The sequence below is a fragment of the Diceros bicornis genome, chromosome 8 (assembly GCF_020826845.1).
Source record: "Diceros bicornis minor isolate mBicDic1 chromosome 8, mDicBic1.mat.cur, whole genome shotgun sequence".
Taxonomy (NCBI): Eukaryota; Metazoa; Chordata; class Mammalia; order Perissodactyla; family Rhinocerotidae; genus Diceros; species Diceros bicornis.
Window position 1 is genome coordinate 54,758,216 of NC_080747.1, and position 55,661 is coordinate 54,813,876.

Below are 55,661 nucleotides of genomic sequence, written 5' to 3' on the forward strand. Positions count from 1 at the left end.
TGGTTTCTTAACATTAGTTAAAAAACAGTCACTCTTAAAGTGCTATGTGCAGACTCACTTGACCTGGAATCCAACACAAAAACACAAGATTGAAAAGAATATAGACCATGTGTGAGGGAGACCCAGTTGCTCATCTTGGAGCATCAGCTAGAGAGGCAGGAGGTAACTGAGAGTCTCCCCAGGGATAGAGACACTGGCAACAACCATTTTTTAGATCTTATTCTGCCTTGCTGATATAGATGGCACTGCAGGTTCCTCCTTCTAGGCTGCTAGCACTGAGAGCCCCAACCACCCTAGTACTATGGCTGGATTTCACAGCTGGTTGGATAATAGCCCTTTCCACTAGCATGCCCACAGCAGTAGTGGCCAAGAGTCTCTACCAGCCTTCCTGAGGTGTCAGCCCCACATGCCAGCATATCAACAGCAATTACAGCTGGGCCACACAGCCAGCTGGGGAAAGTGCCAGCCCCAACTGCCAGTGTGCCTGAGCAGTCACAACTGGGCCTCACAGTGAATCATTCTGGGGGCAAGCCTCACTGGCAGAGTGCCTGCAGCAGTTGTGAGTGGGCATCACAGCCAGATGAGCCAAGGGCCAGCCTTTCTTGCCAGTGCACCTGCAGTCATCATAGCCCTACTACAACAGGAGGGCTTACACAGCCCACATGGGAGACACTGCCCTGGGGCACCTGGCCCTGGTGGTCAGCAGAGATTGCACTGCTGGGCCCAAAAGGAGATTTCCTACGGAAGGCCACTCCTTAAAGCCTGAGAGATGTAGCTAACTTACCTAATACAGTGAAACAAATGTGGAGAATTAGGCAAAATGGGTGTAAAGAGGGGCTGGCCACATGTCATAGTGGTTAAGATCAGTCCACTCCACTCTGGCAGCCCAGGTTCATGGGTTTGATGATCCTGGTTGTGGACCTACGTGTCTCATCAGCCATGCTGTGGCAGCAGCCCACATATAAAGTGGAGGAACATTGGCACAGATGTTAACTCAGGGCTAATTTTCCTCAAATAAAAAAAGAGGAAGATTGGCAATAGAAGTTAGCCCATGGCTAATCTTCCTCATGAAAAAAAAAAAAGAGCGAGAGACAGAAATATCTCCCAAATGAAAAATCAAGAAACAACCTCTGCAGCTATGAGAAAATGTGGCAGAAAAATAACTAAATGAAATGTATGTAAGCAATCTATCTAATAAAGAGTTCAAAGTAATGGTCATAAAGATGCTCACTGACTTTGGATGAAGAATTGAAGAGCACAGTGAGAACTTCAAAAAGGAGGTAGAAAATATAAGAAAGAACCAATCAGAGCTGAAAAATACAATAATTGAAATGAAAAATACATTAGAGGGAATCAATAGCAGATTAAGTGATACAGAAGAAGGGATCAGTGATGTAGAAAGCAGTGTGGTGGAAATCACCCAAGCTGAACAGCAAAAAGAAAAAAAGAATTGAAAAATGAAGATAGTCTAAGGGACTTCTGGAACATCGAGCATAGTAATATTTGCACTATAGGGGTCTCAGAAGGAGAAGAAAGAGAGAAAGATGCAGAAAACTTTCTTGAGGAAATAATAGCTGAAAACTTTGCTAGCCAGAAGATGGAAAAAAACATCCAAGTTCAGGAAGCACAGAGAGTCTCAAACAAGACAAACTCAAAGAGTTCCATGTGAAGACACATTATAAGTAACCTGTCAAAAGTTAAAGATAAAGTGAGAATCATAAAAGCAGGAAGAAAAAATCGACTAGTTACATACCAGGAAATCCCCAGTAGACCATCAGCTGATTTTTCTGTGGAAACTTTGAAGCCTAATTAGGAGTGTCATGTACAAAGTGCTGAAAAGAAAAAAAATACCTAGAGTCGTGAATACCCTGCTCAGCAGGGTTATCACTCAGAACTGAAGGAGCTATTAAAGAGATTCCCCAGCAAGCAAAATCTAAAGGAGATCATTGCCACTAAGTTAAGGGATGTGGTAAAGGTACATCTTTAAGTGGAAAAGAAAAGGCTATAACTAGAATTAAGAAAATTATGAAAGAAAAACATCTCTCTGGTACAGGCAAACATACAGTAAAGGTAGTGGATCAACAACTTATAAAGCTGCTATAAAGGTTAGAAACAAAAGTAATAAAATAAAGTATATCTATAATAATTAATTAAGGGATACACACAATTAAAATATGTAAAATATGACATGAAAAACATAAAATATGTGGGGGGGTTTAAAATATACTGCTTCTAGAATGCATTTGAACTTAGGCAACAACCAACTTAAAATTGACAACTATATACATATGTAGATCTATATAAACCTCATAAGCACAACACAAAAAGCCATAATAAATACAAAACAAAATCAAGAGAAAGGAATCCAAATATAATTCTAAAGAAAGTCATCAAATCACAAAGGAAAAGAGCAACAGAAGAAAGGAAAAGAGAACAAATACAAAAACAATCAGAAAACGATTAATAAAATTTCAGTAAATACGTGCTTATCATTAATTACTTTAAATGTAAATATATTAAATGCTCCAATCAAAAGGTGTAGGGTGGATGAATGGATAAAAAGACAAGACCCATCTATATCTGCCTACAAAGTACTCATTTTAGATCTAAAGACACACACAGACTGAAAGTTAAGGAATGGAAGAAGATATTCCATCCAAATGGAAACAAAAAGAAAACTGGGGTAGCAATACTTATATCAGAAAAAATAGACTTTGAAACAATGAATGTAACAAGAAACAAAGAAGAGCATTACATAATGATAAAGGGAATGATCCAACAAGAGGCTATAACACTTGTAAATATCCTATGTGCCCAACATAGGAGCACCTAGATACATAAAGCAAACATTAACAGACATAAAGGGGGAATTTGACAGTAATACAGTAATAGTATGAGGTATTGGAACCCCACTTCCATCAATGGATAGATCATCCAGACAGAAAACCAACAAGGAAACATTGACCATAAATGACACACTAGACTAGATGGACTTAACAGATATATACAGAACATTCCATCCATAAACTGCAGAGTATACATTCTTTCCAAGTGCACATGGAGCATTCTCCAGTATAGATCACATATTAGACCACAAAAGAAGTCACAGTAAATTTAATAAAATTGAATTCATATCAAGCATCTCTTCCAACCACAATGTAATGAAACTAGAAATTAATTACAAGAAGAAAATTGGAAATAGCACAAACACATGGAGACTAAGCAACATGCCACTAAACAACCAATGGGTTAGTGAAGAAAACAAAGAGGATATCAAAAAATGCCTTAAGACAAATGAAAATGGAAACATAACTTTCCAAAATCAATGAGACACAGCAGAAGCATTTCTAAGAGGGAAGTTCATAACAATACAGGCCTACCTCAAGAAACAAGAAAAATCTCAAATAAACTGTCTAAGCTTGTACCTAAAGGAACTAGAAAAAGAAGAACAAAGTCCAAAGTTAGTAAAAGGAAGGCAATAATAAAGATTAGAGCAGGAAAAAAATGAAATAGAGAATTAAAAAAACTAGAAAAGATCAATGAAACTAAGAGCTTATTCTTTTAAAAGAGAAATAAAATTGATAAACCTTTAGCTAGAGTCATCAAGAAAAAGAGAATTGAAATAAATAAAACAAGAAATGAAAGAGAAGCTACAACAGACACCACTGAAAAACAAAGAATCATGAGAGACTACTATGAAAAATTATACACCAAATAATTGACAGCCTGGAAGAAACATATAAATTGCCAGAAATATACAATGTTCCAAGATTGCATCAGCAAGAAATAGAAAATCTGAACAGATATATAGATGAATGGAAAATAGTAGAGCAGGAATAAACATATGCATATGTGGTCAATTAATCTATGATAAATAATATACAATGGGGAAAAGATGCTTCCATATCTTGACTATTGTAATTAATGCTGCAGTAAACATTGGCAGTTCCTCAAATGGTTAAACCTACAATTACCATACGACCCACCAATTCCGTTTCCAGAGTTATACATACCCCAATGAATTAAGAATTAAGAAGAGATGTTCAAACCAAAGCTCGACATGAATGTTCATAGCAGCACATTTCACAATAGGCTACTTGTGGAAACGACTCCAATGTCCACCAACAGATGAATGGAAAAACAGAATGTGGTATGTCTATGCAATAGAACAGAATTCACCATCAAAAGGAATGAACTAGAGCCAGCCCTGTGGCCTAGTGGTTAAGTTCAGTGTGCTCCACTTTGGCGGACGGGGTTCGGATCCTGGTCGTGGATCTACACCGCTCATCAATGGCCATTCTGTGGCGGCGACCAACATACAAAATAGAGGAAGATTGACACAGATGTTAGCTCAGGGCTAATCTTCCTCAAACAAAAAGGGGAAGATTGGCAACAGATATTTGCTTAGGGTGAATCTTCCTCACCAAAGAAAAGAAAAAGAATGAAGTAATAGTACATGCCACAACATAGATTGATGTTGAAAACAAGCTAAATAAGAAGCCAGACACAAATATCCACAGTTTGTATCATTCATTTATATTAAATGTACAGAACAGGCAATCCATGTTTACAGAAATCACATTAGTGGTTGCCAGAGACTATGGAAAGGGAGATATAGAAAATTATTGTTTAATGGGTCTCCTTTTGGTGTGATGAAAATGCTCTGGATTTAATTGTGGTGATATTGCACAACATTGTGAATGTATTAAATGCCCCTGAATTGCACCTTTAAAATGGTGAATTTTCTGCTGTGTGACTATAATTCATTAAAAAAAACCGTCAACAACAGATGACTGATCAGATTTGGACGAGAAACCCTAGTTTCTCAGTCATTGGTTTACACTGTAAATTTAATTCCTATATAGTCAAAATAGGAATTGCTGTTATTTTTATCTTTTACATTTGAAATGTGTTACACTTTAAACATATATTAGGCAATTTATACAGAAACTAGAATCATTGTGGAAATATTTTTCTTAATTTAATAGTGATAGTGGTTAATGCAAATTGAATTTTACTATATATAGCAAGTATATTGAACAAATGTTTTTAGTACTTTACCATGTTTTGCATTCATTCTTTCAACATTCACAAGATGAAAATAATACCATTAACATGTTCTCCGTTTTACTGGGGAAGTAAGGCATAAGGAGGTTAAATAACTTACCCAACTCCACATAACTCTGTAGTAGTTTTGTGAGGACTTGAATTTAGGCTATTTGGGTCCAGAGAGCAAGCTCTTAACCACCATGCTACTCTGACTCCTGTTTCTTGGTTACAGTTATTTACAAAATGTAAAATTTATAGTTTCTCATTTATGCAGCTATATCTTAAGTGTACTATTATTACAAATTCATAACTAAAAAATACGTACAAGTATTGTTTCCATTATTATTCACTGCGTAACAAACAGTCCTCAAATGTAGGGACTTAGAACAATAGTACTCAATTTATTATTACCTTTCATAATTTGGGTGTTGATTGGGCTCAGCTAATTCGTTCTTGCACAGAGTTTCTCAGGTGGTTACAGTCATATGATGGCTAGGGCTGTAATCATTTGAAAGTCATTCACTCACACTTCTGGTGATTGGTTTGAGAAGACTCACTGCTGGGGGGCTGGAACAACTGGCATGTCTATGTCTCTCTCTACCACATGATCTCTTCTTGGGTACTTTGGGTATGATGCAAGTGAGATATCCAAAGTGAGTGGATAAAGAGTGAGAGAGAGAGGAAGAGAAAGAGAGGAAGAGAAAGAGAGAGAGAGAGAGAGAGAGAAATGAACTATATGGCCTTTTCTAACCTGGACTGGAAATTAAGTTGCATCACTTCCAGGGCATTCTTTTATTGAGAGCTGCAAGGCCTGCCAAAGTCTAGAAGTGGAGACATGATGGGAGGACTGTCAAAGCATTTGTAGTCATGTCTTTCTTTTTTTTGGTATAATTTCATTTCTTTTTTCTTCGTGAAAATAATTGACATACAATATCCCATTAGTTTCAGACATACATCATAGTGATTTGATATTTATACACAGCATGAAATGATCACCATGATAAGCCTAGTTACCATCTATCACCATACAAAGTTGTTACAATATCATTTACTATATTTCCTACGCTGTACATTACACTCCTATAACATTTATTTTACAACTGGAAGTTTGTACCTCTTAATCATATCACTATTTCACCCAAGCTCCAATCCCTCATCCTTCTAGTATCCACTCTAGTTTGTTTCCTGTATCTATGAGTCTGTTTCCAATTAGTTTTTTCTTTTTTGTTTTGTTTTTTAAGATTCTACAGACAAGTGAAATCATATGGTATTTGTCTTTGTCTGACTTATTTCACTTAGCATAATGCCCTCTTGGTCCATCAATATTTTTGCAAATGTCAAGATTTCCTTTTCTTATGTCTGAGTAATATTCCATTGTATACATATGCCACAACTTTATCTATTGACGGACAGTTGGGTTGCTTGCATATTTTGCCTGCTGTAAATAATGCTGCAACGAATGTAGGTGTGCATATGTCTTTTTGAATTAGTGTTTTTCTTTTCTTCAGATAAATACCCAAAAGTGAAATTGCTGGATTGTATGGAAGTACTTTTTTACATTTTTTGACGAAGTTCTATACTATTTTACATAATAGCTGCCCAATTTACAGTCCCACCAACAGTGTACGAGGATTCTCTTTTCTTCACATTATTGCCAACACTTGTTATTTTTTGTGTCTTTGCTAATACCCATTCTGACAGGTATGAGGTGGTATCTTCTTGTGGTTTTGATTTGCATTTTCGCAGTGACTCATAACATTGAGTGTCTTTTCATGTGCACATTGGGCACCTGTATGTCTTCCTTGGAAAATGTCTATTCAAGTCCTCTGCCGATTTTTAGATCAAGTTGTTTGTTTTATTGATATTAACTTGTGGAAGTGCTTATATAATTTGGGTGTTAACCCCTTATCAGATGTATGATTTGTAAATATCTTCCCCTGTTCAGTGGGTTGTCTTCTTGTTTTGTTGATGGTTTCCTTTTTTGTGCAAAAGTTTTTTAGATTGAATAATTTCATTTGTTTATTTTTGCTTTTGTGGCCCTTGCCTGAGGAGACTCTTCTGAAAAAATATTGCTAAAACCGATGTCAAAGAGCTGACTACCTATGTTTTTTTCTAGGAGTTTTATGGTTTCAGGTCTTATTTAAGTCTCTAATCCATTTTGAGTTTATTTCTGTGTGTGGTGTAAGATAGTGGTCCAGTTTCAGTCTTTTACATGTAGCTGTCCAGTTTTCCCAACACCATTTATTGAAGAGACTATACATTCCCCATTGTATATTCTTGCCTCCTCTGTCATAGATGAATTGGCTGTATAAGCATTGGTTTATATCTGGATTCTCTATTCTATTCCATTGATCTATGTGTCTCATTTCATTCCAGTACTATAATGTTTGGATTACTATAGCTTTGTAGTTTAGTTTGGAATGAGAGAGCATGATACCACCAGCTTTGTTCTTCTTTCTCAAGATTGTTTTTGCTATTCAGGGTCTTTTGTGGTTTTACACAAATTTTAGGATATTTTGCTGTAGTTCTGTGAAAAATGCCGTTGGTATTTTGATGGGAAATACATTGAATCTGTAGATTGCTTTGGGTAGTATGGACATTTTACAATATTAATCTCTAATCTGTGGTATATCTTTCCATTTAATTGTGTCATCTTCAAATTCTTTCTTCAACGTCTTATAGTTTTTGGGTTACAGGCCTTTCACCTCCTTGGTCAAATTTATTCTTAGGTACTTTTTTCTTTCTGATGCAATTGTAAATGGGATTGTTTGCTTAATTTCTCTTACTGATAGCTTGTTATCGGTGTATAGAAATCAGTGTATAGTTGCATTCCTATAGAGTATAGGTAATCTATAAAGCATCTGCAACTTTACTGAATTCATTTATTACTTCTCACACTTTTTTGTTGGAGAATTTAGGGTTTTCCATATATATTATCATGCCACTTAAAAATAATGACAGTTTTACTTTTTCTTTTCCTATTTGGATGCATTTTATTTCTTTTTCTTTTCTAATTGCTGTGGCTAATATTTCCAATACTATCTCGAGTAAAAGTGGTGAGAGTGGACATCCCTGTTTTGTTCCTGATCTTGGAAGAAAAGTTTTTAGCTTTTTACCATTGGGTGTGATGTTAGCTGCAGGTTTGTCATATAGAGCCCTTATTATTTTGTGGTATTTTCACTCTATACTCACTTTGTTTAGAGTTTTTATCATGAATAGATGTTCAATTTTGTCAAATGCTTTTTCTGCATCTATGGAGATTATCATGTGATTTTTATTCTTTGTTTTGTTAATGTGATGTACTACATTAATTGCTTTGTAGATGCTGAACCATCCTTGCATCCCTGGAGTAAATCCCACTTGATCTTGGTGTATAATTCTTTTAATGTATTGTTGAATTAGGTTTGCTAATATTCTGTTGTGGATTTTTGCATCTATGTTTGTCAGAGTTTTTGGCCTACGATTTTCTTTTCTCATGGTGTCTTTGTGGTTTTGGCTTCAGGGTAATGCTGGGCTCATAAAATTAGTTTGGAAGAGCTCCTTCCTCTTCATTTCTTTGAGAAGGATAAGTATTACGTCTTCTATAAATGTTTCATAGAATTCACCTGTGAAACCATTTTGTCCTGGTCTTTTGTTTTTTGTAAATCTTTAAATTACTGATTCAATTTCATTAGTTGTAACCGGTCTACTCTGATTTAGTATTTCTTTGTGATTCAGTCTTGACAGCTTGTGTATATCTAGGAATTTATCCATTTCCTCTAGGTTGTCTAGTTTGTTGGAGTGTAATTATTCATAGTAGTCTTTCATTATCTTTTGTCTTTCTGTGGTGTCAGTTGTAACTTCTCCCCTTTCATTTCTGATTTTATTTATTTGGGCCCTCTCTTTTTTCTTGATATGTCTGGCTAAAGATTTATCAATTTTGTTTATCCTTTCAAAGAGCCAGCTTTTAGTACATTGATCTTTTCTATTTTTTTTTTTAGTTTTTATTTCATTTATCTCTGCTCTGGTCTGTATTGTTTCCTTCCTTCTTCTGACGTTGGGCTTTGCTTGTTCTTCTTTTTCTACTTCCCTTAGTACTAAATTTAGAGTATTTATTTGAGACTTTCATTATTTTCTGGGCTAGGATTGTATTACTTTGTCCTTCTCTCTTAGAATTGCTTTTGCTGTGTCCCATTGATTTTGGAAAGTTATGTTTCCATTTTCATTTGTTTCAAGGTATTTTTTGACTTCCTCTTTGATTTCTTCATTGACTCATTGGTTGTTTAGTGGCATGTTGTTTAGTCTCCACATGTTTGTCTTTTTCCTGTTTTCTCCTTAAAGTGATTTCTAGTTTCATACTGTTGTGGTCAGAAAAGACACTTGATATGACTTCATTCTTCTTAAATTTATTGAGACTTGTTTTGTGGCCTAATATGTTATCTATCCCGGAGAATGTTCCATGTGCAGTTGAAAAGAATGTGTATTCTGCAGTCTATGGATGGAATATTCTGTATATATCTGTTCAGTCCATCTGGCTTAGTGTTTCATTGAAGGCCAATATTTCCTTATTGATTTTCTGTCTGGATTACCTATGCATTAATATGAGTGGTGTATTAAGGTTTCCTTCTATTAGTGTATTACTGTCAATTTCAACCTTTATGTCTGTTAATATTTGCTTTATATATTTAGGTACTCCTATGTTTGTGCATGAATATCTACAAATGCTCAACTTCTTCTTGGATTGGCCCCTAATTACTATGTAATATCCTTCTTTGTCTTTAGTTACAGTCTTTTTTGTAAAGTATATTTCTTCTGATATATGTATTGTTACTCCATCTCTCTTTTCATTTCCATTTACATGGAATATTTTTTTCCATCCCTTCACTTTAATTCTGTCTGTGTCTTTAGATCTGAAGTGAGTTGTTAGAGGCAGCATATAGATGCTTCTTGTTATTCTATCCATTCAGGCACCCCATGTATTTGGATTGGAAAATTTAGTCCGTTTTCATTTAAAGTAATTATTGATAAGTATGTACTCATTTCCATTTTGTTAATTCTTTTCTAGTTGTCTTTGTAGTTCTTCTCTTTTCCTTTCTTCTCAGCTTGGTCTCTTCCCTTGTGGTTTGACATTTTTTTTTTTATTACATTTGGATTTATTTCTATTTATTTTCTTTGGATGTATTGTAAGTTTCTGATTTGTCATTACCATAAGGTTCACATATCAACCTATATATATAGCAGTGTATGTTCAGGTAGTAATTGCATAAGTTTGAATGCCTTCTAAAAGCACTGCATTTGTATTCCCCCCAATGTTTATGTTTTTGATGTCATATTTTACATCTTTTTATTTTGTGTATCCTTCAACTATTTATTCTAGTCAGAGTTAATTTTACTACTTTTGTCTTTTAATGGTCATACTAGCTTTAGAAGTGGCTGATCCATTGCCTTTACTAAATATTTGTCTTAAAACTGAGATTTTTTCTTTCATATGTTATCTTATTTGTAATTATGGCCTTACTTAAAGAAGACCCTTTAACATTTATTGTAAGGCTGGTTTAGTGGTGATGATCTCCTTTAGTTTTTGCCCATCTGGGAAACTCCTTATCTTTCCTTCAATTCTAAATGATAATCTTGCTGGGTAGAGTACTCTTGATTGTAAGTTTTTTCCCATCCGCACTTTGAATAAATCCTGCCCCATCTTTCCAGCTTGAAAAGTCTCTGCTGAAGAATCAGTTTATAATCTTATAAAGATCCCCTTGTACGTGACTTGATTTTTTTTCTCATGCTACCTTTAAGATTCTCTCTTTAGCTTTTGCCATTTTAATTATAATATGTCTTACTGTGAATCTCCATGGTTTCATCTTATTTGGGACTCTCTGTGCTTCGTGTACCTGGATGTCTGTTTGCTTCTCTAGGTTCAGGAGTTTTTTAGCCGTTAATTCTTCAAATAAGTTTTCTATCTCTTTCTCTCCCTTCTCCCTCTGGACACCTATAATGCAAATGTTAGTATGCTTGATATTGTCTCAGAGGTCTCTTAAGCTTTCCTCATTTTTTTTCAATTCTTTTTTCCTTTTGCTGTCTGTTTTGGTGATTTTCACTATTTTTGCTTTCAGATTGCTGATCTGTTCTTCTGTATCATCTAATCTGGTGTTGATTCCCTCTAGTGTATTTTTCACTTCAGTTATTGTATTCCTCAGCTCTGATTCATTCTTTGTAATATTTTCTAACTCTTTGTTGAAGTTTTCACTGTGTTCCTCAATTCTTCTCCTGAGTTTGGTGACCATTTTTATGACCATTCCTGTGAACACTTTATCAGGTAAATTACTTGTTTCCACTTCTTCAAGATTTTTTTTTCTGTGGTTTTCTCTTCTTTTTTTTGGAACACATTTCTTTGTCTCTTCATTTTGCTTGTCTTTCTCTGACTGTTTCTATATATTAGGTGAAATCGCTACCTCTCCTAGTTGAAGGAGTGGCCCTGTGTTGAAGTGTCTCCTGTGTAGATTGTGTGTGCCAGATGGCTTTGGTAGGCAGTCTGGAGCTGACAGGGATATGGGCCAGGAAATTCCTGAAGCACACTGAGCCTAGGCTATCTTCGCATGCCATCTGAAGCTGGAATGTATGCTGTCTGGAAGAGTCTTGGGGTGCTGCACCTGGGCCATCTTGGTAGGATGGATGGGGCAGGATTGGGTCCTGGCAGTTGTTTCCTGGGGCAAGCCATGACAGGCCAACTTTGGGGGATGCCTGGAGCTGGGTGGTCATGAGATGGGCACCTTGCACTGTGGATGCACCTGGGGATGGCTGGAGCCAGAGTGGGCATGGTCCATGTGGTTCCCTTGGTTCATCATGCTGGAGCCAATCTTGGGAACAGCTGAATCAAATGTACGTGTGAACTGGTTGATTTCCAGATCTCAACTGGTAAAGGCCCACCTTAGGGTATGGCTGGAGCCACAATGGGCACTGACTTAGGGAGTCCTAGTGCTTACCTTGCTAGGGTTGTCCTTAGGGGGCTGCTGGATCTGGTGTGGACCAGGGGCCTGTGGCTTACTGGTGCAGTCTTAATAACTGGCTAAACCATGTGGATCCTGCTCCCTCAATGCTATCTGGTAGAGGGTAATGCAAAAAATCGTGCTTGCTGACACCTTCCACCCCTGAGGGAGTTCCAGCAATGCCCTACCTGTTTTGCAGATGTTCTGGGGCTAGCAAATTGGACTTCCTTCCCATGTAGTCTAGGTGCTCTCTAAAACATTTTTCTTGCTGTTCCCCAGGGCACAGAACCCTGTGTAGCTCTTCTGTGATATCCATCCCCGCTGCCAGTCACCATATCAGAGGTGGGGCTCCCCTCAAGGCTATGTTTCCATGTCTCCTATCCTTTTCTATGCCATCTGTTTGCTGTGCAGCAACTATTCAGTCAGACCCCAGTTCTTCTTCAAGAGGAATTGCTCTATATGTAGGAGTAGATTCAATGTGTCTGTGGGAAGAGGTGATTTCAGGGTCTTCCTATGCTGTCATCTTGAAACACTCCTGTAGACATATCTTAAATCACCACAAATATAACCTTTTGAAGTAAGCCAGCAGAGGTCAGTAGGCTACTATAAAATTCATTAAATATTGACAATAAAAACAGTAAAATCATTAAAAATTGTGTTATATTTTTGCAACTATTGAAAATTTTAATAAACATTGTAACATATTTAATTCTAGATATTTTAAACATAAAATGGGTGTCCTAAATAAGGCTCCGATTCAATAAAATAGATAGTACACCAGATTTCTGGTCAATTCAAGTATTCTGAATGACACTAATGATAACATAGTATCAAACTCTTGGAACCTTTTAACTAGAATCAATATATTTATTTAATTAATTAACTTTTTAAACTACATAATTAATACTTGAAAACACTATTTTGAAAGGTCAACAATGATGATGAATGTAGAGTAAATATTTAAATTCTTGTCATTGGAAATTCTGTGTTCTTCTAAATGATTTCCTTTGAGTATATACAAATTTACATATAGTTAATTTTATTTTCCAAGAAGAGCTTAATGTTTGTTTTTTTAACATAGACCTTGTTTTTTTATTTAGCACTATGACATGGAGAGCATAACAATAATGTTTGTAATCTACCTGTTCTCTGTAATTTTTGCATACCTTATAACTTTCCTAGGAGGTGAGTATGTTTGTTGATGGATAGCTATTTAAGTGCTTTAGGCAACTTCCTGCACAGAATTTGTGGATGCCTAAGTATTTCTGCAGTTTCCTAGATGTAGAACATAGGGTTAAACAGTATGCTTAAATTTCATGTGAAAGTGTTATTCCAATTTATACTCCCTAAAAAATAATTTTTTCAGATTCTTATTTTTCATAAATCTTCTCTGTGAAAATAATGTATTGACTTAATTTATATTTCCTGAAGCATCAGTGCTTTTGCTGTCTGTTGTACATTATAGGCCATTTTTACTTCCATCAATTGCCTGTTCAATCCTCCATTTATTTTCATATTGGACTATTTTTCTTTTTGTTTGTGATTTGTAAGATTTTTCATCATATAATGGATATCAATCTTTTTCCTGTTATATGAGCTGCAGGATAGATTTGAGCAAAAGCTAATTAAGCCTATATGCATATTTTAACAATTGTATCTACTGTGGCACTTCATTAGTCCTATTCTTTTTAAATGTTTCAATTATCTAGAGGCGTCATATTGGAAAATCTGTAATAAACTTATCCTATAATTCCATAAGCATCATTTATTTTTTAAAATAAATTCATGCAGATGTCTGGAGAATATTTGTTGAGAGAATTGATGATCGTCTCTTGACCAATAAAACAGATATGTTTTTCTCAACCTGGACAACTTTGATCATGAAGTGAATTCTTGATTCAGGAAGGCCTGGAGAATCATGTTTTTACATTTACCTATTTTCCTGAAATTTACATAATTTTTGCATTCTTTGCATTGTTATTGATTATGGTTAGTCATAGTGTGCCTAGGTATAAATGAAAATGGTGATTGTGTTGTTTTTTTTCCAAGTAAAAGGATTTAAAGTTCCCGTATTAGGTTAATGAGAGGGATGAGACAATAGGCTTCTGAGGAAAGAGAGAAGAAAGGAGATGTGTTGATCTAGTATAGTTATATAGAATAAGAATCAATGTTTCAAACTGCTTCCAACAAATACATTGACTTGCTCACCATATCTGTAGGTAGCTAAGTGATGCAGTGCCTTGTTTTGAAATAAGTGGACATATGTCTGCACACACATTTAGAGGGAAAGAAAATTCAGTAAGTCCTTTTAGAAAAAAGATTATATGTTATCACAACCTACAACTGGGACCTTACATCCATTAGCAAAAGCTAAATGAGAATGAATGAATCTTTTAAAAGGGCTATTAGGTAAAGAGAATAAGTTAGCGAAACCATAGATTTTTCATAAATTGCTAAATTGTATAACATGAAGCAGGTAGCAGTTGTTATATTTCTAAATCCACATACATACCACTGGGAAAAGAGTTAAACTGGATAAAGGCAAACATTTTGCCTTGTCTTTAGGTCAGGGTGATTCTGAGGCAGGATGCACAGTCAAGGCCAAGCAGCATTACTGGTCTCCCAGAAAGAAATAGAAAGGTGAATCTTTTAACACTACTCTTAACTATTGAATAATTTCTTTAGCAAAAGTTAAAACTACAAAATTCTGTACCAAAATGAAGTTAAAATATTCTGAGTATTTGGACAATAATGCTGATTTTGTGAATAGACTACTTAATGTTCTCTTGTCCATATGCATTGTTCAAACAAAATTAAGCTCAATAAGTTTTTTGGTACACCTTTTGAATTAGAATAATAAATTTCCATATACACTCATATAGTTTTATATTTATTTTATTTTTCCCAAGATTATTTTCTTCATGGATGACATATTTCTAACAGTTAAACATGTAATAAATCACTTGAAAACAAATTTTGATCTGAGAAGCTAAAATGTGAAAGGTTGTTTTGTCATAAAAGGAAGGGACCCTTACATCACAACTTCTTCTTGCTGGAATTAACTGGAGGAGTCCCACCTATGAGGCATTCCAGCTTCAGGCCTCAGATTCAACTACTCCTTTTTTTCCTTCCTTTCTGTTTTAGCAAACTTCTGGCAACAAAAGAGACAACATTTTGTGATGACAAATATAGCAGTTGCCACACAGGCCAGCAGGAACCCAAGCACATCCAAAGAGTGGTACTGGAACCAGGTAAGGTCATGGGAGGCTGGCCGTAAGTGTTTGGCTCCTTTGTGACGCATGACAAACTCGATCCAGAAGACCGCTCGATCTAGAGGCTTCACTGGTTGATCATGTTGAATTTTTGATAATTTCATAGCATTCTCTTTATAACTAAAGGAGAAACACAAAGATGCAACATTGAAAGGAAGTTAATTTGCCTAAGCAAATCATTCCCACGAAATGTTTTTGAAAAGTATCACATATATTTTTCAAAATAAATGTCGTAGAATTGCAGAAGTAATAGTATGTTTTTATTTCGGCTTTCATAGATGGTTTGCCTTATAATTTGCAATTTTCTGATTGACAAATATCTTAAAAAGTGAAAATGGAATTTAAGTTGGGATCATTTAATCTTTTCTAGTGGAGGAAATGATATGAGCCATTGTATGAGCTATAAATTAGATGGTGGAAATGCACTTTTAGAACGATCCGCATGAACTATCTGAAGAGGAATTGCGTCATCGTGGGTGAAATGCCTCTTCCCCAGTCCTTGTGCTTCCACTCTTCTCTTCTACACTCTACTGTTTATTTTCCATTCTGTAGACAAAATCATTTTTGAAAGATTATGACACTCCCCTGCTCAAAATTTCCATATGGCTTCTCATTATATCTGGAATAAATTCCATGTCTAGTCTTTGCCCCTGAAGGACCCTACATGTTCATATCCCTGGTAACCTCGTCTCCTACCACTTTGTCCTATACACACCCTGTTGTAGGCACATTAGCCTTTTAGCTGATCCTGGAACATGCCTAAGGTGCTCTCACCTCATCACCTTTGCACTTTCAGTCCCCTCTGTCCTTCTCCTGGAACACTCTTCCCTTCCACATCCCAAGGCTTGCTTCCACCTCCTGATAGTAGAGGTAGTCACATCTCAGAGAGGCTTTCCTGGACATGCTATTATAGCATCCCCCACATGTCTTTGAATTTTTTTGGTATTCTTTTCTTTTTTTCTTATTTGATTCCTAAAATTTCTAAATACAATACATTTTTTAAAATATTTCTTTTGATTATGAGATACATAAGAAAAATGCACATATCTTAAGCACTCAGCTCAAAATTTCAAAATTAGCTAGAAAATTTCATTAAAAAAAATACAAATGTCCTCACTACCCAGCTATTGATATAGGATTCCACAAGCTACATCGAAGCACCCCACTTTCCTGGACACTTTCACTGTTCCCACCCCTGAATCAACTACTATCTTGACTTTTAGTACCATAGCTTAGTTTTTCTTGTTTACATAGTAGAATCATATAGTATGGACTCGTTTGTTTTTGTCTTTTCTGTACCAATTTTTAGTTAATTACTTTGGTGTATTGTATTTTATGGTGTATTGTATTGGTGTATTGTCATTTTATGACACTACAAATTATCTATTAATTTATTGATTGATGGACACTTGAATTGTTAATAATTTATTGACGCTTACTACTAATGCCATTATAAACATTCTTGTATGTATCTTTTGGTTTACATTTTTATGCAGCTCTGTTGCAAATGTACCTAGAAGTGAATTTGATGAGAAGAAGGTGCATATATAATTATTATTTATTTGTTGATTCTGAATTATTTAGCAATGTATTTCTTAAACTTCAAAATTTAGAGATTCTTTAGTTATCTTTTTTGATGATTTTTAACTTAATTCTAGTCTGGCCAAACAATATACTCCATATGATATGAAAATTTCCAAATATTTTATTTTGGTTTATGCCACAGCATATATCTTCAATTCCACTAATAGTTCTATACACTCTTGAAAAATGTGTTTTCCTCATTGTCATATAAATAAAAGAGGTTACATTTTAAAAACATGTTCTTCAAATCTTTTTTGTACTTATTCATTATTTTTTCATCTTTTTCTATACTATTAGGAAAGGCTTTTAAAAATGTCTTATTATGGGATGATTTGTACATTTTGGTTTTTATTTTTATCTACTTTTAATTTGTTTATTTGGAGGATTTATTTGTAGATGTTACCAGTTAATAACGTGCATTGTTTTGAATGATTAACCTTTTTGTCATTATGAAGTTTTTATCTTTATTTTTACTAGTGCTTCTAGACTACTGTGTCTGATAGTAGCAGACATAAGGCATCTCTCTATGGTTACCACTAAAAGAGATCCTTTCCTACCTTTGTACTTACAGTATTTTATATAATTTTATGTAAGCATATCTTGTAAACAGTATGTATAGTTAGTTTTTGAAATTTAGTCTGACTATCTTTGTGTTTAAATGATTTAGTCTGTTTAGATTTACTGTAAGTACTGACATCTTTACACTTGTACCTGCTACCTTATCCTGTATTTTCTTTTCTATTTGCCCAACCTGCATTATACTTCTTTTTTCTATTCTTTCTTGTCTCCTTAAAGGTATTTTTTAATTCAGTTGTACTACTGTTTTCTTCTTCTTTTTTTTTTTTTTTGCAAAGATTTGCCCTGAGCTGACACCTGTTACCAATATTCCCTTTTTTTTATCTTCACCAAAGCCACAGGGCATGCTTGTATGTCCTAGTTTAAGTTCTTCTATGTGAGCCACCACCACAGCATGGTAACTGACAGACGGGTAGTGTTGTTCCAGGACTGGGAAATAAACCTGGGCTGGACTGGGAAATAAACCCAGGCTGCCAAAGCAGTAAGAGTGCCTACTTTAACCACTAGGCAACCAGGGCTGGCCCCTGTTTTCTTCTTGATAATACATATTTAACGTATTCTTAGGTGATATCCTCCTAATAAAATAATAATGCTGATAGTAGTTATAATTGATGGTCACTGTGCTAGGTCACTAAAAATTCCACATTATTTTCCTTTGGCATATAAAAATATAATTATTAAAGATTTATTTTATCAAAATTAAAACGTTTTCTGCTTGAAAGAACACCAGAGAGTGAGAAATCAACCACCCAGAATGGGAGAAAATATTTGCAAATCAAATATCTGATAAGGTACTTGTATTCATAGTATATAAAGAATTCTTTACTTCCAATAATGAGTAGACAGATAACCCAATTAAAATATTGGCAAAGGATTGAAATCTGCATTTCTCCAAGTAAAATAGATGAATGGCCAATAAGCATAAGAAAAGATCTTCAAAATCTTTGCCTACAAGGGAAATGCTAATCAAGACCGCACTGAGTGACCATTTTACACCCAGTAAGATGGCTATAATAAAAAAGACTGGTGATAATAAGTGTTCACAATGATGTGGAGACTTGGAACCCTCATACACTGATGGTGGGAGTGGAAAATGGTGCAGCCTCTTTGGACATGGGTTTGGCAGGTCATCATAAAGTTAACCATGTGACCCAGTATCCACATGTAGAAGCTACCCAAAATAAATGAAAACATATGTTTATACAAAAACATAATAGCAGTATCCATAATAGCTAAACACGAAACAACCAAAATATCCATGAACTGATAAATGGGTAAAGAATATGTCTGTATTCACATCATAGAATATTATTCAGCAATACAAAGCTACAAAAGGGAAAAAACTCAAAAACATTATCTATGTGAAAGAAGCCAGTAGAAAAAACCATACGTTACGTGTTTCCATTTACGTGAAATGTCCAGAAGGGCTAATCTTTGGAGACATAAATTTAATTAACAGTTCCTTGGGCAGCAGGGTAACTTTGAAGGCATGTCAGGTTTCTTTTTGCAGTGATGAATATGTTCTAAATTTATATTATGTTGATGATTTTGTAGCTATGTAAACTTACTACGTATTTTTGAATTTTCTACTTCAAAGAGATGAATTTTACGGTATGTAAATGATTTTTATGTATAAAGTATATTAAAATAATCATAAAATCAATTTAGAGCAAAAGATATTTGTAAATTTAGAAATTTTAGGTACTGAATTGATATATTTTATGATGTTTCTTCTAGCTCATCATTCTTTCCTGCTATGAGTTCTACCATATTCTTAAAATGTGTCCTTTTTACAAATACCTATAGAACTTTACATTTTTTGTGTAAAAATTATTGCACTAGTTGATTACCCATTAAATCAATGGGGTTAAAATGCACCTTGAAATAAATGTGGTTAAAATTAAAAGTAGATTTAAGAATGGTTAAATCTTGTTAATAATTTCAAATGAACTTATAAATGGGATGAAAATCATATTCACCATTAAGAACAGAACATATCTATAAATAAGATCTATGGAAATAACTGTGATACTCACGAAGGGTCGTTAATGACTGTCTTCAATGCATTGAGCAAATCTGTACTAGATATTGTGTTGAAGTCCAGCCTAACAGCTGCTCCCTTGGCCTTCATGTGAGCAATGTTATCAGGTTGATCCCCAAACAAAGGAAAGCCCAGCATAGGGATCCCATGGTAGATCGCCTCATAGATGCCATTGGTTCCACCATGAGTTATAAAAGCTTTGGTTTTTGGATGACCTAGGATTGAGTGAATATCAGCAAATTGTTAATTATAAGTCTTAGACTAAACTGACAGTAGGCCCATATAAGGTACTGAAAAGGCAGTGTATTTAGATAACAGATTAATATACATTGAAACTTCAGTAAAATGTCTTTGATTTCTCAAAGGAAGAAGCATCTCATTTAACTGGAGAGGTAAGTGAAGGCTACAGGGAAGATTGGTGTGTTTCTTTTGATTTGAAAAATGAATAAAGGTTTCCAGGTGGACAAATTGAAAGAGATTATTCTAGATAACACAAAGAGTATGTGTGAGCCAGCCCTGAAGGCCAAGTTTTTAAAGTTTAGTGCATTCTTCTTCAGCAGCCTGGGTTATGTTCCTGGGAGTGGAACCACACCACTCATTTGTCAGTAGCTGGGATGTGGCAGTGGCTCACACAGAAGAACTTACAGCTAGAATATACAACCGTATCCTGGAGCTACAGAGAGAAAAAAAGAGGAAGATTGGCAACAGATGTTAGCTCAAGGTGAAAATTTCCCAGGGGGAAAAAAATAATAAGAGCAAGTGCCAAAACCTAAGGAGGCATGAAAGAATATACTCTCTTAATGAAGCAGCGTAGTCAGTGAGTCTAATAAGTAGTGTGCCAAGGCAGCAGGAAGCATGATGCTGGTGGCACAGGAATCAGTGGAAGGAAAGGTCACACTTTATCATGAAATGTGTTATTACTTCATGAAAAAGACTGGATTTCTTTCCTATAGAAAATAGAGTCACTGGTAATAGAAGATGAGCTTTTATATCAGTGGCACATGGTATACCCCCACAGTGGGGGAAAGGATTTGTAAGAGGAGCATTAGGTAATAGAATGACAACCCAGAATGGTGTTGAAAAAGGCTCTGTGAGAGGTAATTAGACGTGAATTAAAGATACTTTGATTCTGGCCATAAGGAGTGTGACTATGTATAATAAAATGCCAACTGTTATATCTTACCCTTTTCCCCTAAGACTGGGAAATAAAATAAGAAACTTAAGTTTTATTTTTGATGTTTACAATAATAAACGTTCAACACATTTCTTTGCTGGTGAAGTATTATCATTCTGGTTGGCTGTTCCTCTCATTTCAGTGTTTGTTTCCCAGAGTCTTACCAAGAAGGTCATTCTGGGGGATCCACTTATAGAGCCGAGTATTTGGCCCTACGGTATCTGGCTTCTTGCCATCAAATCTCCATATAACCTGTTAGAGTAAAAAAAAAGTCCTCATTCCATGAGTCAAACATCTAAGACACAGCATGTTAGAATCTAAAAAGATTGAGTCTTCTAATTAAACCCCTTCCAAATGACAGATGTGGAAATGAGGATAAGAGATGTTAGATAATGAGAACCAATAAAACACTGATGTAATAGGGATACTCGTATTACATGTACTTACTTTTACGTTGATCAGGTATGAATGCAATCATGTTGTTTCACACTTAGGGGTTAGACAATGAGATTATCAGTGACCAAGTAAATCATATAAAAATTTTTAGGTAGTCAATATAATATTAATGCAAAAAGCAGTAGCAAATTACTAATGATCTGCACATTTTGTTTTAACTATTTATCACAATAGCTCTCACCTTCCTGATGTAATACTAACCTGTTTATTTCTTTTTCAGTGATATGGGAGGTGGTTTAGATACATTCTCTTGTTTCAAAAGTTATTTTATTACGTTTACATCTTTTGATTTAAAAATCAACTCACATATTGTGAGAATTAAATAATTCTGATATTTAACAATGTACTACTAATAATAAATAATTTCTGCTTAACAAGTATGCTTAGCTTCTTTTAGATTACTAATTATTAATCACTGCTTCCAAGAAAAATTTTAAGTGGTATTATTTTACACAAATCCAGTATTATCACTGTTTCTAGGCTTGAAAATTCTTTTAAAGTAGAAAAGAAGAGCCCATTGGCACTTCATAAATAACAGTATAGCCATTGGAAAAGATTGAATATCATGATATTGCTAAATATCATTTAACCAATGGTTAACACTTCGATGATGTGATAAAATGCATTGACAGCGTTGATTATTATGGTTTTCTATAGCCAAGCCATTTAGAAGTCCCGTACCAAAATTCGGTACAGATTTTGGAATTCCCACGATATCCTTATAAGCTGGACTTTAAAATACCAGTGGTTAACCTCTATTTGCTATGTGAGACTTGAAGTAACTTCAGTTCTCAGCAAATTAGCATAGATTATAAGAAGAAAGGTATATCAGTTAGGAAACTAAAAAGTAGTTCAGAAATATCCAGAGACTTCAGGTATGTGATTCTATATATTAGAAATAATTTACTACCATATTTTATGGAAAAGGGGCATCTGAAAAATTTTTATGCTAGACTTGCTTCTGGATGACTCCTTTTTATGTTTCATTCTCTTTCTTCAACCCAGGGAGTTATTATCTGGTGGATTAGAAGCAGAGTCCTTCAGGACCACAATTTATAAAGTACAAGGTCACCTTAACAGCTGGATCCACCTCTGCCTTTTGTCTTATGTTTTCCTGCTACAGACTTCAGCAGGGCCCAGTTCACAAGGGCAGTTTTTTTCCTTCTTCTTTTTCAGGTTGTTTTTTTTTTTCTTTCTCTAAGTCATCGTGGCTGAATAGTTACCTGGAGGCAGCTTGGTGAAACCTGGTCATCCTTTATCTAATTAGCACCCTAAAAAGCACATTGAATGGTCCTATTCCAAAATTGAGGGGAAGTAAAAGAGGCCTGGATTATCTGGCAAGCCTAAATTTGAGGATGCCTTTCCGACTGTTATCAATTCTTGCTTAATGTTATTGTTAAAATTTAACTGCCTTTTGAATACATCTGCAGTGTGTACAGTGCCCTCAGGAATCCTGCAAGGAAAAGGAGCAAATGACAGGGCAGAATTTGGTGATATTTGTAATTGCCTGCAATATCTTTATAATACCAAAACTTCATACCTCTTAAATAAATTTCTTTTTGGTAACAACGTTAATGCCAAAGTTATCATCAGTCAAAGATACCCTCTATACTACTTTAGCACCTGCCGTGTATATTTTGGTTTTTAAATAACATCTGAGAGAAATTGGATCTATATAATACAGTGTAGTTTACCTTTTATGCAGGAAATTTCTGTAATCAGACTAATCAGACATTTTTCCAAGTTTAACAGACCTATTAAGTAATTGTTCACTATAGGGTACTTGATATTACCTTTTGTGGAATCTGGGCAAGGGCTGATGCAATCACATTGGCCCTTTCTTCTGTCATGTGACTGATCATCGACCCCAGAGTAAAGACCACAATACCATTTCCTCCAGAGCTCTGGGCAAACTCCTCCATTTCCTGTGGAGGAAAATTTGTTTCATCACAAAAGAGCAATTGCATAGCAAACACTATTGAAAGGATTATTACAAACAACTAAAGAGAGATAATTTTGTATTATCAGGAATTATTAGAGTAGTGCCTGTTTTTTAATTGTGGTAAAGTGCACATAACATAAAATTCACCATCTTAACCATTTCTAAGTGTTAAGTATATTCACTTTGTTGTGTAACCAGTGTCTGATATTTTTCATCTTGGAAAACTGGGAATACAATAAGTCCCCAATTTCCCCTTCTCCAGTCCCTGACAACCAACATTCTACTTTCTGTTTCTATGAATTTGATTAGTCTAGATAGCTCATATAACTGGAATCATACAATTTTTGTCATTTTGTGAGTGGGCTATTTCACTTAGCATTATATCCTTAATGCTCAGCCATGTTGTAGCATGTGTTAGTATTTCCTTCAATTTTAAGGTTGAGTAATATGCCGTTGTGTGTAAATTCCACATTTTGTGCATTGATTCATCTGACTATGGACACTTGGGTTGTTTCCACTTTTTGGCTCTTGTGAATAGTGCTGCTATGAAGATGGTGTACAAATATGTCATCTGGATCTTAATATCTATTTGTATGGATATATAACCAAAAGTGGAATTGCTTAACCAAAAGCGGAATTGCTTGACCAAATGGCAACTATTTTTTTGTGTGTGTGTGAGGAAGATCAGCCCTGAGCTAACATCTGATACCACTCCTCCTCTTTTTGCTGAGTAAGATTGGCCCCACGCTAACACCCGTGCCTATCTTCCTCCACTTTTTTATGGGACACTGCCGCAGCATGACTTGACAAGCAGTGTGTCGGTGCACGCCTGGGATCCGAACTTGCAAACCCCAGGCCACCAAAGCAGAGTGCGTGCACCTAACCACTCTGCGATCAGGCCGGCCCCGGTAATTCATTTTTAATCTTTTGAGGAACCTGCATTTCTTTTATATGAGTGGCTGTTTATGATAGACCTAATCCCTCATTTCCTTTGCCAGTATATGATTGATATGAGATTGATTTCCTTTATTATACATATATGTGCAAATATGTGTATCTCTGTGTGAGTGTGTGTGTGTTTGTATAAGCAAGAAATGAAATAGAGCCAGTACACAGCATTGAGGAGGAAATGCTCTTAAAAATATTACATCCATACTCTTTATTTATAATGTTACTAAATAGAGGCATACCTTGGAGATATTGCAGGCTCAATTTCAGACCACTATGATAAAGTGAATATTGCAATAAGGTTAGTCACAATTTTTTTTGTTGTTTTCCTAGTGTATATAAACGTTATGTTTACACTATGCTGTAGCCTAAGTGTGCAATACCATTATGTCTAAAAAATGTACATACCTTAATTGAAAAATACTTTATTGCTAAAAAATGCTAACCATCCTCTGACCCTCAGTGAGTCATAATATTTTTTCTGGTGGAGAGTCTTGCCTCAATGTTGATGGCTGTTGACTGATCACGGTGGTGGTTGATGAAGGTTGGGGTGGCTGTGGGAATTTCTTAAAATGAGACAACAGTGAGGCTTGCTGCATTGATTGAGACTTCTTTTCATGAACAACTTTTCTGTAGCATGTAATGCTGTTTGATAGCATTTTTCCCACAGTAGAACTTCCTTCAAAATTGGGGCCAATCCTCTCAAACCCTGCTGCTACTTTCTTAACTAAGTTTAAGTAATATTCTAAATCCTTTGTGGTCATTTCAACAATCTTCATAGTATCTTCATCAACAGTAGATGATTCCATCTCAAGAAACCACTTAATTTGCTCATCCACAAGAAGCAATTCCTTATCCTTTAAATTTTTTTCATGAGATTGGAGCAATTCAGCCACACCTTCAGGCTCCACCTCTAATTCTAGTTTTCTTGCTATTTCCACGATATCTGCAGTTTCATCCTCCACTGGCATTTGAACCTCTCAGAATCATCCATAAAGTTTGGAATCAACTTCTTTCAAATTCTTGTTAATGTTGATAGTTTGACCTCTTCATATGAATTATAAAGGTTCTTAATGTCATCTAGAATGGTGAATCCCTTGCAAAAAGTTTTCAATTTACCCAAATTCAACAGAGGAATCCCTGTGTGTGGCATCTGTAGCCTCACAAAATGTATTTCTTAAATAATAAAACTTGAAAGTCAAAATTAGTCTTTGACCCATGGACTTCAGAAGGACTATTGTGTTAGCAGGCATGAAAACAAGATTAATCTTGTTGTATATCTCCAACAGAGCTTTTGAGTGATCAGGTGAATTGTCAATGAGCAGTAATATTTTGAAAGGAATCTTGTTCTTGGAGCAGTAGTTCTCAACAGTGGGCTGAAACTATTCAGTAAACCATGTTGTAAACAGATATACTGTCATCCAGGCTTTGTTGTTCCATTTACTGAGCATAGAGAGAGTCAATTTAGCATTATTAAGGGCCCTAGGATTTTCAAAATGATAAATGAGCATTAGCTTCAACTTAAAATCACCATTAGACCCTAACAAGATAGTCAGCCTGTCCTTTGAAGCTTTGAAGCCAGGCATTGATTTCTCTCTAGCTATGAGAATCCTAGCTGACATCTTCTTCCAATATAAGGCTGTTTCATACACATTGAAAATATTGTGTAGTGTAGCCACCTTCATGAATTATCTTAGCTAGATCTTCTGGATAACTTGTTGCAGCTTCTACATTAGTACTTGAGGCTTCACCTTGGACTTTTATGTTATAGAGATGGCTTCTTTCCTTAAACTTTATGAACCAGCCTCTGCTAGCTTCAAACTTTTCCTCTGCAGCTTCCTCACCTCTCTCTACATTCACAGAATTGAAGAGAGTTAGGGCCTTGCTCTGGATTAAGCTTTGGCTTAAGATAATGTTGTAGCAGGTTCAATTTTCTACCCTGACCACTAAAAGTTTCTCCATATCAGCAATAAGTCTGTTATGGTTTCTTATCATTCGTGTGTTCACTGGAGTAGCAATTTTAATTTCCTTCAAGAACTTTTGCTTTGCATGTACAACTTGCTTAACTGTTTGGCGCAAAAGGTCTAATTTTTGGTCTATCTTGACTTTCAATATGTCTTCCTTACTAACCTTAATCATTTCTAGCTTTTGATTTACAGTGAGAGATGTATGGCTCCTCCATTCTCTTAAACACTTAGAGGCCATTGTAGGGTTATTAATTGAACTAATTTTAATATTGTTGTGTCTCAGGGAATAGGGAGGCCAGAGGAGAGGGATAGAGATGGGGGGAATTGCCAGTTGGTGGACCAGTTAGAACACACACAACATTTATTGATTAATTTCATTGTCTTATATAGGCATGGTTTGTGGCATCCCAAAACTATTACAATATTAACATCAAAGATTATGGATCACAGATCACCTGAATAAACATAATAATAATAAAAAAATTTGAAATATTGTGAGAATTAACAAAATATGACACAGAGACATGAAGTGAGTAAATGTTATTGGAAAAATGTTGGTGATAGATTTGCTTGATGCAGAGTTACCACAAAGCTTCAAGTTGTAAAAAACACAGTATTGATGTGGAATTCTAGGGGGGGAATTGTTCCCTTTGTCTCTCCCCTTGAAGTTACAACCAGTAAGACATCCACAGACCAACAAAGGACTCTCTGCACAGCACACCAGAATGCCTGAGAGATCCATATATCTATGTATCTGAAGGTAGGTGGATGGGACCTCCTGGAGGTGGTGGAACTAGGGGAGCAGTGGGGACAGTTTCTAAGACTGGAGACCAGGAACCATGGCCAGAGGCCACAGGAACTGAGGCAATGCCAATAAATGGAAGCCCCAAGAAACCAGGCAGCTCCCGCCCCCAGATGTTCCAGGAATCAATACAGGGCCTGTGAGCAGGGTCTCTGGGAACTGAGGTGATACCTGTAACTCAACCCCTGCTCCTTCCCCCAGTGGTAGTGCCTTCAACCCCAGCCATCTCGGCAAAAGTGGCTACATCCAAGACCCTGATACTCCGGTAGTAGTGGAGGTACCTGTGGCCTGATGTTCCAGGAATTGTGCTGGTGCCAGAGACCAGAGGCTGCAGGAATCACAGCAACATTCATGACGAAGGCCCTTCCCTTTCCTGAGCAGTGGTGGGTGGCACACTTGACCTTTAGCTTCAGGAACCACAGTCTTGTCAGTGACCCAGTCCCTATTGGTGGTGCCCCTGAAACTGGTCCTGACAATAGCAGGGACTGCATATAAGACCCTAGGCCCCCCAGCAGCTGTGGCGGTCTCTGTGACCTGAGGTTCCAGGATCCATGCAGGCCCTAGAGATCAGAAACTTCAGACACTTGCTGTGCTCGTGACTCAAGTACGACTCCCCTCGTGTCAATAGCAGTGCCTCTTGTGACCTTGGCCCACCCAGCAGCATTGGTGACACTCATGAACCCAGAAACCCTGGCAGTGGTGTTTCCAGCAATTCCAGATAACCCTGGAGCAGCAGCATAGGTGGTACATATGGCGGCTGTGCCCAAGCGCATGGAAAGCCTGCAGAGAGCCAGGTAACAATGACAGCAGAGCCCATGACCCTGGTGCGCCTGCCAGTTGCAGGAGTGCTGGAAACTTCAGCACACCAATCCATAGTAGAAGTGCCTGCAGATCCAAAAAACCCAGATGTGGCAGGGATGCATGTGATCCTAGCTCCCAACTCATTTTCTCCAGCTGTCCCACTGCAGTGGGGGAACCCTGAACAAGGGGAACCCTGAAAAAGCACAATCACCAGCCCAGTGACCCTGATGGTGAAACCCACACCTGCAGCAATATAATAAGGAGCAAGTTACCAGCAACCTCAGAGGCACAAGCAGCACATCGAGGTCACTGATGACACCTCTGGCAGAGGCAGTGGAGAGTGGAAAATGCAGGCTCTCAAATATAACAAGAAGTAGCTCAGAATCAAAGTAAATAAAGCCTTACCCTAATTAGAAAGGTGTTTGTTGCCACAAATGTGTCAGCAGAGGAACAACTCATCAAGCACTATGAAGAACTACAGCTACACAGTATCACAAAAAAGAAAAAGACAACTTTCCAGAAACCAAACTTGAAGTCACAGAAGATTACAGTCTAATTAACAGAGAATTCAAAATAGTCGGCCTTTTGAAAGATATCAAAGACACAAATATACGGAAAGATATTCCATGCTCATGGATTGGAAGAATTAACATAGTTAAAATGTCCATACTTCCTAAAGCAATCTACAGATTCAATGCAATCCTATCAAAGTCCCAACAACATTTTTTCACAGAAATAGAACAAACAATCCTAAAATTTATATGGAACAACAAAAGACCCTGAATTCCAAGAGGAATCCTGAGAAAAAAGAACAAAGCTGGGTCTTTTTTTGCCCTGATTTCAAAATATGCTACAAAGGTACAGTGACCAAAACATCATGGTATTGAAACAAACTGACACACAGATAAATGGAACAGAATTAAGAGCCCAGAAATAAACTCATACATCTAGGGGCAGATAATTTTTGAAAAGGGAGCCAAGAACTTACAATAGAGAAAGGAAAGTCTCTTCAATAAATGGTATTGGAAAAACTGGACAGCCACATGAAAAAGACTGAAAGTAGACCATTATCTTACAACATACACAAAAATTAACTCAAAATGGATGAAAGACTTTAGTGTAAGTCCTGAAACCATAAAACTTCTAGAAAAAAACATAAACAGTATGCTTTTGACATCATTCTTAGCAGCATCTTTTCCGATATCATGTCTCATCAAGCAAGGGAAACAAATGAAAAAATAAGCAAGTGGAACTACATCAAACTAAAAATCTTCCACAAAGCAAAGGAAGCCATCAACTAAATGAAAAGGTAATCTAATAATTTGGAAAAGATATTTGCAAACCACACATCTGTTAAGGGGTCAATATCCAAAATATGAAAAGTACTCATACATCTCAAACAACAAAAATAAACCAACTCAATTAAAAAATGGGCAAAAGATATGAACAGACAATTTTCCAAAGAAGATATACAGATTACTGACATGCACACGAAAATACGTTCAACCTCACAAATTATTAGGGAAATGCAAATCAAAACTACAATGTGATATAACCTAAAGCCCATAAGAATGGCTAGAAATAACAAGACAAGAAATGACAAGTGTTGGAGAGGATGTGGAGAAAAGGGAACACTCATACACTGCTGGTGGGAATGCAAACTGGTGCAGCCACTGTGGAAAATCATATGGATATTCCTCAACAAGTTAAGAATAGAACTACCATATGATCCAGCTATTCTGCTGCTGGGTATTTATTCAAAGAATATGAAACATGAATGCATAAAGATATATGCACCCCTTTGTTCATTGCAGCATTTTTCACAATAGCTAAGACTTGGAAAAAACCTCAGTGCCATCAATGGATGAATAGATAAAGAAGATGTGGCATATATATACAGTGGGATACTACTCAGCTATACAAAATGATGAAATCTTGCCATTTGCAACAATATGGATGGACCTTGAGGTTATTATGGTAAGTGAAATAAGTCAAATGGAAAAACTAACATAGCTTATTAATTCACTCCTTAGTAGGAGAGAAAAACAAGGTCAAAAACAAACAAATACGTATATACAGAGATTATATTAGCGGTTATCAGAAGGGTGGAAAGGGAGGGAGGAAGGGAAAAAGAGTGATAAGGCACGTGTGTATGGTGATGGATGGTAATTAGCCTTTGGGTGGTGAACAGGACGTAGTGTACACATAAATAAAAATGAAATGATGTGTACCTGAAATTTATATAACATTATGAACCAGTGTTACCTCAATAAAGAAAAAATAGCTGTCATGAAGAAACTTAATGAGTTACAATTAACTCGTAAAGATAGTTCAATGAGTTCAGGAATGAAATGAATGAACAGAAGGAGTACTTCACCAAAGAGACTGAAACTCGGAAAAAAACCCCAGAAATTCTGGAGCTGAAGAACACAATAAATGAGGTGATGAATAAAGTAGAAAGCATTGGAAAAAGAGCAAACCATATGGAAGAGAGAATTAATGAACTAGAAGATAGAAATCTAATGATACAGATGGAAGAAGAGAGAAGACCAAGATTTTTAAAGAAATGGAGAAATTCTATGAGTAATATCCAATTAATTAAGAAAGGCAACATAAGGATAATGTATATTCCAGAAGGAGAAGAGAGAGAGAAGGGAGTAGACAGCATATTTAAAGAAATAATAGCTGAAAAGTTCCCAAATGTGGGGAAGGAGTTGGATATACAAGTATGTGAAGTTAATAGAACCCTCAATTTTCTCAATGAAAACAGATCTTCTCCAAGGCACATTATATTAAAACTGTCAAAAGTCCATGACAAAGAAAGAATGTTAAGAACAGCCAGAGGAAAAAAAATAATGAGCTACAAAGGAGCCCCTATTAGGCTTTCAACAGATTTCTCAGCATAAACTCTAAAGGCCAGGAGAGAGTGGAATGATATATTTAAAATATTGACAAATAAAAACTGTCAGTCAAGAATATTCTATCCAGCAAAGTTATCTTTCAAATATAAAGGAGAAATAAAGACTTTCCCAGACAAACAAAAGGTGAGGGAGTTCATTACCACTAGACCTGCCTTAAAAGACATCTTGAAAAGAGCTCTCCTACCTGAAACATAAAGGCAAAGGTATACAAAACTTGAAATAAATAGGTATATATAGGTCACACCATCCCAAAGCAGCAGAATATATGTTCTTCTCAAGTGCACATGGAATATTCTCAAAGATAGACCATATGCTGAGACACAAAACAAGTCTCAATAAATTTAGAAGAGTGAAATCATATAAAGCATCTTTTCCAATCACAGTGGTGTTTAACTACAAATTAACTAAAAGAAGAAAGTTGTAAAAGTCACAAATATGTGTAGACTAAACAACATACTACTGAACAACTATTGGATCAATGAAGAAATCAAATGAGAAATAAAAAGATACCTGTAGACAAAATAAAATGAAACACAACATATCAAAACCTATGGGATACAGCAAAAGCAGTACTAAGAGGGACATTCATAGCAACAGAGGCCTATTTGAGGAAACAAGAAAAATCTCAACAATCTAAGACAACATTTAAAAGAACTATGAAAAGAACAAACTAGCCAAAGTTAGTAGAAGGAAGGAAATAATAAAAATCAGAGGGGAAATAAATGATATGGGGACTAAAAAGACAATAGAAAAGGTCAATGAATCTAAGAGCTGGTTCTTCAAAAATTTTTTTAAAATTGACAAATTTTAGATAGACTCATTAAGAAAAAAAGACAGAAGGCTCAAATATATTAAATCAGAAATGAAAAAGGAGAAATCACAACAGACACCATAAAAATATAAAAAGGTTATAAGAGAATACTATGAAAAGCTATATACCATCAAATTGGCTAACCTAGAAGAAATGGATAAATTCTTAGAATCACACAATCTCCCAAAACTAAATCAAGAAAAATAGAGAATCTGAATAGACCAACCACAAGTAAAGAGATTGAAACAGTAATCAAGAACTTCCCAAAAAGCTAAAGTCCAAGAGCAGATGGTTTCTCTGATGAATTCTACCAAACCTATCCAAAGATTTAATACCTATCCTTCTGAAAGTCTGAAAAGTTGAAGAAAATGGGATGCTTCCTATCTCATTTTACAAGGCCAGCATTACCCCAATACCAAAACCAGATAAGGACAGCATAAAAAAGAAAAATTACAGGCCAGTATTGCTGATGACCACAGATGCAAAAATCAGCAACAAGATATCAGCAAATTGAATACAACAGTTCATTCGAAGGATCATTTACAATGATCAAGTGGTATTTATTCAAGGAATGCAGAGATTAACACCCGTAACTCAATCAATGTCACATACCACATTAACAAAATGAAGAATAAAAATCACATGATCCTCTGAATAGATGCAGAGAAAGCATTTGACAGAATTCAAAATTCATTTATCATAAAAACTGTCAATAAAATGGGTACAAAAGGAAAGTATCTCAAAATAATAAATGGCATATGTGACAAACCCACAGCCAACACTATACTCAGTGGTGAAAAGCTGAAAGCTATTCCTGTAAGAAGAGGAACAAGACAAGGATATAAACTCCTGCCGTTTTTATTCAACATAGTATTGGAAGTTCTAGCCAGAGCAATTAGGCAAGAAAAAGAAACAAAAGGGGTCCAAATTGGAAAGGAAGAGGTAAAATTGTCACTCTTTGCAAATAACACGAATCTATATAGAGAAATCACTAAAGAATACCTGAAAAACCTATTGGAAATAACTTATGAATACAATAAATTTGCAGTATATGAAATCAACATTCAAAAATCTATTCTGTTTGTATACAATAAAAACCAAGTTGCAGAAAAAGAAATTAAGAATAAATCCCATTTACATTCACATCAGAAAGAATAAAATACCTAGGAATGCATTTAATCAAGGAGGTGAAAGACCTTTACACTAAAAGCTATAACACATTGTTGAAATAAATTGAAAAAGACACAAAGAAATGGAAAGATATTCTGTAATTATGGATTACAAGAATTGACATAGGTAAAATGTCCATATTATTTAAAGTAATCTCAGATTCAATGCAATCCCAATCAGAATTCCACTGACATTTTTCATGAGAAGAAAACAAAGAATGCTAAAATTTATATCAAACAACAAAAGATCTTGAATAGCTAAAGCAATCCAGAGAAAAAAGAACAAAGCTGGACGTATCACACTCTCTGATTTTGAAAAACACTACAAAGGGATAGTAATCAAAATAGCGTGGTACTGGCATTAAAAAACACACAGATTAATGGAATAGAATCAATAGCCCAGAAATAAACCCACACATCTATTGACAGCTAATTTTCAACAAAGGAGCCAAGAACATACAATGGAGAAATAAAATTCTCTTCAATAAATGGTGTTGGTAAAACATGACAGCCACATGCAAATGAATGAAAGTAGACCATAATCTTACACATACACAAAAATCAACTCAAAATGGGTTAAAGACTTGAATGTAAGACCTGAAATGATAAAATTTCTAGAAGAAAACATAGGTAGTATGCTCTTTGACATCGCTCTTAGCAGTATCTTTTTGAATACCATATCTCCTCAACCAAGGGAAACAAAGAAAAAATAAGCAAATGTGACTACATCAAACTGAAAATCTTCTGCACATCAAAGAAAAACATCAGAAAAAAACCAAAAGACAATCTACCAATTGGGAGAAGATATTTGCGAATCATATATCTGATAAGGGGTTAATATCTAAAATATATAAAGAACTCATACAATGTAACAAAAAAACAAACAATCTGATCAAAAAATGTGCAGAGGATATAAATGGACATTTTTTCCAAAGAAGATATACAGATGGCCAACAAGCACATAAAAAGATGTTCATCATCAATAATTAAAAAGGAAATCAATCAAAACTACAATGAGATATCACTTCATGTCCATCAGAACGGCTATTATTAAAAAAAAAAAAAGAAATAAGTGTTGGAGAGGATATGGAGAAAGGGAACACTTGTACACTGCTAATGAGAATGTAAATTGGTATAGCCACTATGGAAAATATATGGAGATTCCTCAAAAAATTAAAAATAGAACTACCATATGATTCCATTATTCCATTTCCAGGTATTTACCCAAAGAACATGAAAACACCAATTAGAAAAAAATATGCACCCCTATATTCATTGAAGCATTATTAACAGTAGCCCAAATTGGGAAGCAACCTAAGTGCCCATTAGTGGATAAATAGATATAAAAGATGTGAGATATATATACATAATAGAATACTAGGCCATTAAAAAAGATGAAATTTTACCATTTATGACAACATGGATAGGCCTTGAGATTATTATGCTAAGTAAAATAAGTCAGACAAAGAAAGCCAAATATCATATGATTTCACTTGTGTGTGGAAGCTGAACAATCAAACAGGCATATAGATACAGAGAACATATCAGTGGTTATCAGAGAGGTAAGGGTGGAGGGGAAGGCAACAGGAGTAAAGGGGCAGATGTGTAAGGTGACGGATGACAACTAGACCTTGGTGGTGAATATGATGCAGTCAATACAGAAGTCATAATATAATGACGTACACTTGAAATTTCTATAACGTTATAAACAAATGTTACCTCAATTTAAGAAAAACGCAATATCTGCGAGCACAATGAAGCAATAGAAATAAAGCGAAGTAGGCTTACATTAGTATAGAGTCTTGGAAGGAAGCTACACAGCAGGATCTTAACTCATCTTTCATTCTTTACCATTATAGTTCTACAAAAACATTTGTGTTTATTCCAGGCAGGTTTTCTTTCTTTCTTTCTTTTTTTTTATAATTTTTTTATTTATTTTTCCCCCAAAGCCCAAGTAGATAGTTGTATGTCGTAGTTACACATCCTCCTAGTTGCTGTATGTGGGACACGGCCTCAGCATGGCCAGAGAAGCGGTGCGTCGGTGCGCGCCCGGGATCCGAACCCAGGCCGCCAGTAGCGGAGCGCGCGCACTTAACCGCTAAGCCACGGAGCTGGCCCCAGGCAGATTTTCTGAAGAATGACTATGAGCACTAAAAAGAGTCTTTATGGTTGGGATGACTTCATTATTTTTCCCTCTCAGCTCTACAATAACTTATACCTCAGTTTAACCTTTGTCAGAATTTCTCAAAACTCTCTCTCTAAATTACTCATTAAAGGCTGGAGGTTAAGAATCACTCACTCATAAGTCTGATATTACTATTTGGAATTTACCTGAAATAGGCTTAAGATCCCTATTTATAATCCAGAAATATACTTGTCTAGTTACTTATTTTAGAGACCATATTTCTGCCTTATTTATGTTTAACACCTTTTGCCCTGAATTCATATTGTAAAATTGATATCCCAGTAGAATGTGCTATGAGTAACTGGCTGTGAGGGGCCCTCATCATCGCCTCACCAAGTCTCCCAGGGAGCAACTGCCCCACAGTGGGAGAGGTACAGCAGGGCTTTCTATAGCAGAGATCTGGTCACATTCTTGTGGAGCTCAGGTCAAACTAAATAAAGTTCCTGGTGAATCTGTGCTTGCACGGAAATGTTTCAGAATTATTCTGACTGTAGTCCCAGATCTTTGCCAATTAAAAAAAAATATTGCTTTCTATAATAGAACAATTCCTCATTGCTCAAAATACTCTCTTACTACCACCACCACCAACAACAACAACAATAGAAAACAAATGTGTAGGAGCCAAAGTTTTCCTGGATATCTCATCAAAACTGCATATTAAATTTTTCTTCAGTCTTTCTATTTTAAAGTCATGTGTTTATTCTAAATTCATTTATTTGTACTTTTCTCTCTGGAAAATAAAGACCTAATCCTTGCAATATAAAGACTATACTTTCGGGCCAGCCCCGTGGCTTAGCGGTTAAGCACGCTTGCTCCGCTGCTGGCGGCCCAGGTTCAGATCCCAGACGCGCACCGACACACCGCTTCTCTGGCCATGCTGAGGCCGCGTCCCACATACAGCAACTAGAAGGATGTGCAGCTATGACATACAACTATCTACTGGGGCTTTGGGGGAAAAAATAAATAATAATTAAAAAAAAGAGTATACTTTCTCATCCTAATCATTTTTGTAAAGCTTTTTTTCAAAGATGTTTTTTACAGAATAAAGAAAGGAGGGATAAATTTCCAAATTTTACCTTGCAGACTCTACCTTGTCTAGAGAATTCTTCAAATGTATAATTCCACCCTGATGACATAAGTTTCGTATGAAAGTCATTGTACTTTCCTGTGACTAATGTTGTGCCCCCAGGTAACCTGTGGGAGTCCTGTAACCTGTAGCAAAATTTATAGTTACCTGTGTCCAATATTTTGTCTCATTGGCTCTCTGCCAATAGCCTTCTTCAACCACGCTGTGGAAGATGGTTCCCTACAGAACTACAGTAATACAACCTCTCTTTATAGCTTTATCACTGAGTTGAACTGGTCATCTTCATTCTGTGACACCATTATAAAAACAGCACATGCTTATTGAAACAACACTAGGAAATGTATGAAAAAGAATCAAGAAGGAAGTATGATTCTGCTCTACTCTCCATCCAGGTATATCCTTGCTGTGAATTTTTATGTATTTTTGCACACTGTGATTACTTTTCTCTGTATAGTTTCATAAGAGTATATTATGAAGTCAAAGTATATAAGCATTTTTAAGAATCTTGTTGTAATTTGTCAAATGTCTTATTTCTTAAAAAGAAAGTACATAAATTATCTGTGACCTTGACAGTTAATGGAAAGCAAGTAGTTAGGGGAACAATTTACTTTATATAATAAAAAATAAGGACAGGTTTCACAATTATTGACTTGCATTCAAGTCTTGTTTCTGCAACATAATAACAATAGCTGCTATTACTAATTATTATGATTATACCGCTATTCATCCTTCTCCTCATCTTCCTTCTCCTCCTCATCTTTTTTCACTCCTACTGACTTTGTCGCTTCCTGTTAATATGAAGAAGGACATCTTTCAAGAATAGGTTTAGATTAAATAGAACTTTCAATTATCTTACTTCAGTTTTTACCCTTTTGAAAGTTTTCATATGAGCCTAAATAATTTTCCATTGAGACAGATATTGCCTTAACCCTTGAATAAGATCTCAGTTTTATGCTATTGCCAATCAAATGGTAGACAAAAAGGATCTCTTAGTAGATCATTTAATAGTTCATTAAAGGGTGCTTGCTTTCTATTTATGTCTTTGTGTGTGTGTGTGTGTGTGTGTGTGTGTGTGTGTGTGTGTGTGAGGAAGATCAGCCCTGAGATAACATCCGACGCCAATCCTCCTCTTTTTGCTGAGGAAGACTGGCCCAGGGCTAATATCCATGCCCATCTTCCTCCACTTTACATGGGACGCAGCCACAGCATGGCTTGACAAGCGGTGCATTGGTGCATGCCTGGGATCCAAACCCTGGGCGGCACCAGCGGAGCGTGTTCACTTAACCGCTGTGCCACCGAACCCGCCCTCTATTTATGTCTTAAAGGTACAATATCAACTTAAAACATACAGATTCTTTCTTTCTCTCATAAGGAATATCATCCTATATACTAACCGAATTATTTTGTAATTTTAAACTAAGGGCAGGTTTCAGATCAAAGTGGTAGAAATTATTTGGTCTTTGTGAAATATGCAGAATTTATGGTTCTTAATATATATGCAGTGCACATTTTCTATTTGATCATTTTGACAAGCAGCTATGATGTTGAGAACCATGTATATCCTTGTAATTATTTGTCTCTAACTTACTCCTCCAGCATCATCTGCCTCTTTACTCAGCCTTTTTCCACTAGGCTAAACCTAGAATTCTTGACAACTCCCATTATTACTCTACCTGTTTTACTTTTTGCATCGTCCTCCCTCTCCAACCCTTCCTCCTGTTACTGCACATCCTTCAGGTCTCACTTAAGTATTAGTGACTCTGAGATCCTGGGGTACATTCTCTAGCATTGTGATCTTTCCTTATTATAACACTTTTCATGAAATTTTTATTACTTGGTTATATTCTATCATTCTAAGTTAAATGTTAGGTGTATATGGATGGAAATTGTTTATGCACTGTTTCTCTGTGTATCCAACACTATCCCTGGACTATGCTAAGAATATTCTTTGAATGAATGACTGATACTTTCTTATGTGTTGAATAATGAGGCTTTAATTTAACTGATCCTATTCCCAAAGTCTTCCAGCTATAATACTTTATTCAGTAATGATAATGAAATTCAGATAATTGCAATAGTATTGAAATATTTAAGTTTCTAATTGACAGGTCACTTTACCCAGCTTCCGATATCTCTCTCACTGTCAGTCAAACATTCTAAATAAAGAGCCCAGATACCTTCCTACTGAAAATGCCAAGTAAGATAAGCAAAACAAACAGTAATAGGTTACCTTAGGTAGGGGTTTGGCAGGTTTGCAGTGGAGTCCTCCAACAAATTCAAAATGTGGTAAGAGTGGGTGAGGAAATTCAAAATCCCAATAGGTTCGAATGAGCCACATTTCAGCTTTCCTCCTTAGCTCAGATAATGTAGTGGGTCTTCCTGAAGGGACAAAAGCAAACAATGTAGAGAAAGTGAAAATATTGTAATGTGAACATGCAGGAAATTTTCTGAAAGGAGCTTGGAGTGACGTAGCCAAAGATGTTTAAAAGTATTTGTGGTGTGGAAATACAAATTTGTATACATATATGTGCATGTGTACATACATATGTATGTGTGTATAGGTACATATAAATATACATGTTTTATATATATGTTGTTCACATATATAGACAAAAAGTGTAATAGACTTTTATCTTTAGTGTCATATCAGGATATACAAGACCATAAACAACTATTAGGCCTAAGCTACCAGAGAACTAAACATGCATTTGTTTATCTGTAAAGCTGCAAAAGTAACAAATGCAAATATAAACAATGATTTTAAAAGCTCCATTAACTCTACCATACCTACAAAACAACTTTCCCTAGAATATTCTGTCTAGTTTCTACAATTTGCAAGCTATTCCCTTGATCCCAGATTTTCCAGGTAAACTCTGAGGTTTTTGAGAATATAGCTACTCTGGCATTTGGTTCATGTTAGGAACCAAATAAACATTAAACAAATATTTAATACTATTTGCATCTTAAATAAAAATATTTGCAAAAACTGCTGGAAAATTGTCATAATGTATGGAAATAGATGTGCTCACTCTTAATTTTGGCCATTTTTTCTTGAATACAAAGATATAATTTTGAAAAAATATAGACTAAAAATGTGTATGTCCCCCTTTCAATAAGATTTTAGACCTTTAAAAAAGATCATTTGTAAGTACTTAGTGAAGGAATGTGCAGTCATTAAGAACCCAAATTATAGATTCCTGTGTCAGGGATAGAGCCACTATATCTTTTAACTGTGAAGGAATCCTTCAAATAATATGGCAAAAGAGTTTAATTTTAAATGAATCTAAAGTATACAAGAGGAAACGATTTCTTCAATGCTCCATAGACAGTTGTGCTAGAGGCATGTAATACTTCTAACTAAATCTACGTGTCTCATTTATAAAGGTATTTAGTGAAATTTCTAATATCTTCTACTAAGGATGAAAAAAATTATAGTAGGATGAATACACAGAGCAGAAGAGATTTTTAGGGCAGTGAAACTACTCTGTATGATACTATAATGGTGGATAAATGACGTTATAAATTTGTCCAAACTCAGAAAACGTAGAACACCAAGAGTGAACCCTAACGTGAACTGTGGACTTTGGATGATAATGATGTGTCAGTATAGTTTTTTCAATTGTGGCAAATGTGGTTCTCTGGTGATGAATTTTGATAATAGGGGAGGCGATGCATGTGAGCGAGCAGGGAATATATGATAAATTTTTCCTTAATATTGCTGTAAGCCTAAAAGTTTTCTATAAAATAAAGATCATCACAAACAAGCAAATAAGCACGAATGGATATGTGATTGCTTAAAGAACTCCTCATTGTTTCAATTGAGGTTTTTGACTTCCTGAAATGTCCTGTACTTGTAATGAACCAGAGGGGTCTATCACACCCTATAATTTAAGCCTTTCATAATATTTGTTAAGTGATCATTTTATATTTTCATTTCATCATTTCTCTTGTAAAAGACAAATACAAACTCATCTTCCCAGGCACTAGGAAAGTTAGGACTTCAAAATACTGAAAACATGACTTACCTAGTATTTCAGTGTAAAACTCATCCCACTTCTTCTCATTAAATGCTTGAAACCAAAAGTCAAAATAAAGCACATACATCATATTTTTTACCCTCTCCACGAATGTCATTTGATCACTTAATTCTGACATAACAACAGGTACGTAAGATGGTGGGAGTGGAAGTCCTCCACTATACTTTTCAATTTGATAACCCGGAGAGAAGCGGAGACTGTACACTAAAGGTATCTTCAGTAGCTCAGCCAGCAGCTCACCACAGGGTCCGATGGCATCTGCGAGAAGGAGATCAAACCCTGATTCTTGTAGTTTTGTTATAAGTTTCTTGTTCAAAACTAAATTTTTACAGAATTTTTCAAAACAATCAGAAAATTCCCAAAAGATTTCTCTCATCAGTGAAAAATATGTCCAAAATGTAGCTTTCGGCAGATCATATGCCAATGTGTGGATCATTTTTTTAAATAAAACCTCAAAATCATGTTTCGTTAAAGATGTAGGATAAATTTCAAATTTAATAGTGGATGGTTTGTTGGTATCAATAAGAATGGAAGCTGAAGATGTCAGAACCGTCACTTCATGACCTCTCTGGACAAGTTCATCCAGGATTGTCTTCATGTTGATCCAATGGCTGTATTCTATTGGCCACACCAGCACCTTTCCACCATTTCCAGGGCTAAAGTAACAACCCAGCTGTAGCAGCAGCAGAACTGAAATCCATTTCATAGACATCCTTGTGGAACGCAATGCTTCTTTCCACCTTCCTATTCCCTTTTGCCATTGCTCATGTTCATATCCAAGGAGAAATCAATCAGAAAGTTAAAATATAACTCTTACACCTCAAAGTAAATATACTATATAAATAGTCAGAGTATTTTTATGATAACTGGAAAAAACAAAATATGGGTGACCTCTAGTTTATACAAATGTTTTTGATGTTTGTTTTTTTTTAAACAATTATTTATTTTATTTTATTTATTTATTTTTTGTGAAGAAGATCAGCCCTGAGCTAACATCTATGCCATTCCTCCTCCTTTTGCTGAGGAAGACCGGCTCTGAGCTAACATCTATTGCCAATCCTCCTCCTTTTTTTCCCCCCAAAGCCCCAGTAGACAGTTGTATGTCATAGTTACACATCCTTCTAGTTGGTGTTCGTGGGATGCGGCCTCAGCATGGAAAGAGAAACGGTGGGTCCGTGCGCGCCCAGGATCCGAACCTGGGCCGCCAGTAGCGGAGCACGCGCACTTAACCACTAAGCCATGGGGCCGGCCCTTGATGTCTGTTTTATGATTATAAGTGCTATCATTCAGCCATTAGTCAATGACCTGGCAGGTGCAAGTAACCTGTGTTATGTAATATATTTTATAAGAGTGTCAAGGACAGTGGTAATTGAGAGACAACCGTGTCTGCAGTCTCCTTTACTCAAGAAACAGAGATAAATCTATGATACAGTGAATCAGAATTTCTTGCATATGATGGTGAAACAGAGTTTTTTAAAATAAAAGCTTTGTTGACATATATTTCATATACCATGCAATTGCAAAATTTAATGTGTAGAATTCAATGTTTCATATTATGTTCCCAGAATTGTGCAACCACTATTATGATCAATTTAAGAGCATTTTCATCTCTCCGAAAAGAAACTTTTACCCTTTAGAGAGAAATCCCTGACATCTGTCTATCTCAAGCCCTAGCTAACCATTAGCGTAGTTTCTATCTCTATATATTTGCCAAATCTGAGCAATTCCTGTAAAGAGAATCATGCAATATATGGTCTTTCGTGAGGGGTCTCTTTCAGTTATTGTAATGTTTTAAATGTTAGTCTGTGTTGTAGCATTTATCGGGTCTCCATTGCTTTTTATTGCTGAATTGTATTCCATAGAATGGACATACTTTTTTTTGTTTATTCATTCATCAGTTGATTGACATTTGTTTTTTTCCTCCAATTTTTGGCTATTATCAATAATGTTGTTTATTAACATTCATGTAAAAGGATTGAGTGGACATGTTTTCCTTTCTCTTTCATATATACCGAGAAATGGACTTGTTGCATTATATGGTAACTCTATGCTAGGCCTATGAGGCTATTGCATACTGTTTTCCAAAGTGGTCACACCATTTTCCATTCCCACTGTCTATGTATGATGGTTCCAATTTCTCCATATTTTTACCACCACTTGTTATTATTCTTCTCCTTGGTGATAGCCATGCCTGTGGAAGAGAAGTCACATCTCATTCTTGTCAACCTTCAAAAATGGAAACCAGATTAAGAGGCAAAGTGTTTATTTGAGATCAAAGAACTGCAATCTGAAGAACACAGCTTCAACTAGAAACATAAATAATGTCTCAACTACAGAGTGAAACCAAGAGGTTTTTATGAGAAAAGGAAGGGGATAATTACAAGAGTTGAAAGAGGAAAGAAAAAAATATTGGTGTTGGGGCCGACCCGGTGGCGCAAGCGGTTAAGTGCGCGCGCTCCGCTGCGGCGGCCCGGGGTTCGCTGGTTCGGATCCCGGGCGCGCACTGACGCACTGCTTGGCAAGCCATGCTGTGGCAGCGTCCCATATAAAGTGGAGGAAGATGGGCACAGATGTTAGCCCAGGGCCGTCTTCCTCAGCAAAAAAAAAAGAGGAGGATTGGCGGATGTTAGCACAGGGCTGATCTCCTCACAGAAAAAAAAAAAAAAAAAAAAATATTGGTGTTAATAAGCTAAGCAACTCTAGTTTATACATTGATTGCTATTGATTCTATCTTCAGGAAGTCACGATCATCAGTCTTTGTGATCAGGATATCCATTTTCTGGCTGACTTCACAAACAATTGCTTGTAAAACAATTCCAATTTTGGCCCAGTCCAAAGGTTTAGCCTATTCTAAGTGTTATGAAACAAGAGGAGCAAGGCAGTTCCCCTCAAATGGCTGCTCTGACTGTCTTTTAAAATGGCTCCACTTGTGTCAATTTTCATATTTTCCTCTTCTGATCAATATCTTTCTGTAAGAAAATTGCTGATCAACCATTTGAAATAATTGCTTATTGACTATTTGAAAGCATCTTTGACCCCTCCCCTCACCAGGAAGACTCGTTTCTAGTATGTCATGTTCTATATAGGAGGGAAAGTGGTTTCATTAGGAGCCTTTAGGCCATATTTGAGCAAGAAGAGCACCAGATCAGAGGAATTGTAATCGAATTTTATGAAATATGCAAAAGTTAGTAAAGTTTCTTTAATTAGCCAACTAAGTATTGGAATTTAGTTTAAAATGTTGTGCTACCATGATTTGCATGGATTTTTTTTAGCATTGTTAAAATAAATAGAAACAGAGTCTCATAATGATAATTCCTAGAATCACAAGCAAGACATTAATACGAAGTGTAGAATAATTCTAAACCATGAGGGTATATCTGAGGGTAGCCAACTACATAGTCCAACACTATTGAATTATCTGTTTCTTAAAACTATCAGCCTAAAGTAATCCTCATGCTAAAGAGATACATTTCGGGTGGGACAATTTTGCTTCCTCATAGTCCTGCCTTTAAAACTCCTCATAAGTTTCACAGTGCAGAAGTTGAGTTATCAGATTGTTCCAACTCATTGAACCAGTCTCTTAGACTTGATAATATGTCAGTACCGTAAAATATGTTTCAGGAGGCAGTGATGCAGGCGCGTTCCCAAAGTTGGGTCTATATTGTGTAAGACAGCAACCAGGTATTTAATAAGAGGCGTTTCTATGGAAACAAAAGGAAAAAAATATTAATGGTTGGAGCAAATTATAAACCAGTTTCTGAGCCCAGGGAACAGCCAGTCCAGAAAATTTCTAGATTTCAGAGTCAAAGCATCTTTGCAGTTTGAAATGTCTCTGACGATGTCATTGGTGTTCAGTTAAACATTCTGAGTGGCTAATACAGTAGCAGGCATGAAGATGGTCTAACATGGGCTATTGTGATGATTTCTCTGAAGTTTATATCAAGTCATCGAGCTTCAAGTTGCAGACTTACAGAAGAAGGCAGCTTAAGTTCTCAATGATTCCAAGTGAAAAGTGGGGGAAAAGTTGGAAAAATTAGCTTTAAGAGTTGTATACAATTATTTGAGGAAACTGGATGATTTCAGGATCCAGCTCAGTTTACAGGTAGAAAATAAAACCATAAAAACAATGAATAGCATTGGAATCTAATATCCACAAAGGTGTATTACTGAAATGCAATTTTTATTTGTAAAATCACCCTCATTTTTACCAAAGATAGCCAAATTAAGATTAATTTCTTTGCAAAATATGTTTAGTTTCAATAAACCTGGCTTATTTACATAAGAACAGCAAAAATAGTGATTGATTTTATAGGGTAGTTTAAATTTGCTTTGCTGGAACTTTTTGTAAGGAATCCCCAGATTGAACTTTTAAATGTGTCTCGAGACCAGGAAGCCAACCTGAGGACTTGCTATCAGACTTGGTGCAACACCTGTAGATTTGGGTGAATTCCTGTCATCTCAGGTTCCCCCAAATATTTTGAGTTTCTTGCACCTGCTGGGAAGTGTCTTTCCTTACTTACCTGGTAAGGATGCTGGAATCCCATAAGCAAACTACAGGCTGTTTTCTCCCTCCCACCCCAAGAGGCTTTATTGGCACTATAAAGTCAATTTAGTTTCTTAAACCTGTCTGGTCATATCTGAGTCTGTACATTTCTCTCAATTATGACATTCCAGTCAAAGCCTTGGTAATATAACCAGTGTTTCCAATTGTATGCTGTTACAAGGAGAACAGATACTTGTTGAACATATAAAATACATTTTAATGAAAATAAGAATACTCACTGATAGTGTCTGAATTCTGGAGGGATCAGGTAGGGAAAAACTCACTGTTTCATCTTTGTTCACAAAGTTATATATTAGCAAATTGTTGATAGCTTAAGAGAAAACATTTTTTTAAATTTAGAAAAACATTAAAGAACCAGAAATATTTTACACACACAGTCATAAAAATTATAATCATCCTCATCATTTCATTCAGTCCCATATTATTAATTCATGTGCTCCTTGAGCCCAGTTTTTCCACTAGTTCTCTTCACCTTTCCTGATGCTAGAGTGATAGGGACAATGATAATTCCAAGAAGTTTGCAAGGTTTTTTTTTTTTAAGGCTCATGTGATTTGCACAGTTAAGTTGATACCTTTTTCACTGGAGACTGTGGAAGGTATACCCCACTGCAAAACAGACTCTCTAACAGTTTCTTTGCCATTGTGAGGACATCAGCCTTGGGGCAAGGGAAAGCTTCAACCCATACAAAACCATGTATACGATAACAAGAACATATTGACAACATATACGAGGTAGTAGTTGATGAAGTTCAGTTGTGGGTGATCAAAGGATCCTGAGGGAGGAGGTCTGAAGCCTCTGGGGACAAAAATAGTTTATTTTATGGTGGGTGAAGGAATGCAAAGACCAAAAAATGAGATTTTGTCAGGGAGCCTGGAAGAACTAAGTGACTGTCTTGGGTTTCCCATAGCCCAACTGTTTGCTTAATTTGTAGCCATTGTTTTCTCATATTAATATCTCTGACTCAGGTGCAGACTGTTGTCATGTAACAAGAACACCAGGATGGCAAAAGTCTGACAATGAGGACCTGTTCTTTGCAAACTCAGAATGGACTTCCTCCACATGTGTCAAATTCTTTATAGAGTCTCTTGTTGCCGCCTTTGTATAAAAGTTAGCTAGGGCATTTTCCTGATACTCAGATTCAGTCTTTTGAGTGTGATCTTCAATTTTGATGACAATGTTTTATATTGGGACATATCAGATTTCTAGGAATTTCACATAATTTCTAGAAACTTATGTATATATGTGAAAATACAAGATAAAGAAGGCTTAGTGGTACTTTTTATTTGACAATGGTTTGCATGTAATTTAAAATACCAAGTATGCTTAATTAGTCTAATAATTAGACTAATTAGACTTTTGGAAGGTTCTAGGTCCTCTGGAAAAATCCCAAGTTTCTTCCAGGTCAAAATGAGTTTATTTAGAATCTGATTTGCAGATGATGGTGCTCAGGGCAAGCTGCCCCAGGAAGCACCACTCTGGTTTGCGGATTATTTCGAGCTGAAGACAATAAGGACATTTGACCTCCCCCACTAACTGCCTAAAGAATCTGACATGGTGGCTCATTCCTGGAACAGATCTTCTATCATGATGGCTATAAAGATAATGTAAAATAGATGTTACAATGGGAGGGGCACCAAGCCCCTTTTATCAAAAAAACTCTATCTCTCCCTGACCAAATGATCAATAGATGACCCTGAAAAAAATTGTCCTTCTGCCCTCTGAAGTCCCAGGCCACTACCCACCCCCAACACGTTTCTTCGCCTTTAGCTGCAATACTCAAGTAAGCAGCTTAGACAGAGGGACGAGTTGCTCATTTCTGAGTTTCTCCCATGTATACATGTTATTAAACTTGGTATTATTTTCTCCTGCTAACCTGTCTTGCTGATTATTTGGCCAGCCAGAAGAACCTTAAAGGAAAGGGCAGAGGGAGATTCTCCCTCTTCCCCCTACACAGAAGTATGTATATATATATACACACCTGTGTGTGTGTATATATGTATATTTATATCATATATATATATTTATATCATATATATATCTGTGTGTATATATATAATTATATATACATAAATATTTTAAAACACTTGCCTAAACAGGACTACAGATTATCATGAAACTTAATACTTAATTATCTAGTAGCAAAACATTTCTTTTAATGTTAAGAAGACTCAATTTTTCCTAAATAATCAAAGATCTGATAAAGCACAGAAAATTATTTTGATAAAACATAAAATCTTTGTTTTCCTTTTTAATCTCTTCTTAGAAGCAGATCTAATAGTCTCAGAAAACTGTGTCCTTTTATCAGATGAAAGAAAATTAATGTTTATTTTATATCAGTTCACTGATCGATGTTAAAGCCTTTTTCCAAAACCCTGATAATAACAATCCAATTTTTAACCAACTTGACTACATAAGGTGAGATTTTCCCTTTCTCTCTTCTTAACTTTCTATATACATTCAGGTTGTGCCTCATTTTTTTCTTCCCTTTCTGAAATAAAATTAGTCTCATTTCCCTTAACAAAAATGCGTCTTCATATTAGAATATTTAACCTTTAAAAACCTTAATTTCTAGTGAAAATTAAAAAATTAAACAATTCTGATCTGTCTTTTATATTAGCATTTTGTGGATTGGCAGATTTATAAACACATTTTATAATTTCTAGCAATATGTGCTTTTCCATAGAAAATTTCTCAGTACAGCACAAAACATGTTTATAATAGACCCAAATATCTTCAGTTTCTCTGCACTAGGAAGCCAAAAGTAGATGAACCTATGTTTAGTAATTAATGTTTCACTATTTTATCTTATTTGGAAATGATCCTGGTATTCAAGGAATTTTCATCTTTTAATTTAACTTAGCAAAACTCTAAAGTTTCAAGTTACCAAAGAGACTTGGGAAACTATTTTTTTTAAGTACACAAACCATATAATTATTGCTAAAGTGTTCACCTAAAAACTTTTTATCTTACACCATCTGAATCGTTTGCTCCTAGCAGTTATGTTTAGATTACCCAGAAAAACTTCACGAGACATTAGAGAAAACCAATCATCATTCTAAGTTATTTTTTTTGCTGAAAAATTTCACAACAGATATAACATGAATTTGACTAATAAACCCAGGTAGAATAAAAGTTGTTTATCTGCATTATATTCAATGCTGATAATTTTAAAGACATGTTTGTTTTAATTAAATCAATGAAGTTAAATTGATTTTAGTTACTAAGGATTAATCCTAGATTGTGTAAACTTGAAAACCATTGGGGTTAGTTTTTACATTCCCGAGAGTGTTAGAATACTCAGTCCTGACAAGTGCTTGACCTTTAAACCAACTAAATAGTGTTAGTTTATAAATCAATTTTAGCAATGTCATCTGGAGGTAGAAAAGTATCATACATTTACAACACATATATATATAGAGAGATGTACATACATAGAGACCCAGGCTTTAGTTATTTGAAATTACTGCCACAAATTAAATACAGTAATGTAAAATTCACTAGTTATGAATGAATAGTTGGATCCAAACTTTGTTTTGGCAGTTGGAATAGGGTGAGTTTATCTGCTCAGATGGCAAAAGCTTTTTTAATAAATTTGTGGAGAAGAGTTTAGATTTGTATTTGCCCTTGACAAGTTAACTCATGAGGGCTATGGGAGAGGGCCTTTATAGCAGTTTGAATTTTAAAAAAGCCTCTTCTCTTTTTTTTTCTTCAGTTTTAGGAATTGGGGATGGTCTAGATAAGAGTTACCTGCAGGAGACTTGGTACAATTTTTACATCTCAAAGGCACAGGAAAGAATGCAAACACCTCCAAGAAGGACTTTGGTTTCTTAAAGCCAGAATACTTAAGTAGCCTTTAGAGCGAAAGTTGTGGAGGTTTTGGAATTAATGAAGAGGAGTTGGTGGAATTTGAATTACCACTAGAGTTACATTTCCGGTTTGCAAAGATTTGTAAGATATAAATTAAATGACATCATAGCTTGATTCACCCCTCCAACTATATTGTCCCCAATTTGCTTCTTTTCCTCTTGGTACACAGTCTTATTTTAAATTAGGAGAGAAAGTCTAAAAAAAGTTCCTATCAGGCCCTGAATATCAGCTTCCAATTTGGCCAAATTTCTGATTATTAAATTCTTTCAAGGGGCCAGACCAGTGGCGTAGTGGTTAAGAGCCTGCGCTCAGCTTGAGTGGCCCGGGGTTTGCAGGTTCAGGTCTCAGGCATGCACTGATGCACTGCTTATGAAGCCATGCTGTGGCGACGTCCCATATAAAATAGAGGAAGATGGGCACGGATGTTAGCCCAGGGCTAACCTTCCTCACAAAATGAATGAATGAATAAATAAATAAATTCATTCATTCATTCATTCATTCATTCATTCTTTCAAATATCTTGTCAGGTTTTAGCCAGGACAAATAGTAAACATTTCTGGTGATATTAACCAACCCCATGAATTTTTAACTTTAGTTCCACTTTGGCAGTTTAAGGGAATAATGTGGCAGTTTACCAAAAAATTTCTCAGAGTCTCATCAACTGTAGGAGGCAATCATTTGGTGACTCTCCTTTGCATGTAGATATGGGAGTGTCTGTAAGGTCATTAACTTGGCAGACTTTTGTTTAAAGTTTTAGTCTTTTCTTTGAGGTACCTCACATCTTTAATTTTCATTAGCTTTTTTGCAACAAAACTTTCAGTGAAGCTATTTTGGAATTTTGAAGCATTTACTTTTAAGGGCACTTCTTAAATAATCTTATCTAATTTGAATGTTCCTCATATTGGTAATTCTACGTTGTAATTCCCCTGAGGCTTCCAATAGTTTGGTAGGACCTGAGCTGCAAATGGAGTTCATTTTCTATTTCTGCTCAGCCATATCCAGTTGCAAATGGGATGCAACCCACATTTTTGTCTGATTGTATTCTGGGACGCCCAACCTGATGGTTACAAAGCCAAACTCTCAGAACATGAAACAAGCTTAGAAAGATTTTTCTGCTTTTGTAAATATTTCTAGCTTCTGGGACTGTAGTTCTTGAGCAAGTGTGCTGGATGTGTGTACTTAACTTTTAGAAATTCAAGACCTCATTCAATTTGATCTTAAATCAGTGGTTCTCAAGTCTATTGTGAAAAAGGACATTTTGGGAGTTCCTGGGAGAAGAGTCTATTCAGAACCTTTGTTGATTTAAAAAATTGGGTTTATTGTCTTAGTATTGAATTGTGAGATATTTTTTTCATATAACCTGTATATAAATCCCTTATGAGGTATATTATTCACAAATATATTTTCTAATTGTGTGGGTTGTCTTTTCACTTTCTTGAGAGTGTCTTTTCACTTTCTTGGTCATTTATACACCAAAAGTTATAAAGTTTAATGAAGTCCAATTCATCTGTTTTTAATTTGCTTGTGCTCTTGGTGTCATAGCTAAGAAACCATTGCCAAATCCAAGATCTCAAAGTTTTACCCCTATATGTTTTTCATAAGAGTCTTATAGTTCCAGTTTTACATTTAGGTTTTTTGTCCATTTTGAGTAATTATTGCATATGGTTTTAGGTAGTGATGGTGCTCAGGGCAAGCTGCCCCAGGAAGCACCACTCTGGTATGCGGATTATTTCGAGCTGAAGACAATAAGGATATTTGACCTCCCCCACTAACTGCCTAGAGAATCTGGCATGGTGGCTTATTCCTGGAACAGATCTTCTATCATGATGGCTATAAAGATAATGTAAAATAGATGTTGCAATGGGAGGGGCACCAAGCCCCTTTTATCAAAAAACTCTATCTCTCCCTGACCAAATTATCAATAGATGACCCTGAAAAGAATTGTCCTTCTGCCCTCTGAAGTCCCAGGCCACTACCCACCCCCAATACGTTCCTTCGCCTTTAGCTGCAATACTTAAGCAAGCAGCTTAGACAGAGGGACGAGTTGCTCATTTCTGAGCTTCTCCCATGTATACATGTTATTAAACTTGGTATTATTTTCTCCTGCTAACCTGTCTTGTTGATTATTTGGCCAGCCAGAAGAACCTTAAGGAAAAGGGCAGAGGGAGATTCTCCCTCTTCCCCCGACAGTAGGCAGTCCAACTTCATTACTTTACATGTGGATACTTACTTTTTCCAGAAGAATTTATTTAAAAGTGTTCATTCTGCTGTCAAAAATCAACTGACCATCTATGTCTGAGAACATTTCTGGATTCCAAAATCTATTCTATTGATTTATACACTTGTCTGTATGCCTCTATCACATTCTTTTGATTACTGTAGCTTGTAATTGGCTTTGAAATAAGTGTAATTTCTCCAAAAATGTTCCTTTCTTTTTTAAAATTTTTGACTATTTTTAGGTCCCTTGAATATTTATGTCCATTTTAGCATTAGTTTATCAATTCATTAAAAAGTAGTCAGCTGGAATTCTGATAGAGATTGTGTTGAATCTGTATATCAATTTGTAGTGAATGGCCATTACAACAACATTAAGTGTTTGAATCTATGAATAAGAAGGTTTTCATTTTATTTAGAAATTTTTAAGTATCTTTCCACAATGATCTGTAGTTTCCACAGTATAAGTTTTGTGCTTTTCTTCTTAAATTTACTCCTAAGTATTTTATTTTTTGAAGGTATTGTAGTGGGATTGTTTTCTTAACTTCGTTTTGCATTGTTCATTGAAATTATGCATTGTATATTTTCTAGTAAATTCTCAAAGATTTTCTCAATATTAGACCTTGCCATCTGCCAACAGAGAGAATTTTAGGTCTTCTTTCCAATGTAGATTTCTTTATTTTATATTCTTGCCTACCTGTTTTGGCTTGAATCTCCAACAAAATGTTGAATAGAAGTGATAAGAGTGAACCTCCTCATCTCAGTCCTTACATTAGAAAGAAAGCATTTAGTCTTTCACCATTAAATATGATGTCACTCTGAATTTTCTGTACACGCCTTCTATCCATTTGAGGAAGTTTCCCTCTATTCCTAGTTTACTGAGTATTTTTATCATGAAAAGTATCTGATTTTCTCAAATGATTTTTCTTTGTTTATTGAGATGGTCACGCATGTTTTGTTATTCATTCTACTGGTATGGGGTATTATAATAACTGATTTTTCAGCTATTAAAGTAACTTTGCCTTCCTAGGATAAATTATAGTTTTTCTTGATGTATAATCCCTTTTGTCTATTCCTGGATTCAGTTTGCTAGCCTTTCATGGAGGACTTTTGCATCTACATGCATAAGAGACCTTGGTCTGTAGTTTTCTTTTCTGCAATCTATGTGTGTTTTTAATATCGGAGTCTTATTGAATAACTTGGAAACTGTTCTCTCTTGTTCTTTAATTTGGACAACACTTTTGAACAATTGATATTAATTCTTCTTTAAATTCTTTGTAGAATTTACACTGAAGCAATCAGGGCCTGAGATTTTCTTTGTGTTTTTTTTTTTTTTATTATGAATTCAATGTCTTGTTTTTGTTATAGGCTTCTTTCTTCTTGACTCTATGTAATAGTTCATCTTGTCTGCATTGAAATTTCTGTCACACTGAGTTAATAGGACAATGAGAGAGTAGATCATGATTCAGATCCTGTAGATTCTTGCTGTTTTTACCATGTCTTGGCATTTTGTCTGTATAAATCTTTCTTTATTTACTGTATGTTCTTATGACAATTCCTAGAGACTTTTTTTTTTTTTTTAGTAAAATCCATCTTAAATGCTAAAGGTATATTGATGTTTTACCTTTGTTACAACTAGGATCTATATGGTATAATTTAAACTTTAAGTTAATAGACACAGTTAAATAGAAGATTTAGATTTTGTAATTTTGTGTTCCCATTAACACATTATTATAGTAGTAGTTATTTTTACTACTGTTGTCTTTTAACATTCATACTAGCTTTATAATTTATTAACCCACCACCTTTACAACTGGAGATTATTCTGAATTTTACTATATATTTTTATTTACCAGTGAGATTTATAATTTCATATGTTTTCCTCTTTCAAATTAGCATCCTTTTTGTTTCAACCAAGGAAGTCCCTTTAAAATTTCTTGTAAACATGGTCTTGTGGTTATGAACTCTAAACTTTTTCTTCTCCAGAAAACTCTTTATCTCTTCTTCAATTCTGAAGGACAACTTTTCTGGGTAGAGTATGCTTGGTTGGCTTTTTGTTTTCTTGTCTCACTTTGAGTATATTGTGCTACTCCCTTCTGGCCTACAAACTTTCTGCTGAAAAATCTGTTGATTGTTTTAAGAAGGTTCCCTCACATGTAACACATTGTTTTTCTCTTGCTGCTTTTAAGACTCTGTCCTTGTCTTTAGCTTTTGACATTTTAAATATAATGTGTCTTGGTGTGGGTCTCTTTGGGTTTATCTTATTCGGAACTATCTGAAATTCCTGGATCGGCATGTCTGTTTCCATATCCAGACTAGAGAAATTTTCAGCAATTATTTCATCAGAAAATTTTTTTGCCCCTTTCTCTCTCTCTTTTCAATCTGTGACCCCTATAATGCAAATGTTGGTCTGCTTAATGTTGTCCCATAAGTTTCTTAAGGTATCTTCACTCTTCTTCAATCTTTTTTCTTTTTACTGCTCTGATTGGATGAGTTAGTTCCACTGCCTTGTTTTCAATGTCACTGATCGTTTCTTCTTCTTCATCTAGTCTGCTGTTGGACCCATATATTGTATTTTTCAGTTCAGTTATTGTATTCTTGAGTTCTGTGACTGCTATTTGGTACTCTCTTATATTTTCTGTCACTTTGTTGAAATTCTCACTTGGTTAATCCATTCTTTTCTTGAGGTCAGTGCACATCTTTATGATCATTATTTTGAACTCTTTATCAGGTAAATCATTTGTAGATCATATAACACAGCATCCAGCCACCAGAGAATAAGCAGAATATACATTCTTCTCAAGTACACATTGTTCAGTCTTCAGTATAGAACACATATTAGGCAACAAAACAAGTCTCACTAATTTACAAAGGTTGAAATAAAAAAAAATAACTTCCTCAGCAATAATGGAATGAACTAGAAATCAATAACCAAAGGAAAACTGGAAATTAAAAAACATATTCTTATTTAATTAATATGTGACAGGGAAAATCACAGGGTAAGTTGGAAAATGCTCTGAGAAAAATGAATAGAAGAACTCTGTGTGCCACGACTTATTGTATCCAGTGAATGCATTGCTCAGAGGAAACTTTTTATCTGTAAATGCATGCATAAAAAAGAAGAAAGATATCAAGGGTTATTGTTTAGGTTTTTGAAACTAAATATACCTACCTTAAGGACCTAGAAAAAGAACAAACTAACCCACAGCTAGGAAAGAAAAGGAAATAATAAATTTTGAATATAGTTAAAAGAAATAAGGAATAGAAAAATAATAGACATAATCAACAAAACCAAAAGTTGATTCTTTGAAAAAGCAGCAATATAGACAAAACTTTGGCTGGATTCATAAACTACCAAAAGGAAAATGGAAGTAACTAAAATTAGAAATGAAAATAGGGATATAAGTGTTGATTCTACAAAGAAAAATTATAAGAGAATACTGTGAACAATTGTATGCCAAAAAACTAGATAACCTGGATGAAATTTAAAAATTCCTGAAAAAAAATTACTTAAATTGATTTGAGAAGAAATGCAAAAGTTCAACATACCTTGAAAAAGTAAAGAGATTGAATCAGTAATCTTTGAATCTTCCAATAAAGAGAAGCTAAGGACCAGATGACGTCACTGCTGAAATCAATCAAATACTGAAAGAAGAATTCACACGAATCCTGCTAAAATTCTTCCAAAAAATACAAGAAGAGAATGTTCTCTAATACTTTCCAACTAATGCTATGAGGTCATCATTAGTCCTATAGCCAATTCAGACAATGTAACAAGAACTAAAATTACAGATTAATATCTCTTATGAATATAATGCAAAAATCCTCAACAACATCCTAGCCAATTGAATCCAAGGACATATAAAAAATTATGTAGAATTTTCAAATGCGATTTATCCCAGAAATGCAACGGTGGTTCATCATTAAAAAAAATCAATCAATGTAATACATCAGACAAATAGAATGAAGAGAAAAAGAGCATATGGTCATCTCAATAGACACATAAAAAGATTTAACAAAATCTAACATCCTGTCACTGTGAAAATAGTCAACAAATTCGTCCTAGAGGCAATTGCTTCAACATGATAAGGGTATATATGAAAGCCCATAGCTAATGGGATACTTAACGATAAAAGACGGAAAGCTTTCCCTCTAAGATCAGGAACAAAACAAAGATGCCTGCTCTCGTTACTTTTACTCTACTCTATTGGAAGTTCTAGCCAGAGCAATTAGACAAGAGAGAGAAATAAATGTCATCCAGATTGGAAAGGAAGAAGTAAAATTATCTCTAGTCACAGATGATATGATCTTATATACTTAGAAAATCCTAAAGAATCCACAAAAAATCTACTAGAGCTAATAAAGATATTCAGAGAAGTTTCGGAATACAATGTTATCATACAAAAGTCAGTGTATTTCTTTACACTAGCAATGAAAAATCCAAAAAGAAAATGATTCCATATACAATAGCTTAAAAATATAAAATATGTAGGAATAAATTTAACTATGGATGTGTAATTCTTGTATCATAAAACTACAAAATATTGCTGTAAGCAATTAAAGAAGACAAATAAATGGAAGGACCTTGATATTCACAGACTGGAAGACAATATTGTAAAGATGGCAATAACCTCCAAGCAATCCACAGATTCTGTGCAATCCTTATCAAAATTCCAACGGCCTTTTTTGCTAAAGAGGAAAAACAGATCTTGAAAGTGACATGTAATCACAAGGGGCATTGAACAGCTAAAACATCCTTGAAAAAGAACAAACTTGGTGTACTCACACTTCCGATTTCAAAACCTTCTACAAGTCCATGATAATCAAGATTACCTTGGACAGATGTAGATATCAATAAAATAGATTGAGAACCCAGAAATACACCTTTACCTTTTGGTCAACTGATTTTTGACAGAGATGCCAAAACGATTCAATGGGGAAACAATAATCTTTTAAAATATGGTGCTGAGAATATTGTATATCCATATCCAAAGGTAAAAAATGAAGTTGTGTTCTTACATCACTTACAAAAATTAACTCAATGTGAATCAAAACCTAAATGTAGGGTATAGAATTATGAAACTGTTAAAAGAAAAGATAGGAGTAAAACTTCTTGACCTTGGATTTGACAACAGTTTCTTGGATATGACTCCAAAGCACAAGCAACCAAAGTAGAAACAGATAATTAAACCTCATGAAAATTAAAAACCTTTGTGCATCAAATGCCA

General features: G+C 35.3%; 1 protein-coding gene across 5 annotated transcripts; it reads right to left on the reverse strand.

Annotated features, from left to right (window-relative positions):
* Positions 1 to 15,126: 15,126 nt before the first annotated feature.
* On the reverse strand, positions 15,127 to 40,499 carry LOC131409654 (UDP-glucuronosyltransferase 2B31-like). Of its 5 annotated transcripts, XM_058547195.1 has the most exons (7): positions 40,234 to 40,499; positions 39,776 to 39,879; positions 37,981 to 38,129; positions 22,911 to 23,042; positions 20,826 to 20,913; positions 19,483 to 19,702; positions 15,127 to 15,406 (listed from the first exon to the last, which is right to left on the reverse strand). In XM_058547195.1, exons 1-7 carry the CDS (start codon positions 40,497 to 40,499, stop codon positions 15,127 to 15,129), a joined length of 1,239 nt encoding a protein of 412 aa, XP_058403178.1. The 5 variants fall into 5 exon arrangements, with proteins under 5 accessions (XP_058403178.1, XP_058403177.1, XP_058403173.1 ...); XM_058547194.1 differs by lacking the exon at positions 39,776 to 39,879 and having other exon boundaries at positions 40,028 to 40,499; XM_058547190.1 differs by having other exon boundaries at positions 39,776 to 40,499.
* Positions 40,500 to 55,661: the final 15,162 nt, after the last annotated feature.

Excerpts from the sequence above, each read along its gene's own strand:
- LOC131409654 (XM_058547190.1), bottom strand. The coding sequence starts at position 40,499 with ATGTCTATGAAATGGATTTCAGTTCTGCTGCTGCTACAGCTGGGTTGT. Across the intron at positions 23,043-37,980 it reads CTGCCAAACCCCTACCTAAG|GAAATGGAGGAGTTTGCCCA; the intron begins GTAACCTATTAC and ends TTTCCTCCACAG. Across the intron at positions 20,914-22,910 it reads TTGCCCAGATTCCACAAAAG|GTTATATGGAGATTTGATGG; the intron begins GTAATATCAAGT and ends TTACTCTAACAG.